Raw genomic sequence first — 72,089 nt, 5'->3', positions numbered from 1 at the left:
ACCCTAAAAAAAAGTTTCTTTGTCAGTATCTTAACTATATGGGCTGATATATGTCCTTTATGCAAGATAACTTTATTAAGAAGGATCACATAGCCAAAAATGGAAATTGTGACTTGTGTTTTTGTTCAATGTTTTTAGAACCCATGCCTGACTCAGTAAACAGCAATAGATAATATATAAGTTGATTATAAAATGTGATTGTAAATAAGCAAGTTAAGGTGGATAGAAAAAGAAGATAAAGTTTTTGATTATTATAATAATGATCTAACAACTTATTGTTTGTTATTTTAAAGATAAACATTTAGTACTTCAACACGTCGATATGATGCTTTTCAACACCAGTGATTTCCAATCTTTACTGCTTTCTGGTTTCTCTGGTTTGGAAAATTATCATCCTCAGATCGCCATCTTCTTCTGTGCTTTATACCTAATTTCCATCATGGGCAACAGCACCATATTAGTAGTAATATGGGTGGAACAATCACTTCATGAATCCATGTACCTCTTTCTTTCCTTGCTGGCAGTGAGTGACCTGGGCCTCTGTGCCACCACCTTGCCTACAGTGCTTAAGGTATTCTGGTTCAACACTCGTCAAATACACTTTGACTCATGCCTTGCCCAGATGTACTTTATCCACATCTTCTCCATGATGGAGTCAGGTATCCTACTATCCATGGCTTTTGACCGCTACGTAGCCATATGCAATCCTCTGAGATACACTGCTATTTTGAACAGTGCTACCGTTGTCAAAATTTCTATAGGATTTGTGTTGCGGGCTGTCATTGTCCTTATTCCAGCCCCTGTCCTCATTAAGCAACTCAAATTTTGTGAGGCCAATGTACTTTCCCACTCCTACTGCCTACACCCAGATATTATTAAACTGTCCTGCTCTGACCACCGTGTCAACAGCTTCTTAGGTCTCAGTGTCATTATCATCACATTTGGGATTGATTCTGTGCTCATCCTGCTCTCCTATGTGAAGATTCTTATGACAGTTTTGGGTATTGCCTCCCAGAAAGAACGAGTCAAGGCTCTCAACACCTGTGTTTCCCACATATGTGCTGTGCTGCTTGTCTACATCCCCATGTTGGGAGTGTCCATCATTCACCGTTTTGGGAAGCATGCCCCACCTGTGGTTCATGTCATCATGGGCTATGTGTACTTGTTGGTTCCTCCTACTCTCAACCCAATTGTCTACTGCATTAAGACCCATGAAATACGCACCCACCTTTTTGGTATTTTCAAGAAAATATCAAAAAATGTATATTAATTAGTATTCAAAATTTTTTAACAACAAAAGTGATATTTGAGTCAAGAAAAAGTATCTTAAATCTGTGAGTTCTATAAACAAATGATTCCAAAAAACAAGGAAAGTTTTAAAACGTTTAATAAAAAGGTTAATATCTAATACTATGTTACTTGTGCTATAAAATCAATAATTTTAAAAGTCAATATTCTCACAGAACTCGTCTGTGATAACAATCTATTTCTAAACAAAAAGACTCACAACTGATAAAATTCTACTCTGATTCTCCATTAATGATGGTTAAAACACTTCCTTAATTTCTTTAAGTTTGAAATAACTTATAATGTATCTTTTTTCAGATGTGAAATGTTCTCTCTTGACTTGACTACAAGATCTCCAAAGACAGGAGAAACCAAATATTCAATAAATTTAATATTAAGTAAATGACTAGCATCCATTCAACAAGCATTTATTCATCTCCTATTATTGCCCAGACACAATAAAAACTCAGGAATAGAGCAATGTGTATAAAATAGAAAAAATTACTACCTTGATTAATGTTATGTTACATTCAATGAGAAAAAAAATCTTAGAATAAATATCAATAATGAGAAAACCTTGTCCTTCTTCCCTGCCAATAACACACAGATTTAAAAATTCCAGACACTTGAGAGTCATTATTGTGAATGCATATGGTATCTAGGATCACCTCAGAATCAAATACCTCTGAGTTGGTTTGTGGTCAAAGCCAAATGTGCATAGTCACTAGGGTTAAGTCTGTGATGTGTGAAGTTCTTCCAGATATTTTAGTTAGGATCTTGTCTTATAATCAGCCACTGCCCTTTTACACAGTCCACATCTGCCCTCGCTTACTAAATATCTAGTTCACAGAAGATTACATAGCATCAATAATCAAGGCTTGCTAGGATATAAAGGAGAGTTAGAAAGCACAAAGTTGAATTTTCCTAAGTGTGTTTACTCTGAATTAAGTACATTTTGCTAAGTGCTTTGCATCGTAATTTTGTATAAATATGGCCTCAAAATAGATATGACTTATCATACAATGCATCTTCCTTAGACAAAATTGTCTCAAAGAACTATCATCTTTTAGGCACAGATCTATAATTACTATAGTTGTCACTTCATTGTAAAGTTTATTCTCTTTACAACTAAGCAGGCTAGAATAAAAATAATACTTAAATCTTTATTATATTGGACTAGTTTAAGTCAGTGTCCAAGCTAGGTACAATTTGCTTTCTTCTACATGTCTAGTTATAAATACAATTTCTCAGAAAATATTTGTTAAAATATATGAAAGCCCAATGTTCAATAAATGTTTAATGAAATTGAAATTCACATAGGAAGATATATGGATCTCAGTCAAATACATATCATCCTCAGTCAGAATAATGGCCTTAAATGCTTTAAACTTTTTTGAAAGAGGAAATGAGAATACAATAACCAAATTTTCAAGATGTTGCTTGTTATAAAAAGAGAAAACAAGCCAGATAAAAGTAGATGGAATAAAATAATAAATAATTTTAGAAAATAGTAACTTAGAAATCTGATAATGTAGAATTGATAAATAAATCTAAAAGCACATTTTTTGAGACCATCAAATATATTAGGCATTTCAATATATGGCCAACAATGCAACTATTTTTAAAATATAACTTCATAAGGCTCTGGTCGTTCTGTTTATTTCTGTATCTTTAGTGCTTAAAAATAAAACATAGCTGGATATGATACAAGAAACACCATACACTCACACACACACACACACACACACACACACACACACACACACACAGAATGAATCAATTGGACTTCATCAAAATTAAAATATTTATGCATCAAACGACACTCAAGAGAGTGAAAAGACAATACACAGAATCAAAGAAAATATTTGCAAAGCATATAACTTAAAGGGATTAATATGCAGAATATTTTATTAATTACTACAACTCAACAATAGCAATCACAGAAATTTGGCAATTAAAATATAATTCATTGACTTGTAAGGATATTTCTCCACATAAGATATACAAATGGCCAATAAGCCCATGAAAAGATGCTCAACAACTCGTCTCAACAACTCTCAACTGTGGAAATGCAAATAAAAACCACAATGAGATACCACTTCATACCTCTTAGAGAGCTACTATAAAAAATAAAACTAAATGTTGGTAAAGATATGGAGAATTTGGAACCCTTGTTCATGCTGGTGGAAAAGAAAAGTACAGCTTACAAGGAAAAACGTATGGTGGTTCTGCAAATTTTAAAAATAGAACCACCATATGTTTTAGCAATTCCACTTCTTAGTATGTACCCAAAGGGATTGAAAGCAGGAATTAGAACAGATACTTATATGCCAATATTCATTTCACCATTATTCACAATAGCTAAAGGTGAAACAACCCAAGTTCATAAACAGATTAATAGATAAAGAAAATTTGGTATCATGTATACAATGGAAATTTATTTGGCCATTTCAATGAATAAAGTTCTGATACATGCTGTAACATGCATGGATCTTGAAGAAGTTATAGTAAGTGAAATAAGCCAGACACAAAAGAACAAATGTTGTATGATTTCACTTATATGAAGTAACTAGAATAGGCAAGTTCATAGAGACAGAACTTACCAGGTTCTTACCAGAGGTTACCAGGTAGTGCGAGTAAGGGAATAGGGAGTTATTGCTTAATGATTACTGCATTTGTTTGGATTAATTTTTTTAAAATGGGGATTGATAGTGCTGATGGTTGCACAACATTGTGAATGTACTTTATGTTACTGACTTTTATACTTAAAAGTGGTTAAGTGGTTAATTTTATGTTTATATATTTTATAGCAATAAAAAATACCCAAAAAGTTCACAGCACATAGTAGATGCTTAATAGATATCCTTTAATTAAAGGAAGACTAATAGTCATCAAATTGATGATAGGATAACAAAAGGACTTTGATAAAGTGATTATAACAGTGAGTTGGCAAAGCCTGAAACTACCTACCTCTATACATCCATAAGGTCAGTTAATGTAATTCTCTCATTGTTGAAGATACTTTTCATTTTCCATTTTCTACTCATAGCCAAAGGCGTAATTACCAACAGTTAATAACATTAAAATAAGTTCCAAGAACCTACATATGGCTAAAATACTGTAACCAAAATAAATTTAACTAAATTGAAAATATTTGTCTCAACAATGTTAGGAATATATAATACTTTAAAATTGAAAGAAGGAATTTAATTTGTTAAGAATAATTTTCACTATACTAGATAAATGAGAAATGTGATATTGACTGATAAATTCAGCAAAAACAAATATATATTATTCATTTAACATGAAATATTCTGTATTTCCTTGTAAAAAATCCAATTAAAATATGAATATGATATAATCTTTTGGTTATCAAAATGACTAAGCATTTTAAAAGAGTAATCAATAATGCTAATGAATATTTTGGTGATATTCTCTCACCTATATGTTACCTTTTAGGATATTAATTAGTACAACCTTTCTAAAAAACAATTTGGCTTAATAAATGTATCAAATGTGTTAATGGAAGACTATATCCTTTATTCCTACTAAAATTAGGTTCAATCACATATAAAATAATTAAATAAACAATCAAAACAAAAATATTGACTTACAAGAAGTAGAATTTAAAAATTTTAAAGCAAAGCCTAAAACAAATGAACAGACAAAAATACAGTCCAAAGTGATTATATTTCTCAGGTATATCAAGAAGCTGATTTGTTCTACTTTTCTTTTCTGACATCTTTTGCCTGTTGCCTATGATATGCAATGGTCAATAAGATAATATAGTCATGTATGTATTCAACAAGAGGGAAGGAAGAAGGGCCAGAGGAAGTATATATTACAATCATGAACATATTCTCTAATGTGCCAGCAAACATCAAAAGTAATTACGGTATCCAGAAGATCACATAAAAACTGTGTATTCTATTACTAAAGAATGGCCAATATTGTATTAGAGCAGATAATTGGAACCCTTTGATTTCAAAATTTTAACATCTAGGAATGTAGTCTATAAAAAGTATTTCTTGCTAGATTGTAAATCTATCAGGGAAGTTGCTATGGGTGTCTTGCACCATACATTATGTTGATACTCTAACTAGATATCTGGAACACAGAAAACACTAAGGTTTACCAGAATAATAGATAATGAGCTTTTACAAAATTTAATGTTTCATTGCAGTGGAATAATCAAACATTGGAACCTCTTGTAACAGGATATGAAATAACAAATAAAGATATATTCAAAATTTATAGTAAAATGAGAAAATATTCAATGCATTATGTTAATTGAAAAAATATGGTATAAACAATATTAGCCCAATCAGGTATTCTTATACACGGTTACACATACCACTCTGTATGTTGGTATTTACATATTTTAAATTGAAGAATCTCAGTTTTCCAGTAAATATTTCAGTTTCAAGAAACTCATTCAGAAAATGGAGATTCCTTCTGTGACACATGAGTTTATTTTCTCTCTGACCTGCATACATTGAATCCTCACGAAGTATTTCTACACAAACACTGTTACTATTCTACAGTGTAGCAATCCCTGGAAAACTCGAAGGACTATATGTAGCTTACATTCTAAGAGCATAGGTGAGATATATATTTCCACATTTCAATTGAAAACTTGAAGAGATGATCCCTGCACTCTCTTTGACTGTTTTGGCTACCATGAATTTTCTAGAATGCTTTAGTAGCAACAGGGCAGATCAGTAAATTCAATAGCTGATGAATAAAATCTCTAATTTCCTACCCTCTTCAGCTTGAGTGATGCAGTCCTGTTTAGATCTCCAAGAAAGGAAATCACTAAGTTTGTGACTATTTCCAAATATATGTTGCTATTGATTCAGAAATAATTGAAGATACTTCTTCAATATAAGTAAAATTCACACACACACATGCACACACATACTACCTATGAAAATTGGACCACGAGCCAAAGGCAACACTTCCTCTTACAAAGATTTATGTACCCTCAGTATAAACATAACTATGAAAATGATTATGAGAACCATTCAGCCCAGCTTTAGTTACTGGATTCTCTTCCTCTTTCTTTACTTTCTCTTTTCTATGTTCACTAACACGTCTTCATCATTTGTCAACAGAATTAATGAGAATAGTCCCCTAAATGATCAGATAATTTGCATTTTATTCCTATGGATTACAATTAACATTACTGGTGGATATTTTTGTCTTAAATTCAGCTTATCATTTCAATATTATGATAAATTAATTTTAATGGAGTAAAAGCACACATAGGGAAATTTTTAGAAAGTGTCAAAATTGTTTTCTGAAATAGCTGTTGTCAGTATGTCCATTTTACCATTCAGGAGTGTGAAGCACAGAGAGGTGCCTTGGCAAATATCAGCACAGCTAGTATTTGGTTGTTTATAGATTAAAAACTGAGCACTATGGCTGGAGAGCCAGTAGTCTTGAACACCACTTTTATTGACTCTTTTATAATTGTAGATATGCAAATATACACCATGCTAACCAAGACAATACTAAATAGAGTATGATAAAATGAGGTTAGACATTCAGAAATAGAGCACAGAGTAAACACTTTCCTTTCCGGGGAAAAGGTATAAAATTATATGGCAGTCAGCACAATGGAGTCATGTAATACCCAACACCTGAATGCCCACACAGGTATTGTTCAAAAGAAGAAATAAAAAATTCAAATGAAAAAGTGACATGATACTCTATAACTATCTATTGAGAGAAGTACTCTAGTTACAAAAAAGATTGGTAAAATATGACACTATGGCCTAATGACAATACTATTTTGGTTACCATCAGGAATAGTGTAGATATTAAAGAAAATATAATCATTATATCACATATTCATAATGACTTATCCTACAAGATTTTCCACACAAATCTGAGTCATTGAATTTCAAAAAAGAATGAGGAAGGGTAATATTATGGTAAAGGCTAGTTCAAATAATGAATTATAAGGAAATGCTAGAAACAGAATGTTTCTCTATAATATAGTTTGGAATATAGTTTAAAAGCATCATTAAAGAATGGGAAATGGGATGATAGATATTTTCAAAGAATCAACTTGAACTACATTGAGGAAACAGAAGAAGTAGTAAAACAGTTTGGGATATTGTTAAGTCTTTTGGAGATGTGCTTGTGGGAATAGATGTTACTTAGAAACTTTAAAAATATATAGCTAGACAATATGTACAAAAAATCCAAGAAAGCCTCTGAAATGTATATTGTGAAGATTTTATCATCTGCCTATTCGCAGCATATTCATTTTAATAGCACTATCCAAATTTCCAGGGTTATACATTTTAAAGTCTTTCAGTCTCATTGTACAGGATATATCCTGTTAGTCAAAACCTACAAATCTATGTACAGCATCATAGTGAAGCTCAGAGATTGTAAGTCGATAATGATATCCCTGATAAAGATGGTAAGACTGAACAAGAAGTAGTTTTGTGGGAGAATCATGTCAGCAAATGAGATCACATATATAGTGGAGGCAATGTTTTTTAAGGTAAATGTTCCAAGAATAAATCAACTGTCAAATATCTCCTAAGCAAGTTTCCTGGGGAGAACAAAACTTACTCAGTGCTAATTAATACTTTAAATATTGAAAATAAAAGTTGTGGGGATACAGGCTACTAAAAAGGGGGCTTATGTGTCTTTGTTCATTTGCATGTGTGTTTTGTTTTGTTTACATAAGTCATGGAAACCTGTTAGAGGAAAAGTCAGCTGTTTTAGAGTTTGTGCGAAGTCAACATTTGGAGAAACCGTTCTCTGATTCTCTTGGTTTTTATGCCATAGGTCATTGGGTTCGCCATGGGTGGAACAAGGACATATATGTTAGCCACAAAGATATGAATGTGAGGAGCCACATTGTGTCCAAACCTGTGGGTAAGCAAGGAGAAAAAGGCTGGAGTGTAGGCCACTAAGATCACACACACGTGGGATCCACAGGTGCCCAACGTCTTGAACCAAACAGCCTTGAATGGAAGGCGGAAGACAGTATAAAGGATGACAACATAGGAGCATATGATTAGTATGAAATCCAAACCCCCAGTAAGGAAGGAAGCAGTTAGGCTGTATATCCTGCAGATCCTGGTCTCTGCACAAGCAAGTTTGATCAGAGCCATAAATTTACAGTAAGTGTGAGGGATGATGTTAGCTTTATAGTAGGGAAGCCACCGAAGCATGAAGGACTGAAAAGCTGAGGACTGAAAAGCAAAGCCCCATGGAAAACAATCGCTAGCCCCAAGTTCTTGATGACCCTCTGTGTCAGGATATTGGAATGTCTCAGAGGATTGCAGATTGCCACATAACAGTCAAAGGCCATGGTCAAGATGAACCCTGAGGCCATGCTGCATAGTGAGTGAATGAGAAATACCTGTATAAGGCAGGCTCCAAAATAGATTCCTGGCCCGGAACCAAAAACTGCTGAGGATTTTGGGCATAGCAGTGGTAGAAATGATCAGGTCAGCCACAGAGAGCATGCAGAGGAAGAAGTACATGGTTTGGGATCTGTTCTGATAATACACAGAATAGAGAAATTTCCTAGGAGAGCACTCAGGTAAACCAGTCAAAAGGGTATTGATATCCAGGTGTGGATGGCTTCCAGTCCTGGAATGCCAAGGAGAAGAAAGGTGCTGGGATGAAAATTGGTATTATTTGACAATGACATGATGAAAGCTAGTGGTCATGTTCAGCTGTGGAATAGTGTAGATTTTTCGTATGCTTCTGTCCATTCATATACTGATGCCTGTATTAATTAGTATAAAATACTTGACAATGGTTCTTACCATAAGGAAAAATAGTAAGTAGAGCTCAATGTCTAACTTTAGATATTACCATTCCAATAGAGGAAAAACTTGTATACACTGATATTAAAGTCTTATGTGATTATTGCAGTAAACATTATATGAATAAGCAGTTTAGTTTATATGATCCAATAGATGGAGGATTTATTCTATTTGTATCAGTCAAAAGGTCACAGACAAGTTATTTAATATTGGTTCTGAAGCATGCTGGACCTTCAAAATAAAGAGAAAAGTATAAATTTTTAAAAATTCACAATCAGAAAGTAACAGTGGCTCACTGAGAAAATGCAAATAAAATAATTGCCTTTGCATTACCTCATACAGTTACCATTTTGTGTGTGTTGTGAGAACACTTAAAATCTGCTCTTAGCAATTTTCAAGAATACAGTACATTGTTATGAACTGTAATCACCATGCTATACAATAGCTCTGTTTAATGTATTCAACATTTTGTATCCTCATTGAGCAACATATCCTCAGCCCCTGGTAACCAACATTTTAATCTCTACTTCTGTGAGTTCAACTTTTTTAGATTCTCCTTAAAATGAGATCATGTGGTATTTGTCTTTCTTTTCTTTATGACTGCCTACTTGTGTTATCAAACACATAGCTGGGGCCAACATGATACAGTTTTAATTATAAAAAAATAGTCCCTGTGTATTAGCCATATGTTGATTACTTTAAAAAGATTCTTTATATATATCTAGACAGTGTGAAAAGTGTGAAACTTTACGAACCAATCTTTTAGGAGAGATTTGGTGTTTGCACATCAGGCTTTTTATAACAATTATGTTTGTTTGTTATCAAACAATTCAAATTGATAACAAGTAAACATTATTTTCCTCATTAAAAATGTAATACTTTAGTGGTGTCTCACAAATAATTAATACATTCATTTTATTTTCATTTTCCCTCAGTTACTTTCTAATATTCTATTTCATTTCTTTGTTCCATAGGATATTTACAATTGTGTTATATAATTTTCAAATATCCAGAGGATTTTCGAAAGAAATTGCTATTTCATTTGAATATCATAGCAGAGCTCTAATGCTAAATGTATCATCCTTACTTAGAATTCATTTGCCTATAATTATTTCTAAAATATATTCAAATGACAATGAGATTGTAGAATGAACAGAACCAAAGATTATTGACTTTGATGTCTATTTTGCCACAGCTGGCATGTTTTGGTATAATTTGAATTGCACATGATCTAAACTCCTTTTCCAAAAGAATGAGAGCTATAAAAGTAAACAGCAAAAGTTTCTAAATGAGGCTACTACTACTTGCGTCTGTCTCTTCAAACTAATCAAAAAATCTGGAGCCATTCTTACAGCAGGTAACTATTTTTGAATCAGGTGATAATCATCTTCTCTCACTTAATATCCCATTTCAGCTCAAAACAGATCCACTTTCCTCTGTCTCTTCCAGCCAAAAAAAAGTTTAGACTACAATGTTCCAAAGTTTACAGTAGACATTAGAAAATTAGTATTATATAGCTAAGTTTGGCCATACTCTGAAATCCCAGCATTAACTCTGAGTATAGTTTCTAGACCAGATATTCAAAACAATGGTGGCACAATGAACCCTTTTAGAGATATTAATCCAAATAAGGAAAACCAGCTGTAAAATGAAATTAGAGAACTTTCAAAAATAATAACTACAGATTCTATTACTAGTGTTCTAGTATGACCAAGGAAGTGATTGAGCAGAAAAGTCCATATCCTTCAAGAGTTACACAGAAGATTTATAACTCCTAAGAGCTGTGTTTATAACTTCTAAGAAGATTTATACGTTCTAAGAGCCCTCAACATCTAATCAAGCTATAGATCAAAAAATTTAAAAGAGGTAATGATCCTAAAACCTACAGGTTGACACATGAGTAGAAATAAACTTATCACTTAGTTTTGGAGTTGGCAACCCCTGAGCATGAGCAGATTTTTCTCATTTAAAAATGAATAAAAGAAAAGACAAAAAAGAAAAGTTAATATTATTTTGTAATGATATTGGGAATTGGCTTAATATATATATAGTTCAAGATTTCTTTTGGATGATGGCTTTACTACAGCAAATAAAACAAAAGCTTAGATATTAGTACATAAACTGTAATAAAGCACACCCATGATTTTGTGGTTATATTTGTTCTTCAAAGCAACAATTCAATTAAAGAGTAAATCAAGATCAAAATTATACTCCCTTACAAATATATAAAATAGGACATTATATAATATCGGCATGACATAATTTTAATCACAAGCTTTCTAATAAATGTATAGGCTACATTGTTTTCTATTATGTAAAAGGGAAAATAAAAAATAATTAAGAAATTAAAAAGCAATAATTTCTAGACAAATAGGAATAATGATGAAGACATGAAAACAACAACAATAGCATTGATTGTGTGATGGAGACTGACTAGATATAAGAAGGACTTAGAATGGATAGTCAAGAAAGATTTCTGTGAGAACATGGTGTTTGACTTGAGACCTGAGCAATAAGAATTAATTGACTATTCAAAGAATTTAGCAAGAGTGTTTGAGGAAAAAATATCAGAAATATTATGTACAATAGCACTGGGAGAAAATTCTTAATAGGTATTGAGGAAGAGAAAAAGGATGGGATAATTGGGGCATGGTAATCAAAGGGAGAGACTGGCATCTGAGAAGCTTAGAAACTGACCTGTTCCAGGTCAGTTAGGACATTGTAGAAGAAGGAGAAAAAGCCACAGTTAAATCTAAGTGCAATAGGAAACACTATTTTTGGCTATTTGCAACTTGATTTCTCTGTAGAGTATTGATGTACAATGTCAAAATTGAAAACAAAGATGATTCTAAGACTATTTTTAATGACAAGGTTACGATTAGTTTAGGCTTCCTAAGATTTAAGTAAAGAAACATAATTCAATTTTGCATATATTTTTATAGTTAAATTTGGTAAAATGATTATAAATTCTCAAAAAGAATCAAGATTGAATATAGGTGTGAAACTATTAGAATGCTAGAGGAAAATGTTGGAAATACTCTTCTAGACATTGGCCTGGGCAAAAAATTTATGAAGAAGACCCCAAAGGCAATCACAACAGCAACAAAAATAAACAAATGAGACCTAATAAAATTAAAAAGCTTCTGCACAGCCAAAGAAACTGTTAAGAGAGCAAACAGACAACCCATAGAATGGGATAAAATTTTTGCAAGCTACACATCTGATAAAGGGCTCATAACAAGAATCTATTTAGAACTCAGGAAAATCAGCAAGAAAAAATCAAACAACCCTATCAAAAAATGGGCAAAGGACATGAACAGAAACTTCTCAAAAGAAGACAGAATAATGGCCAACAGACATATGAAAAAGTGTTCAACATCTCTAATCATCAGGGAAATGCAAATCAAAACCACAATGAGATATCACTTAACCCCAGTTAGAATGGCCTTTATCAAAAAGTCCCCAAACAAATGCTGGGGTGGATGCAGAGAGAGAGGAACACTCCTGCACTGCTGGTGGGACTGCAAACTAGTTCAACCTCTGTGGAAAGCAATATGGAGATACCTCAAAGCGATACAGGTAGATCTACCATTTGATCCAGCAATTCCACTACTGAGCATCTACCCAAAAGATCAAAACTCACTTTATGAAAAAGACACCTGCCCTCGAATGTTTATAGCAGCACAATTCACAATTGCAAAGCTGTGGAAACAACCCAAGTGCCCATCAATCCAAGAATGGATTACTAAAATGTGGTATATGTATACCATGGAATACTACTCAGCTTTAGGAAACAATGGTGATAAAGCACCTCTGTATATTCCTGGATACAGCTGGAACCCATTCTACTAAGTGAAGTATCTCAAGAATGGAAAAACCAGCACCACATGTACTCACCAGTAAATTGGTATTAACAGATCAACACCTAAGTGGACATATAGGAGTAACATTTATCGGGTGTCGGGAGGGTGGGGGAGGGAGGAAGGGATGGGTATATACAACCACAACGAGTAAGATGTGCAACATTTGGGGGATGGACACTTTTGAAGCTCTTACTCAAGGGGGGAGGGAGGCATGGGCAATATATGTAACCTTAACACTTGTACCCCCATAATACGCTGAAAAAAAAACGTGTTGGTGACACCCAAAAAAATAAAAATAACAATAAAAAAATAAAAGCACTGTAGTATATAGTTAAATAAGTCATATTCTTCACATAGAGTAATATCAGAATATACAGAGGAGATCCAAACTGGAAACATAAATATATTGCAATATATTAAGTGCTCTAACAAGGGTTCCAAAGAGTGTCCTGCAGCTCAGATGATAGAGGATGGGACTATTAATTCTATCTCAGGTTGTATGTGTATACACGCACACACACACACACACATGCACACATACACACACACATATGTATGCACACACACATATAGTCAATTCTAGTTATTTGCAGTAGTTACATTCTATAAAGTCATCATTAACACTGGATTAGCAAATACGGAACTAGTGCTCCTATGAGCCCTTGGTCAAAACATTTTTGTTAATTGATTAATACATAACCTTTTTTAACATGTGTTTCTGCTTAAATACACTTTTAAAATGTATGTTTCTTAAAGATAATTTTTTGTAAGATCTTTGAATGATTTAAAGCCTGGGACTTTGGTGGCCATTTGTATCTTATAGTTTCATTTTCCAAAGTCCTTGTATAATAAGCCTGTCTCAATAGCTTTGAAAACCTGCTCTTCCACATAATCGTTTTCCTATTTGACACTTAGGAGACATTAAAAAATATTCTTCCGAAGTGTGTTGATGTTCAGAACCTGTCTCAGCTACAAGGCTGACCTTTTTCATACCTCTTTGCCCTTTGAAATATGAACACCAGCCAGCACTAGCCATGAAGGATTTGACATTTACCTGACTCTCTTTTGCCAACCACCTGAGATAGAATCAAAATTTCTTTGATTTTATCCCACTGTAATCTCCCTTCGGCATTCTCTGTTCCTGTGGAAATTCACTCCATCTCAACCTGAGTAACCTGCATCCCTTAGGCCCAGAGGTCCCTACTTCTTCTTATATAGCATAGGTGGCAATGGTTCCCTCAGGCTTCCAAGTCCTCTGTATAATCAGGGCAAATGAGAAGTTCCTTTCATCATAGATATATAAACTGGCAATCTTCTAGATTTCTTAGGCAGCACTATCTCCAATGTGAGCATTCTAATGAGGAGTTAAAGAGCAAAGCAGTAAGTTACTGAAGTGATGGGTAAACAGAGGTGGCCTATACCCCGAGTAAGTCTGATATGGGAGAAGAGGGCAAAACTAGGAGAGAAAGCAACAGTTAGTTTGTAAAAGGAAAGGGAGGAAGAAAAAGTGAGCCAAAAGAAAGAGATTGACTTTAGGTACTTGGACATAGGGGATTTGAATGATAAAAAAGAGTAAGTTTTGTAGGAAAAGAATGTATGATCTGATACAATAACATGAGGTGAGATGGGCTTGGCTGTTTTAGGCAAGTTGAAAAAAGTATTTGAATAGAGTGGTGAGAGTTTTGTTAAGAGTTTGCTAAGACAAGTACAGGGGCATTTGCTTAACTTTGGTGATGAGAGATCATTGATTTACTTGACTAGAACTGTTTGAGCTTCAGCAGTGGGTCATATAGGAATCTAGATTGAAGAGAGATGAGATGAGATGAGGAGAAGAAAAGACAGAATGTATATCCTATTGTGCTCTCACAGTCTCTTCCACATATCTTTGGATAATTACAATTGACTGTAACCCTTGAGGGATGATATTGTTGATTTACCTACTTTCTGTGCTTATTACTAGAAGTACATACACATTCCCCATTCCAAGATCTAGGTTTTCAATGCTTAGCGTAGGAAGTCCAACTTGTGTTTTACTGTTTTGTAAAGCCCTAGGCTAAGTGTCTGACTTGAAAATTTTCTACTTTCCATTCTCCCTTTGAGGCTCACTTTCTCTTTGCAGGAATATCTCAATCCACCAATGTAATTGGTAGTTGCCATAAAGTTAGAGGACTGCCCCTATGAGTTAAATAAAATCACAGAATGCAGCTGATTATCTTTCTTCTCCTCACTAATACTTTGTAGGTCCCAACAAGGCAGTATTTCTGTTGCAGATATTCTCACAACTCTCCACCTCACTTCTTTCTCTGCCTAGCAAGAAATATTGTTTTTAGAGCTTGCCCCCTTCATTTTTCTTCTAGGCTATCTTTTTGCAATTATAAAAGAAAAGCAAGAAAACAGCGATGTTTGGTGATGCTTGGAAGAATTAGCAAGAAAGGTCAAGGATATTATTCCAGGGAAGCCAGTCAAAACTGTTCTACAGTCTGAGTGGGAGGGACCCCTAATGAATTACATTCACCACTCTAATTCCCAGGGTGTGACCAACAACCATCAACCATCACAGTACAGACCTGAGGCTAGTTCCTGAACATAGAGTTAAATTATTTCAATGTAAAAAGTAGAAGCTTCAGAAGCAGGGGCTCAGACCCTAATCATAACTTTCTAGTTTGCTCAGTGACATATCTAAATCTCAGACTACTCATTTGTAACATGGCCTCTGTTGATCTCATAGAGATATGCTATGGTTCAAATATGATAATAGATAAAAAAATTTTCAGAAGTCTAAAAGTGTTCTTAGATATTAGAATATGATTATAACTCATGAATGAAGTTAAGGAACTAGGTAATAGGGTCCATTTTACTTTAACTAGGTAGGTACCTCCATTAAGAACCAAGCAATTCTCATGAAAGAATTATTGCATCATGAAGCGGAAGGCATAGGTTGTTAAATGGCAGGGACTTTAGTAACAGACCAAAGGAGCTACATGGCTGTGAGATAGGAAAAAAAATGTTGCTGTAAAATAACAGGTAAGAAAACAGTAATGTTAAGTGACTAAAGGAATTGATTATGTTGTTTATTTTAGCAACAAATGTTGCTGTGACATTAGGGACCATATGTGATGGTCATATTATAGTTGTAGCTTCAGTCACTGATCAAGCTATTCATATGGCTGCAGCAGGCTGCTAGGCAAGACAATCGCTATTTTGGAAAATCTCCATCTCCTTGAGCAGAGACCGGAAGTTGAAATGTATTAAAGCTATTATTGTAGTTATATGGCTTTGGGCAAGCCACTTAAGTCTCCAATCCTCACCTATTTATCTATAACATGCTCTTCTATTGATTTCCTAGAGATATTTTATGGTGTACATATGATAATTAAAATGTAGCTTACTAAAATTGCAAATGGACTGTGGTAAACATTTCCATACATTATTTACTTTAATTATCTGTACAATATTGTGAGATAGGGCTTATTTTCTTTGCATTTGAAATGCTAAAACTTAATGAACAAGAGAGCAAGAACAAGACAAGCAAAAGAATGGGACCAGAGTGCTGCAATTCTAATAGTCCACTGGATCTAATAGTCCACAGTCTGGGGATGGGGTAACTTCATTCTAATACTCTAGAAATGATGGGTCTGTGATTCCTGATATTTTTCTTGCATCTGTCAAAGATAGTCCAAAGCCATGTCAGAAGATGGGAGCATTAGAAAAGCAGTCATTAGTTCCAGTGGCAACAAAAGGGAGGCTCCAGGATTATCAAGGTTCATATGTCTCATAAAATCACTTACATTCATGAAACAAATATCACTAAGTAAAACTCTAGACTCGTTGCAGTGTAGAAACACATAAATGAACCTTGATGAAGAATATGAAAGAGCCTCTAAACCCCAAATACCCAAGAATGAGTAATGAGATAAATGCTAGTGATAATTACCCTTGGATCCTCCTGAGCAACTGGTTCCCAATTAAATGAATTTCAGGATGATTTATCTATGTCTTTAATTGGTAACTACACTCACTTTATATACAATGTTTTGAAGTATCAAGTTATATTTTATGACATTTTATTTCTAAAATGTTTCCACTAAGTTTTCTTGTCAGAGAACTATAAATGCCTAACATAAAAGGGTCAAAGTTTTAGAAAATATTCTTACTTAGCATCATACAGAAGATTTTGTGGCAAATAAATGATAAATATAAAAGTAAATAAAAACCAACCAACCTATCAAATAGGAGTAGAAAACCTACAGGGACATATTATTAACTTAGGAGAGGGAAGAACACCCTAGGAATGACTCAAAACCCAAAATCAATAGGGTAAAATATTGACAGATGAACTACATAATAATTATAAACTGTTTTAAGGATTCAACAGTGGTATATTAAAAGGAAGTGATGATTTTGGATAAACTTTTCAAATATTTGACAAAGCTTCATTTTTCAAACTATCTACAGGGTGTCCCTGCAAAGCAATGAGTTAAGAAAAAAATCTAGTAGAGAAATATGAATTACTATTTTCTGTCTGCTGTGTGTTATTCTTCCTTCTAGGAGTTCACATTTTTATAGTGAAAAATGGTTACTTGGGACCGCTCTGTGGCAGATGCTAATTTCAGCATTGGACACTCTGCTTCATTCTACCTCACTGGAATTCCTGGCTATGAGAATGTTCATCACTTTATCTCCATCCCCTTTTGCCTTCTCTACCTGATAGGAATAGTGGGCAACTGCTTAATCCTTCACATCATCCACATGAACAAGAGTCTCCACGAGCCCATGTACTACTTCCTGGCCATGCTGTCTCTCACCGACATGGGCATGTCCATCTCCACCCTGCCTACAGTACTGAACATCTTCTGGTTTGATGCTAGGGAGATTGGGGTGAATGCTTGCATAGTCCAGATGTATTTTATTCACACATTTTCTCTGATGGAGTCAGCTGTGCTCCTCGCCATGGCCTTTGACCGGTATATTGCTATATGTGATCCTTTAAGATATTCCAGCAAGCTTACCCCACAGCGCATTATCTACATAGGGGTCTTTATTGTCATCAGATGCTCCATTGTCGTCCCTGTTGTTCTTGTTCGTATTCCCACATTTTCCTTCTGTCACTCCCATGTTCTCTCCCACTCTTACTGTTTGCATCAAGATGTCATCCGATTGGCCTGTTCTGATATCTCTTTCAACATTTTGTATGGTGTGTTTGTTGTAGCATTTTATTGGGGTATAGATTCTCTGGGAATACTTATATCTTATGCTTTTATCCTTCACTCTGTGCTAGGCATCGCCTCACAGCAAGGAAAGCTCAAAGCTCTCAATACGTGTGCTTCCCACATTTGTGCTGTGCTCATTCTGTATGTGCCAATGATAGGGCTGTCCTTAGTGCATCGCTACGCAAAACACTCCTCCCCCATTTGTCACATAACCATGGCCAACATTTACCTGTTAGTCCCACCGGTACTCAATCCAATTATTTATAGCATCAAGACAAAGCAGATTCGCCAAGGATTCCTAAAGATATTATTACCCAAAAGGATTGGCCTTACTCATACTTAGAAAGTGCATGATTCCCTATTATTTTGATCTTTGCATCCACTATCTTCATCCTGAAGATTTCTTGTTTAGAACTTCTTGGACACATTTGGTGTATAATCATTCCTTTCATAAACTCTACATCACTTCAAGAAAAGTATTAAAACTGTGTATATTATTACTTCTTACTTTTAAGACATCTTAGAATCCTGACACCAGGATATTTAGTAAGAGGGAATTTATTTCATTCAAATAATTTATGGAGCTACTTTTACATTCAGGCTGGACAAGTAGTTCAATATTGCATGTTAAAAAACAAGACTTAGAGATGTTAACTAGTTGTGCAAAGGGAACAGAGATAGTACGCAGTAGAGTTGGCATTGCTACTGAATTTTCTTTTCATTAAAGCAAAGTAGACCTCATTCTCCAGATAGATTTTGAGCCAAATCATGCTCAAATGGATGTTTGAACCTAGAGATGAAATAAATGAAAAAAAAATGTATTTCTTTGTTTCCTTTGTGTGTATTGAAATGAATGTCAGAAAAAACTTGGACAATGAATGCATGGGGATTGTTTTCTCCAAAGGGGAACACTCACAAGAGTAATCAAGAATTCACACCAAAGAGGCTGTATACCCATCATGAAGTGGGTAATACAATGTATCAAAATCAAATGTTTAACATGCAAATCTTTAAACAAAAATGCAGTGAGAAAGTTGCCCCCAAATCATCATCAACCATAACTGTCCAACTCTGTGTCTCACTCAATTCCCAAGGAAATAAGAGGAAAATAAACTAAACAAATTAATTAATTTATAAAAGTCAAGCCTAAAGTGCACATTCTAATGGGAGAATAGAAATGAAGGTGAGGCAAGTAGGAAGACGGTTTAAGGAGAACCTAAACAAGTTATTTTATTTTATTTATTTTGCAAATGACCCAAATAAAACTTAGCTAAGTAATAGAAAGTTGAAAAACATATATAGATTTTAAATAATATTATAGGTAGAATAATCTATAAAGAAAAAGGAATATAGAAAATAATGAAAAAAAGTTAAAACCATACAGAGCTATGGTTTAAAAAAATCATTCAGGAAGTAAAATTTCAAGAAACATAATAGTAAAATAGACAACAAACTTTGAAAATCCAAATGAATTTAAAAGCACAAAAATGCTGTAAAAACTTACTTTAAAGATGAAATAAAAGAACATATTTTAGAGAAAGAGGGGCCAGTGAATGCTACAGAATAGCAAAAAGAATAATTAAACACATCGAAATAATTGGCACAATATAACAAATATTTCAAGAAACAAAATAAGAAATGTAAAAGGAAAAGAGGGAAAATGTTAAAGTAAAACAATGAGAAAGATAATAATTGATATGTAACACAGACCTACAGATTCATAATCTGAATAATGTGTATTCTTATAGTAGAGAACAGAACCAATAAAATATAAATGATAAGAAATATTTTTCCAGAATGAAACGATTCTCACTTAGGCACATGTTGGGAAAAGTTACTAAAAACCACAAATAGTGAAAGAATAATATAAATGTATAGGGACATTTTAAAGTCAATTAAAACAAAATATATTCAATCAAAGTTTCAGAACCTCAAAGTTCTTCACTAAAAGTTTATATCGTATATTAATAGAAGGATTTCTGAGGGGAAAACATGTGACATAAATATACTCTGTATTTAGCATATTGAAGTTTTTGTGTATTGAATTATATAATATATGGGATATGTCTAAGAATAATGGAAATGGTAGACGAATAAACAAAACAGGACTGTGAATCAGTTTATAATTGCTGAACCCAAGGTATGGGCACATGGGGATGTGTTATAATTCTCTCTCTCTCTGTTTATATATGTTATTTTCCATAATACATGTTTAAATAAATAGCTAATTAAAAATTAAAATTTCAACAATATTTCAGCCCATATAGAATCTAATTGTTTAATGAGTAGATTCCGTGACATTTAAAAAAATCTATGAAAAAGTCTTTTTATTATATGTCTAACTTATGATCACAAGCTCCATTTTCCTCTTTCCTTCTGTTTGTCAACTGTATTATCTCCTCTGATAAGCCTGTCCCTTGCTCCCTTTCAGATGAAAAGACACATTTTTTTGTTCAGTTTAGGTTTTTTAAAATGAACATACAAAGAAAGCTTACAGCTTTAATATGTAAAGAAATTGATGTGGTGGTAATCAGCCTCTGGTTGATGAACACTACTTTCTCTTTTTTATAAAGAAGTTAAGATTTATACATGACAAAGGCATTATTTTGAAAATTCTGATTAGGTGGTTTTATTTTCCAGTGGAGGTCATAATTACTTTGTTCTTTCTTTCCACCGTATACCTGAGAAATATATATACCATGTTGCAAAGAAGTATAGTTGCATTGATTAATGATAATCCTTTAAGTTTGACATCCTTGATCATATTTTGATATGATTATATATTTTATGATATAAATTTGTTTAGATTATGTCAAAATGATTTAAATTAATATTAAAGTGATTAAAATACAAAGATAATTCTGAGGGCATCTGGTGCCAGTGAGGGCAGTAAAGACAAATTACTTTTCCAGCAGTTTCACAAAGGGAGGTGTAAAGATGGAGATGTAAGGATTTTTCTAGGGATGAGGTTTAAATAACCTCTCATTTTTATAGACTATAAGTGGATGAAAAATTTCTTTAGCAATTAATGAAAATTTCTTTATGAGAACTATTACTTCTACTGAGATCATCAATTCCTGAAAAAGTAATTACCCATTGCATGTATTAAATATACTGCCTGAAGATGAGTAAGCTTAGACAAGTCCTTCCTTCCTTCCTTCCTTCCTTCCTTCCTTCCTTCCTTCCTTCCTTCCTTCCTTCCTTCCTTCCTTCCTTCCTTCCTTCCTTCCTTCCTTCCTTCTCCTCTTTCTGTCTTTCTTCTTTCTTTCATCTTTCTGTCTTTCTCTCTCTTTATTTTTATCACTAGTTCTAGAACCAAACAGGACTGGCATTTCTGACATTTCAACTGGAATTTCTACCACTAATTAGAGATTTTTTTTAAAAAATCATCATTTAGTAGTTTGTATGCCAAATCTGTTGTATGACTCAATCAATCAACAGACATTAAGGAATCAATATTGTTGACAAACATATAGGAGGTTTTATTAGTTGAGCAAAAGCTTCCATTTATAGTCAGATCAAATTTTGTAATCTGCTTTATCATGAAGAACTGTGTGGTACAAAGATAAAAATACCACACTGGAGAATCAGAAGATTTGAGCAGTAACTTTGACTTTATTGCTGCATGTATGATTTTATGGAAAGCAAATCAAATAACTGAGTCTCATTTTTTTCAATATTATTATGTAGAACTGAACTTGAGTCACTTCCAGTTCATAGACACCATGTCCCTCCTCTCTAGAGTTTAAGCTCTGAATAAGTCCCTCTCGTTGGCTGTATAATATCTAGAATTCTTTACTGTCCTGTCATATTCTGGACACAATTAGTATCTCATCTCATGTGACATTACATCATTTGTTCCAGACATTAAGATAATAAATATTTGGGAATCTCCATAGCATTTTTTCCTTTCTACCCCTAAACTGAAAGATATTTCTGCAAGCTGGAAGTGGTGGAGAGAGAAGGGGCCAGCACAGAAATGTTGGCATTGCCAGGGTTACAGCCAGTTTCCTGCATTATCTTGGGGCTTCATATCTCTTAGGAATAAAAGAAGACTTATTAACTCTTCCTTACTGAGCTGAGAATTAGAATAGTCACTGCTTGTAAGAGGAACTATTCTACCAAGTATGGGAGGCCTAGGAAAAATAGAAGTGGGAGGTTATAAGAACATACAGAAGGGAACCTGAGAGGCCAAAGAAGGTGAGCAAACATCCAAAGTATGAGAAGGAGAACCCAGGGACTTTTTTGGGAAGGGAGAGGTTCTCAGTTCAGCACAGGGCATCATTTTCACCAAAATATTTTTATTCCTTATCCTCATGTTGCTAGCCTTCTAGTCAGACTCAGACTTTTCAGACAGAAAAGTGTTAAGTAAGACAGGGTTTACTTAAGATGCCCTTGATTTTTATGGCAGGTGGTCTCTGCCCATGGACATGCTCTTTGCACAGTGTGAAGGACTATTTTCAGACATAACAGAGAAGTAATATCAAAATAAGATTGGGATTTCACTACATAACCTCAAGGTTCCTTCAAATCCCAAGTACCAGTGATTTTAAGCTTGATTTTAATTATAGCTCGGAAGTCTCAACCCCACTTTATAAGTCCTTTAGACTTTTAAGTTTATAAATTCCACAAACTCCCTTCTTCTCTATGGAATGGTGGAATAGATCACATGGCCATGTGGATGGGTTTGAAATTATATGGTTAGGAGCAATAAGATTTAGACTGTAAAAATTCTACAATATAAGGGGCTGTGGAACAATAGGAGGACCAGATACTAATGAATTATATAGAATGTAGTGAAATATATATATATATATATATATATATATATATATATATATATATATATATATATAGTGGTAACTGCAGAATATTAATGTAACAGCTGAGATTTGAGGCTTACTGAAGTCCCAGTGATATCATCTCTTTTCCAAAACTTCCAGTTATACCCTGGACTCTTTAAATTGTCCCTGAATGGAATGAAAAACACATGGGTAAGGCCATGATAATTATCAGAGGAATTTCAAGGTAGAGCAAGCTCTTAAGAAGAAATTATTATCTCTGGCTTTGCTGAGTCTTCACTGGATGAAATTGAGGTAAAAATGACATCATCCCATTCCCACCACATAGCTTTCCTAGATCACTTTTGTGAAATTCCCATTTATGATGTTTTTCTTTGTGAGAGGACACTTCAGAGTCTCCTCTTTTCCTTCACCCTCCCATCATATCTCAAAGACTTATTGCCGTTACTCTGGTAGTTGTAGTCTTCCTTGTCATTGTCGTCCTCCTCCTCAACATTTTGTGGTAACTATGTATGAGGATCTATTGTAAGTATTTTACCCACAATATCTCCTTTAATCCTCAGCACAATGTTATTAAATTGTTACTATTTTTGGTTTACAAAAGAGGCAACTTTGATGCAGACAGAAAAAAAAAAATCATTTGCCCACAATTACAAAGCGAGTGAACATTGGAACCAGAATATTCCAGGTTGATGCCACTGTAGAACCAGAGAAACTGAGGGTTAACAAGGGAGCTGGTAGAAAGTTGTCTCCTTAAAGCCTCAAAAAAAGTCATTGAGATAACAAAGTGTGCATCAGACTGGCCTCCAGATCAGATATTTTCTAGCTTTCAATTAAACTTCATGTTTATCCCTGCTGGCAGTTGGAGACAGAAGCTATAAGGTCAGAGAAGTGGTCTGAACCTATGCAAAAAAGGTAAAAGAGGGCAGCTTTCCAAGTTCTAATTATAGATGAGAAATTGGACAGGAATTAACAAAAAGAAGTAGTAATATATGGAATTCTGGTCATTCAAGGTGCTTATACATGCAAGCACAGAAGGAAAGATGAGATAGACATGCTAAAAGTGAGAGAAGCAGGATTTGGGGTATTTGTAAGACAGACACAGTGAGGGATAAGCAAGGCTATAAGCGTCACTCCTAAAATATGTTGTTAGATTTTACTTACAGTATAAACAGTCAGAAAAACTAAATTTATCTCTGCAATTTACTTGTTTATTTATGGCTCTCCCATTTTCTAGAAAGTTGCCATTTTTAAACATCCCTGGTAAATATCTACTGCATTTAGGGTTTACTTACATGAGACTAGAGAAGAATAGAGGGGATTTGAGTGTCTCTAAAGGCCAAAATAGGCTTTACAATACAGAAATGTATTTACTTACAATAAGAAGCCACCTGTCCCATAAATTATAAATTCTCATATCAGCATTTTGGTGAGCATGGATGCTTGGCAAATGATGTATGAGTGGGATATTAAGAGGCAACTTATCTTCTTACTTCAAAGATGTTTTTCTTGACCACTGAAGTGGGGAAAATATTTTCTTATTTGTTTTGAGTACAAATCATTTAGTGGCAAGGTTGGACACCTACAGGCTTATCCTGGCCATAATATAATGGTTGGACACCATTATATATAAGGTTGGACACCATATATACAAGGTTGGACACTTATAGGCTTATCCTGGCCATTATATTATTTATATATTCTGAATTTTAAAAATCAGAACCAGAGCCAATTCTATCTTCCTTAAATTACATATATTATCATTATAAGATTTTCTTTGAAAAATTTATATATTATTTCAATTAAGCCTATCTTAACCTGTATTTATCTCTTGAGGATGACAGGCCCAAACCAAACATATTAGAATTGATTATCTGAAGAAAGCAGGCTAGTGATGTCAATTATATAATTCGGGATAGGTTAGAAAAGCAATAGCCATGCTGGCAATACTTGTCTGAATTCTGTAAAGGTAACCTGCATGGTATTTTATCATTGGGGAAGCAATTATCAAGCTTAGACAGATAAAGGAATTTAATGTAAATCACTGCAGGGGTCATTAAAAAAAAACTAATGTAAAACTAATGACCCTGGCCAAGAAAGTTCCTAAAGAAAATCATAGAAATAAAAATGTAGTATAGAATTTGTATATGTGATGCTCTGTCTGGGTGGTGTCTAAGATCATCCACGTTTAGAGAGTATTTTTAATGTTTTTTGCATCTGAGATTCAGAAAAAAAGGTTTTTGTGGTTATAAAGTGGATATTTTACTTAACCAACAATACCTAGCAGTGAAATGAAAAAATGACAAAGCAGAGATGTGTAAATGGGTTAAAGAGTGGTTATAGGTAAATACTGAAGTTTTGCTTTATTTTCCCTCTTTCTTTTTTTTTTACTTTTCCCTGATGTAGATCCTGATGCTATTATTGTCTTCCCTGTTGGAGTGTGATTGCAGAATTGGATTGTGGTTTAATGGTCAACCCATGGCAACCTCCAACTCTAGCAATACTCTGTCCTCTACATTCTACCTCACAGGTATCCCTGGCTATGAAGAATTTCACCATTGGATTTCCATCCCATTTTGTCTCCTCTACCTTGTTGGAATAATGGGCAACTGTACCATCCTGCATATTGTCCGAACAGACCCCAGGCTCCATGAGCCCATGTACTACTTCCTGGCCATGCTTTCCCTCACTGATATGGGCATGTCCCTGCCCACGATGGTGTCACTTTTCAGGGTACTGTGGTCTATTTCTAGGGAGATCCAGTTCAATGTCTGTGTGGTCCAAATGTTTTTCATTCATACCTTCTCCTTCACTGAATCATCTGTGCTCTTAGCCATGGCCCTTGACCGGTACGTGGCTATCTGCCATCCTCTGCGATATGCTACCATTCTCGCCCCAAAATTTATTGCCAAGATTGGAATTGCAGCCCTGCTTAGGAGTGCTATTGCAATGATTCCACTTCTGGCCCGTCTGGCCTTTTTCCCCTTCTGCCACTCCCATGTCCTTTCTCATTCTTATTGTCTGCATCAGGACATGATCCGCCTTGCCTGTGCTGATATCAAATTTAATGTTGTATATGGACTGGTTCTGATCACTGTGCTGTGGGGTATGGACTCTCTGGGTATTTTCGTATCTTACATTTTTATTCTCCACTCAGTGTTAAGAATTGCATCCCATGAAGGGAGGCTTAAGGCCCTCAATACATGTGCATCCCATATCTGTGCTGTGCTCATTTTGTATGTGCCTATGATAGGGCTATCTATTATCCATCGTTTTGCCAGACACTCCTCCCCGCTCATCCACATTTTTATGGCTCATATCTACTTATTGGTTCCACCAGTGCTCAACCCAATCATCTATAGTGTGAAGACCAAGCAGATCCGCCAAGGAATACTTCACCGGTTACTCCCCCACAAAAATTAGTTCTACTGTGATGTAGGCACATCCGCAAGACAATGGTGGTATTAGTACTAAGGAGGTAAACTCGCAGTGATTTATCTTCTCTGGGTATGTTGGAAACAGAGTTGCCAACAAAAGGCTATTTAAAAAGCAGAAATAGAGCCAAGAGAAAGTCATGAAGAGGTTCTAAAGGAATGAGTTGGTGTCCACTGGGACTATACAGCCTAACTTAGCATGTGTTGCATAAATCCTTTTTGACTATGAATACAACAGAGAACAATGTGTTGGAAATCAGTTTTATCTATTCTCTCCTGTTTATAATCCCAGACTTTACTTAAGGTCATTTGTCCATGATTTTTCCTTGAATATACAAACCCACATTTTTTTTTATTCTTGATATTCTGTATTTGCCATAGAATTTTATGCTACTTTATATTGTATAGTTGCTGTGTTTGTAATTCTACTTACTCCATCTTTCATAAAGATAATAAGATCTAGTATTGATATAAAAGCATATTATGGCTCAAAGCAGAAGTTATCAACCCTCATAGACCATCTGTATCACCTCTTAAATGTTTATGTACATATTCTACCCTATTGGAGCAGGTTTAATTTCCTCAGGAACACAAAGGGCAACCTCCATATTTTTTCTTTTACTTAATTTTGTAAATAATTTTAACCTTAAAGAAAGCTCAGACCTAGTTATTTTTCAAAAACCCCAGATATTATCATGTGAAGTCAGTGATTATAATCCATTGATTTGAATGTATTTTAATAATACTTTAAGGTACACTACTTATTTAAATACAAAAAATGTAGCTCATTGAGGTATAGCTACTTATAAATTTGTGGTAATGGGAATCATATAATACAGGACTTCTCTTTAATTTTCATCAAGCCCTGTTTTCAATATACAACATTATCTTTGTATCTCTGAAATTATCTAGTACATGATTGTGCACAGAATTGTGTAATAATACAAATGTTATGAATTTTCTTAGTTCACATCTACACTTGTTCAAAGGAGAAAGAAACAAGGGGAAAAAGAAGACTTTAAGAGTGCCTTATGGCTCTCAATATTTGTATAGATCTTAATAATAGGTAGTGTGTTTTCTTGTATCTTATTCTAACTATTGTTGAGCAGGAAATGCAAAAATTGGCACTATCCTTGGTGTAAATGAGGCACTCAATAATTACTGAATGTATATATGATAAATAAGTGAATCAATGATTGATTAAAGAATAATTAGTTTACATTAAAATATATTTTTAAAAAATCCTGTAACTGGCATGAGCCCGTATTTCATACAATAAAAGAAATCTTACTAATTTATAATTAGAATTTCAAATGAGGTACACCTGGAAAAATCTATAAACTTCTGTCTGCTCCCTGATTTTAATCCAACTATGCCTGTTCCCATCCTTCTTTTTTCTATTTCTTGATTCTACTTCTTGTTACCCATCTCCTTCAGCATATTCAACTTGATCAAAGAGATATAAACTAAAAATATTGAAAGAAATATAAAAATCAAAATGAGACATCTTCTTAGTATAATAATTAAAATTGATGAGAAAAAATTTTGAGAATATTAACATTATCATCAGATATAGATTGTACAAATAACAGTTAACTATTTATAATCACCTTTAAAGTAAGATCTTCAAATGCAGAATATATTTCTAACATATGGATGTTTAACATAATTTTCTTAGTGACTGTTCTCCAAATATGAAAACTTTTATTAAATTTTTGTTAATAGAATTATATTTAAAATATTGAATCCTAGATTTTTAATTTATATACCAGAAAAATTATTTCAAGTGAATATTTGCATTAATTACCAAATACTTGAGTTTGCAAATCACCTATTATACTAGCTGTTAAAAGTTATCATAAGAATTATATTTGTAAAATATATCTTTACAAAAATATTTAGAAAACACATATTCTCAAAATTAAGATAATCCTTCCCAGTAAAATAAAATTAGTGAAGAGACAAGGGGTTGAATATATGAATGAATAAATAAATGGATGGAAATATTATATTATGAATTGAGAACAGAAGGATTATTTTACTTTTAGAAACTTGATAAACGCTGGAGTTCAGTGTTCTAGTGTATAGCTAGTTCTTCTAAAACAAGAAGCTCTTTTGGTCATGCTTAAACTTACTTTAATATAAATGGACCTTCTATTTCATTTGCATATAGGTTTAAAAAGTAGGAGATGTTCTTACTCATATTACCTTGTTAGATAATGTCATGAGTTCTGAAAGCATTCTGCATTTCTGCAGAATCTGTAAAATATATACAGAAGCTCAAATAACAATTTTCAATTTTGTGTTCTAACCTTCTATCATTAGGTAAAAATACAATGCAATTATTTTCATAGTATCGATTGCTATCCTTTGGATTATGCACTCTTTATCTTTATGCTGCAAAAGGGCCTTTGTGGAAAAACATGAGAGCAGGAAAAAACAATATCAGAGAACACTATTATCCCCTTCACCATCTAAATGCTCGGCATTTTCTTCTATATAAAGCATTGTTGAAAAACACTTCATTATCCCACTTAGCCATGTAGTTATTCAATCTAATAACTTGAACAATAAAAAAATCATTACAAAGCAGCGTGGATTGCCACCTGATTACACAAAAAATCTAGATATATCCATAACATTTGTAAAGTGAACAATAGCATTATAGTTTTTTCAAGACACTCAATCCAATTAATTCAACCAACAGAGCATGTATATGCTAATATTATGTTCATGACACACATTTTATAATCTCAATAGTAGAGAAATATTTTATAAATATTTCTTTTATTAATATAGAGGTGAATATTTTATAGTGGTAAAGAGGGATTACATTGCAGAAAATATGGTAGATAAGTTTATAGATTATAAAGTATGTCCCAGGTACTATAAAATATAATTAGCAAGAACACTTGGTTCTTGAGAGGAGCTGAACTAGGACAATTGCATGTGCTTATCAAAAAAAAAACAAAAAAACAAATGAATCTAATGAACATAATTCTGATCATTTACCATGATTTCATCTTCTTAAGAATTGCACTAATATACTTTCATGCGTATTAAATCAGAATTCTAAGGGATATTACAGACTTATTCAAGTTTAGCAATCTGAACCAATCTGGGGAAATTATACTTATTATCCCCAAATCATTGCAGGTTGATGTCATCACCTGCATTAGAGAATTTCATGCTCTCCTGCTTTTGAGATACCATAGCAGCCTGGCTTTTGTGCTTCCTGAGTTATAGTTATTCAGCTTATTCTTGGGTGTCATGATATAACTCAGAATATTTCCCTGAGATATCTTGCTGTTTTGGTAATTTAATCTAACCAAAGTGAATTTCTAACAGGCATAACCAAAAGAATATTACAATAAGGCATTAAAGGAGATGAGAAACAGATATTTTCTGGAAACTAAGGGAAACGTTTTTGAGAGAAAAGAAAAGAAGTATTTTATGTATAGGTCTTACACATAAGTATGTATCAGGGAGTTTATTAAACAATTAACATTTATTATTTAATTAATTTAATTTATTAAATTTAATTAATTTAATTTAATTTAAATTAATTACATTAATTAAACTATTTATCTATTCGATAAGTATTGTTGTTAAATTACTTGTGTATTCTGGTTCTTGCGGATTTAGTGGTGAGACTAGGATCAGAAGTAATAATCCCTTACCTCATGGAGTTTATATTTTGTCCTGTCCATAGAAAATTGGTATAGAAGAGAGGTCCTGTATTACAAAAAGCATATTTAAATGACCTACATTGTTATGCTGATGTCCCACTGATTATTACCTTAATACGTTGAAACACCCCTTAATAGTACTGAAATTGCCTGTCAACCTCCTGTTTATACCATGTTTGGAAGATGGTACTTGGAAATATGAATATTTTAATTTCTATTCAAATGTTAGGTGTTCTGGGGATAGATCTGACCAGATTATTGATTGGTCAGACTTGATTGATTCAGACTTGATATTTAAGCCTGTTTATCCAACCCTAGTTTCCCATGTATCTTGTTGTTTCGTTACTTTTCAATCATTTTGGTTGGCTACAGAGCCCTAGTACTCGTATCCTTATCTCTTTGGTCTTTACCCCATAAACAATGGGGTTCATGGTAGGTGGTACCAGTAAGTAGAGGTTGGCCAGGAGGATAAGGGTCTGCCTAGACACATGGTGCCCAAAGCGATGAGTAAAGAAAGAAAAGAAGGCCAGAATATAAAATATCAATATGACACATATATGAGCTCCACAGGTTCCAAAGGCCTTTGTCTGGGCCTTCCTAGAAGGTAGTTGGAAGACTGTTCTCAAGATTAGCCAGTAGGAGAGGGAGATGAGGACAAAATCTAGCCCTGTGGTTAGAAGAGCAGCAGTGAGCCCATAAATGCTATTAAGGGTGATGCTGTTACAGGCCAACTTGGCAATGCCCATGTTCTCACAGTAGGTATGGCGGATGATGTTGCTCCTGCAGAAATGCAGCCGGAGAATAAGAAGGACACCAGGGATGACTACAGCCACACTCCGAGCCACCAGAGCCAGGCCCACTTTGCCAATGAGAGAACCTGTAAGTAGGGTCGTGTAATGAAGTGGTGCACAGATAGCCACATAACGATCAAAAGCCATGGCCAGTAGAATAGCAGATTCAGAAAGGAAAAGAGCATGAACAAAAAACATCTGTGTGAGGCAGGCAGGAAATGTTGACAGAGAAGGGCCTTGCCAGAAGATGAGAAGCATTTTGGGGACTGTAACAGTACAAAGGAGGACATCGTTGAATGCCAGCATGGCCAGGAAGAGATACATGGGTTTATGGAGGTTCCTGTCCCAGGCCACCACTGCCATAACCAGACCATTACCTATCACAGCCAAGAGGTACATGAAGCCGAAAGGAATAGAAATCCAAATTTGGAAGTCTTCTAATCCTGGGACACCCATCAGCAGAAAGGCAGTGAGGCGAGCAGATGTATAGTTGGATGTTGTTGCAGAGAGGTGGTCAAAGTCTATTAAATGGAAAACAGAGATAACTAGAATACATGGTAGTAGAAAATGAGTATTTATTCCTTCATCTTAGTCAAGTCCTAACTAACCATTAATTTTGACATGTTGAAGTGAAAGGAACTAGGACCATGAGTAAAATAGCCTAAAATAAGTTATAAATAACTGAATAATTGTGGAAAACTCACTCCACTTTTATAGGACACATTGTTTTCTTAGAAAAAAATCATGAATCAGAAAAGTTAAGAGTTGAATCCTTTTTTAATGCCAGTTGTTCTAACCACATAATTTATGTGCATGTCTTTTGAACTTTTAACTGTTCTGTGTAGATAGCTTTTGCCCTGTTAACTTGATAATAAATTCTTAACTACAAAAAATAATTTCCTTTTTCTTTTCTCTCCATAATACTGAAAAGAAGACTAGAGAGAATATTCCATTTTTCTGTGGACAGAAATTGTTATGGAGGAGATGGCTTGTACTACAAATTAATACATAACTGGAGGCAACATGAAGATTCAAATTCTTGTTTTCCATCCTAAGGTGTGAAATATATTCTCTTGGTCTAATATTTCTCCTATAAAAAATTTAAAAAAAAATTCACTCATCTGCCTCTCATCCATACCCTTCAATAGAATAACTGAGTGAGCATGGAATTTAAAGTGCTGGTCAGAAGTTGTTATGTTATTCATAGTCTAATAAGCACTAACTCACAAAAATCAATAGCATAGAGTCAAAGAAAACAAATAAAAATTCAGAGTATAGTATATTTTCTTTTAGAACAGTAAAATCCCTGAAAAATGTCAAGGCCCATAATTATTTAATACTTGAAAGCATCTTCCACTTAGTAGAGTGACTGACATTTTCATATCTACCACCAAAAGAACTAGATCCAATTACAGAAACCTTTTAAAAATAACTAGTTGGCCAAGCGCACTGGATCACGCCTATAGTCCTAACACTCTGGGAGAAGGATCGTTTGAGCTCAGGAATTCAAGACCAGCCTGGGCAAGAGCGAGACCTCGTCTCTACTAAAAATAGAAAGGAATTAGCTGGACAACTAAAATATATATAGAAAAAATTAGCCGGGCATGGTGGCGCATGCTTCTAGTCCCAGCTACTCCAGAAGCTGAGGCAGGAGGCTCTCTTGAGCCCAAGAGTTTGAGGTTGTGTGAGCTAGGCTGACGTCATAGCACTCTAGCCTGAGCAACAGAGTGAGCCTCTGCCTCAAAATAAATAAATAAATAAATAAATAAATAAATAAATAAATAAATAAATAAATATAAAATAAATAACAGGTGTTTTTTTTTTTAATTTTTAGCACATCAAGTAAAAGTTTAAAATAAAAATAGCTTTTCTCCAAAAAGATGTCTCAAATTAGAAAATTGTTAGTTTTCCGTTACTAAAACACATTAATTCAATTGGTCAAGATGGTAATTAAAAATAGTACGTTTAACAAAGTCTTTCTATATATATGTTTATCGGCAAATTTTGACTGCAACTCTTAGAAGCTTTGAAGTAAGGAATAATAAATGCTATTCAGTCTCAAAAGAACTACCAAAATCTGAACTCTCCACAGGCTCCAACTTTTATCTAGGCTATCACAACACAAAGCAGATGGAAAACTACCCTGTATTTCAATATATCTGTCAGTCATCCCTTATGATAATTGAAATTGTCCTTTCAGATTATCCCAACCTTTTAACAAGGAAGTAAGGCACAACATCACATTATAAACACATATTTGTCTTATTCTCCCTTCACTGTTTCACTGCTCTCTCTCTCTCTCTCTCTTTCTCTCTCTCTTTTTCTCTGTCTCTCATTCAGATGGGGGAGAAAATGCAAAATTTCTGGTCCAAAGACAAACACATAAAATAGATGAAGTGTCTTTTGAATACTACAAGGCAGAGATTTATTTCAATGGTTATTTTGTTTGAAATAGGCAGGTACAACCATCATTTTATTAGCCACTTAGCACATTTTGCTTAGTTGTCTCCCAGGAGTGCCTGACTTTGATGTATATCAATCACATAGCAAATATCAGAATATTTATATATAAGTCATCTAAGCATATATATAAGTCATATATATAAATCATATCAGCACAAGTAGTGGCAATATAGCAGTAATAGCAAATAATAACAACTGAAAGTATTTATCAGTGCTTACAATGAACTCAATATTTTCCTAAAAACTGTGTTAAGCACTTTACATGCATTATCCAAGTTAAGGGTCACGCATACAGTATTAGATAGCTATTGCTAGTCTCCCAGTTTTACAGGAGAAGAAACTCAGGCATTAAAGGATTAACTTTCCCAAGGTTATATTACTAATGAGTATGTAAAATCTGTTATCGCATCCAAGAATCCTATTGCAGAACCTATAATTTTTGCCACTAAGCTATTCTAAATTTTACCTTTTAGAGGCATGATTTTTCTAAATCATTGGGGACACAAAAAGGCAGATCTTGAATTTCCACTTTGTACCTCCTGTATTGCTATTCCTAGGTCTTAAGCAAAACAGTCATGCCTAGCTTATAAGAACTCAGAGGAGATGTATATATATTTATCTGTACTATACATTGATAGCTAGAAGAACAACCCAGGGAATAAACTCTGGAGGAGAAGTCTTTTGGGTATTTTTATGCTGAGTAACTGCTTTTACACCTGAGACCCCACAATCAGCATTTGAATTAACTCATTAAATGATGTCTTTCACACTTGGGAAGTATTTTCCAATTTTAAACTGCATTTGATGATTTTCCATCCCAGACCAAGTCTCTGAACAACATAGCTACACATTTTTGCCAGCTCAGTACTTAGTTCTTACAGAATAGTATTAAAAATAAGATTTTCTAATGCATGACTCTTCTGGAACATGGGCATCTTTCATGACAAGGCAACATTCTTGAGAAAATGTTAATATATTTTAATAAGTACCAGATATCTTTTAGTGTGATATTTTGAGATTACTGAGGGAAAAGTGTGAATACATATCTGTACTGATTTTTTTGTTGACTTAATGGAACAAGAAGAGAACATTCAATGAGGGAGGGTGATACTGGTAATAAAGCTCTTAAAGTTTGAAATGTCTTCCTCTGCCTTTGTACTTACCACTGGCTACACAATGTCCTGAGAGGATTCATTATTAGAAAAATGTCAATCACAGCTTTAATAACTTTCTTTGGAAGGAATTAATGATAAAGCAAGTTGGAAGATGAGACTTCATCTTTGATTTCAAATGAGTGTTATTGATTTTTCTTCTTATAGAAAAAGTTTAAATCAGTTTATTATAAATATATCTTAACCATTAATTTTTGCAGTTTTTGGGTAAAGTCCAGCACTTCTTTTATACAAAGTCTATGAGAAGAGGTCAGTAGAGATCAACTAATCTTAAGTCATGACATCATCCATTCCAGTCCTTGTCACAATCATTCGCCAGTAAGAGCACAGCATGCCTGGCTGTGCCACTGGTGATCTTTGATAGAAGTTAGCTTCAAAAACTGGAAGATTTCCCCTACAGGCATGCACTCTTCATTTAACATCTTGTTTATTAGCAAAAATCAGCAATCCAGCTTTCCTGAGGTCCTCCGTGTTAGTATAGTAAGTGTTCCAGGAAGAACAAAGAGATTCTTGGCCACCGGTACTTAAAGAAAGAAAAATTACCAGATAGACAATACTTATTATGAGATAGGGAGTGAAAGAGGTAGTTAAGCAGAAGTTAAGGTTCAGTAGAAATTGTGAAAAACAAAATGTTCTGCAAGAAAATGTAGCTAACCGCTAACTGGCAAGGAGATGTAGCTAAACGCAAATCTCTGGCTTCCGTGACCGGCTTGCTTGCTTTGCAGTGCAGGTGCCAGCCCAAGGGGTATAAAACCCCCAGACTAAAAACGTTCGTGGCTGCTCTCCCTCCTTGCATAGAGTGGTGACAGACCCTGCGCAAAAGTAAATAAAATGTGGCTAATTAGATTTTAGTGTCTGAGTTCCCTTAATCCACTGGTTTATAACAATACCCCACATTAGGAAACATGTACTGTTAATCACTACCTCTTCTGCATTACTTCCTATTGCAGGGGATGTATGTACAACTCCATAGGAAATTGGTAAAGTATAGTTTTCCCTGCATTATCCAGCCTAACAATGATAACTTTGTGCTCCTGGTGATCGAACAGGGTTTACATACTGGTGAAGAGAATTCCCATTCACAGGCAGCGGAGCCCCCACCTCCAGTCACCAGAGCCACCTGGCCTGTCCTGGCTCGGTCTGAGGAGGAGAGAGACTTTGGAGCCTCTGCCTCTGCTGCTACTCCTGCGCTGGCCACCAGCAGCTTCCAGGGAACCGGAGGGAGGCCGAAGCCCAGGCCGCCCTGCCCGTGGGGGCCCTCGCCAGGCTAGTGGCTAGCGGCAGGCCAGCGGCCACCACGGCCCTGTTGTCTGCCAGGAGGCTCCCTGGCCACTGCCCTCCCCCAGCTCCTCTCAGGCTGCAGCTGTTTGTTTGTTTATTTACCTATTGAAGTACCTCTTGGTTTACGTCCAAAGTTGGCAATTATAAATAAATTAATGTGCAGATTTTTGAGTAAAGATTTCAACCCATTTGGAAAATACAAAGGATCATGATTGCTGGGTTGTATGATAAGGGTATGTTTGGTTCTGTGAGAAACATTATCTGTCTTCCAGAGTGTCTTTACCATTTTGCGTTCTCAGCATCTGTGAATGAGAGTTCATTTACTGTTGTCAATGGTTTGGATTTAAGCCATTATAATATAAATATACTGGGATTATGTTGTCATTTTAATTTGCAATTCTCTGACATATATGATGTTGAATATCTTTGCATATGCTTCTCAGTCATTCATATATGTTCTTTGGTTAGGTATCTACTCAGATCTTTTTCTCTTTTTAAATTAATTGCTCTTGCTTGTTGAGTTTTAAGGTTTCTTTATTTATTTTGGATACAAGTCCGTTAGCAGAAAAGCCAGTCTGTGGTTTGTCTTTTATTCTCTTAATAGTGTCTCTCACAGACAGAATTTTTTAATGTTAATAAAGTCCAACTTATTTTTTTCTTTCATGTTTTTGATTCTGTATCTAAAAAGCCATTGCCAATCTCAAGGTCACCTAGATTTTCTCCTATTGTATCTATTAGGAATTTTACAGTTTTGTGTTTTACATTTAGGTACATAATCCATTTTCAGTTAAAATTTTCAAAATGTGTAAGATCTGTATCTAGACTCATCTTTCTATATCTGAATGTCCAGCTGTAATAATAATGTTGAAAAGACAGATTTTTATTCACTGAATGGTCTGCCCTTTTTATTTGTTTATTTGTTTTAGTCTTTGGGGTGATTGAGCTGTAAAAATGTGATCTCTAAGACTTTAGATAAAAACGCATTTCTAGTTTAGGAAATCACATTGAACCCACTGAAAGGACAGCTTTGCTAGCAAAATAACAAAAAAATAATATCAATAACAGAAAAATTATCTAACTTACAGTTTTTCAGTAAGGGCTAAAGTCAATCACATGAGCTTTCTCTCTGTCTCTCCCCCTCTCACTAACAGGCACCCAAAGGGGCTCTGTTTTCAAAACATCTAAAATGAGCCAAGCAGACAGTAAGGAAATGTAATTCTTTTTTACAATCGCTAGGCCTACTGACTAAAAATTGCCTTTTAGAATTTAACTTTTACAACCTTGAATAGTTCCTGAGCAGACAGCAGGCAGCCCAAGCTTCAGGCCTCAGTGCACACCCAAAACCATATCTCATGGGTGAAATCATCATAAATCACCCCTAGTGATAAGGCTGTCCCACTAGAACAACTTGTCCACATTCCAGAAATAACCAAGTTCCCAGGAACAGAAAATATGTATGGGAGAGATGGGCAGCCTGATATCTTGTATCTGCCTCATGCTAATTACTTCACACCTGATTCTGTTATCAACTAATAGCAATCATTATTTTTTTTTCTTTCTCTTTGTCCCCATAAAAACAGCAAGCCTCTTGGCCTTTGTGCATGCACCTCCCTTCTCTTTCTTTGGGTGCCACATCATCTCTCCTGTATCTCTCTTTCTCCTTCTTTTTCCCTTCTCTCTCTCAATAGCTCTCCTTCTAAGAAACTAAAATAAACTTTTTACTTTTATATATACTAATATCTGTGATCTCTGTGTGAGAAATATTCCCTCCAGCCCCCACTGTGAACATCTAGTGAGTTTTCCACCTTTACACCCATCCATGACAGGCACTTCACCATTTCTTTGCTTAGATCAGTATAGTCTAGAATATATTACTTTAATTTATAGGTCTAAATCCAGGCCTAAAATAGGTAGAGTCAAGAAGACTCATGCTCAATATGTAATTGCACATTATATTTGTAGGACAAGAGGCCAATCTATTGTATATAGTGGGAAATGCTACATTTTTGAATACCAAAGTATGTATTTTTGATTTCCAGAAAAATAAATTTTCTTGTGGATGATGCCTACAAAACTTAATTAATTATCATGATATTCTTTATTGCTTCTGGAATCACAGACAAAGAAAGTCTCGGTAATGGTGGCATTAATGGTGATGATTACTCCCTTAAGGGATGCAATTTATGTCATTATGTGCCTTTGGCAGAATGAATTTTATAAGTCTCCAAGAGAGCCTATTCTCAGAAACATTTAGTTTTCTTGCACCTGGAGACAATTTCTTAATATCCTGAAAATAATATCTGTTCCTTCAGAATTAAAAACAATTCAGCTTCATGATGGTTAATTTTTTGTCAACTTGACTGGGCCAACTGGTTCCCAGCCATTGGATCAGATATTCTTCTGCATGTCTGTGTGGATGTTCCTGGGTGAGATTCACATTTGAATTGGTAGACTGAGTATAGTAGATTGCCCTCTCTAATTAAATGGGCCTCATTCAGTCAGTTGAAGACCTGAGTGGAACAAAAAAGCTGAGTGAGAGGGAATTTCTTCTCCTTGCCTGCTTGTTCTAAAACATAGATCTTTCCCTGCCTTCAGGTTCAATCTGAAAAACCTACTCTTCTTGATCTCACAGCTCTGGGCTTTTGGATTGGAACTTACACCATCAGCTCCCCTGGGTATGAGGCCTTTGGACATGGACTGGAACTACCTCATCAGCTGTCCTTGGGTCTCCAGCTTACCAACTACAGATCTTGGGACATCCACCCTGCATAGTCACGTGAGCCAATTGCTTATAATGAATCTCATATAGATCATAAAATAACATATATTCTATTGGTTTTGTCTCTTTATGGACCCCAAATACAAGCTTTCAGTCTCATAAACTAGAATTTCATCTGGGCTGAACTGCAATTCAACTGGAAATTTAGAAAAATAGTGAGACTGGCTCCAGATGGGGAGTAGGGAGTATAAGAAATAATTCAGGAAATAAAAAAAACACGTATGTTTGTGAAGGCATCTATCTAACCAAACCTGTCGTCTGAAAAGGGTCTATATCATTAAAATTGGTAGAAGGTCCCAAAGGAAAGTAGCTATGGTTAAAAATGAAAAGAAGAAGCTGGATCTAAAAAATGACACAGTGCACTTGAAATTTACAGTGCAGTGAACATTCTATTTGGTAGTTATAATGTGTGGAAACTGATGTTTGTTATTGTTATATATTATTATATATTATTGTTATATATTATTATTGCTATTATTATTATGTGCAGATTGACCCCCTTTTACACTTCTTCTGATATATGCTAAGGGTTAAGGTTTTTCAGTAAAAATGACAGACAAATTATCTCAGGCAATGTATCACAGAAATATATGAAATGTATGCATACTCTGTGTTCAATGTTATTTTGCACTATGCCTTAATACTGAGAGAAAAAAACTATAGCTATATCTCATATAATACTATATATTAGATGTAATATATATAATCCATTTATATTCCTCAGTTTCTTCAGACATTTTTTGATTAATTTATATTTAACAAGAAATACTCCTGGTGTGGTCTGAATGTTTATGTGCCCTTAAATTCATATGTTAAAACCTAATCACCAATGACATTAGGTTAGGTCAGCCATTAGGAAGTGATTAGGCCATGAGGGCAGAGCCTTATTAATGGAATTAATGCCCTAGAGCAGCAGTCACCAACCTTTTTGGCACCAGAGACTAGTTTCATGGAGGATGATTTTTCCACAGATGGGGGCTGGAGGAGAAGGAAGAGCTCAAGCGGTAACGCGCAGCCTGGTTCCTAACATGGCATGGACTGGTACTGGGTGGTAGCCTGGGTGTTGAGGACTGTAGCCCTAGAGAGATTCTCACCCCTTCTACCATGTGAGGACACAGAAAAAATGTACCATGAACCAGAAAATGGGCTCCCACCAGACAGTTTTCAGTTTCTAGAACTATAAGAAATAAATTTCTATTGTTTATAAGCTACCTAGTCAAAGATTTTTTGTTATAGCATCTCAATATGACAATAGCATCTCAACTAAGACAACTCCTTACATAAAATATTTATGTAATTTAGATAATTTATCAAGTATAGATCACATTATGTGTTTCTGAATAGGCCTGTGAATATATAGACTTGGGCAGTGAGACTTAAGTAATAATGGACAATGGCATAAAAATATATATTTAATAAAACTAATTTTAGTCAATATTTTTATTTTGCTTGTTTATTTGGTCTGTTTAGTTATATGCAGCTTATATTATTATTTTTAATATATGATTTCTTTCCAAAATTTATCTATAGATTTAATTCAATAGCAATCCCAATCTCAGAAGGTTTTTTTTTAGAAATTTACATGCTAATTCTAAAATTTATACAATAAAATCTAATTAGAAGAATTGAAGAATCAAATAAATTCTAACAAGTATTAAAATGTTGGAAGATTCACACTACAGAATTGCAAACCTTATTATAGAGCTACAGTAATTAAAACAGTATGGTATGAGCACAGGAAGAGAGTGAATAATCAGTCAATGCAAAGGAATGAATCTCCAGTATCCAGATGCATATGATTAATCAACTTTGGTCGAACTAGTTGAATGAGAATGGAAAATATTTGTAAGGATAGTGTTGGAACAACTGAATAAAAATTGAAAAACAAAGGGAATTTTGACTCCTACTTACATAATAAACAAAAATTTTAGATGGAATGTAGACCTAAATATAAAAGCTAAAGTTTATATAAGAAAACATAGGAGAGTGTTCTCTTAACCCTACATTAGGATTTTTTTTAAGATAGGACACTGAGTTCATTAGTCATGAGAAAAATAAAATAAATATGTCTTCATCTAAGCTTTTTAAAAAATTCTGATTTTCAGAAGACACTCCTAAACAAATGAAAGCAAGACATAATCCATGAGAAAATATTCATGACATACTAAGAAAGATCTAATAGTTGAATGTGTAAAGATGTCCTAACAACCAATTTTAAAAGAGGACAAACGAGATATGAAAAAGACCTGAAGACTCTTAACAAAAGAAAATATGCACATAGGAAAAAAAGTGCTTGGCATCATTACTCTTTAAGGAAATGTGAAGTAAAGCAAAAATGACCTTTTAGTGCACACATTCTGGATTGGCTAAAAATAAAAGAAAAAGTAAAAAAAATATATCAAATGTTGTCAAAGATATGAAGAAATGGAAACTGTTATTTTTTTCTACTGGGAATGTAAAATAGCATTGTGATGTTAGAAAATTCTTTGGATTTTACTTATCAAATTATTTTAGTTAAAACTTTAATTACAGAATTAAACTTATTTTAATTTTAAAATATTTTTTGTAAATGTATGACTTAGAAATGGAACAGGGAAAGTTCCATTAGTTTATATGGCTATAAAATGGTATTGCTTATTTTAATTGGAAATCTTTTCAGGTTCCTTTCTGATAATGAGCACAAGTTGATATGTCTACCTTATCTACATACAGAGTTAGGTAAAACTCAGACTGGCAAATAACAACAATGTTTTCTTAGAATATCTTTTTTTCTTTAAGTCCTGAGGTTGATACCAAAAAGATAAAAAATCATTTTATTTTTTGATGTCTGAATGGTTGTTTTACCAGTGTCAACACACCTTCATCACTGCACTCAACATGCTTAAGAATTTCTGAACCACTTTCTCTAAATCTAGATTTGAAAACTCAGATTTAGAGAGAGACTTGGAGACATAGAATAAAATCAAACAAAATATTATATATTAAGAGGTATAGGAATTGAATTACAGTTATAAATAAAACATACTCCAATGTTAAGTTTATATGTTCGAATGTTAAGAACAGCCAGGCCCAGTGGCTCATGTCTATTATCCTAGCACTTTTGGATGCCAGGAGTTCAAGAGTGTTAACAAAAATACCTATATATTTAATTACTGCTATATATTTAATTACTGCCCAGACTGTGGAAAATGATTTTCACAAATAAAACTTCCTCGACTAAATTGTAGGAGAACTACAGCAGAAAAAGAAAAAGACATGACTGAGAAAATGCCCCATTTCTAGCCAATCACAAAGTGTTTATTTAATGTTATTCCAAACTATTAATCTATAAAATATTTTATAAATGTCACTTTGATTCTCCAGCTTCTCTTTTGATGAAAAACTTAAATATTTTATCCCACATCTGCTTAGTTTTCACAACATAGACAATGGGGTTCATCACAGAGGGGATGAGGAAGTGCATGTTGGCCAAGGTCACATAGACATGTGAAGGAAGTCTTGAGCCAAAGTGGTGCAGCATGGACAGGCAGATCATGGGTGTGAAGAAGATGACCACAGCAGAGATGTGGGAGATGCAGGTGTTGAGGGCCTTGAGACGGCCATCATGGGAAGCCATTCTAAGCACAGTTTTCAATATCAGCACATAAGAAAAGAGAATGAGCAAAAAGTCTAGACCCATGGTAGAAAGCACCACAAACAATCCCAAACTGCTATTGATTCTAGTGTTGCTGCAAGAGAGCTTTATAATGTCAGGGTGCAGACAGTAGGAATGAGAAAGTACATTGGAGCAACAGAAGCACAGCCTCCTCAAGAGGATGGGGAGGGGCACTTCTGCTGCCAAGGTTCGCACAAAAATAGCCAAACCTATCCTGGAAATCACACTCTTGGTGAGGATGGATGAATAGTGCAGTGACGAGAAATGGCCACATAGTGGTCAAAGGCCATTGCCAGAATAACAGCAGACTCAAAGTCCTGGAAGGTGTGAATAAAGAACATTTGGGTAAAGCAAGCTGAAAAGGTCAGTTCTTGAGCATCCAACCAGAAGATCCTCAGCATCGTGGGGAAGGTGAAGAGGGACAGGCCCAGATCAGAGGCAGCTAGCATGGCCAGGAAGAGGTACATAGGCACATGGAGGGTCTGCTCCCTCCAGATAACTGTCATGATGGTCATGTTACCCACCAAGGTAATGAGGAACATGGCACAGAAGGGTATGGAGTTCCAGATGTGCACAGCCTCTAGCCCAGGAATGCCTGTCACCAGGAAGGTGGAGAAGAAGAAGGTGGTGCTATTGACAGGAAGCATGATGCCAGGATGGCATGCTTTTCCTAGAATTAAATGCATTATCTGAGGAACAGTTGTTCATATTTGGCATAGAATTTTAGAATATGAGAGTGTCTATATTGTAATTTAAATTACAACTAGTCTTATTTGCATTCCCTTCAACTGATACTGTGCCCATGAAAGATGACCTGCCATTCTAACTATATACCTTTAGATAATCTAAAACTATGAGCAAGGTCCCTTCAATATCATTTTTCCACAGGTAATGCGGGCTCGATTTTTAAAAATCTGCATTTTATTAAACCGATTACAATTGATCTATTCAGTTTCTAAGAAGCAAATCTAGCCCTGCATCTGTATTCAAATTAAATTCTAAGATTCATGCTTCTCACTGAGCTTATAGTGAGAAGCTATAAGCTTCTTACATCTTGTTCATAAGTTCTTACATCTTATTCAACCCTGAAACACGTTTTACACAAGTTGTTACAGCATATGAACACGTTTTTAAAATGGAAAAAATATATTATTATTAGATGTAGAAATGTTGATAGCTCAATTAATAAAGCATTTTATAAAACCTCAAAATAATTTTTGTGTCCTGTAAGAACAACTATAGATTTAGAAATCTGTGAATTTAATCACTACGACCTTTTGGTGGTATTGTACACATTTGTTTTGAGTATAAAATAGTTCATGTATAATCAATACAAAATAAACACCATCAGATTTATTTCATGAATTTATACATTGGCCATTTTATCTCAACATTCATTGAATTATTTATGTGATGAATTTTGAGAACTTCTCTCTGAACTAGATTATAGTGATACAGCAACCATCAAAACATAAACCGCTCTGCTTGCATTATAAGGGGTGGAGGGCAATATGAAAATTAAAAGCTTAAGTGAAATTCATAATATATGAAAGATACGAGCATTTTCATTATCAATAATACTATGGCTCTTTTTTTCTAAAAATACCTACTGTAGAGATATGGAGGATTTTTGTTTGTTTGTTTAAATTTTTATTTTTGATTTTGAACTGCATTCTTGACTGAGATGGCTATTGAGATGTTCCTAGTACCTAACTAATTATCCAGAGATTGGTCTTGCAAAATCAAATATTCCCTCCTCATAAAATGACATTTTCTTTGTTCCAGCAATGAAGACAAGACACATATATCTTGTCTACTGGTCACTGCTTTTTAAAATTGTCTTATTCAGTTTATCAAAATACCAATCTGGAATATAACTTTTATTTCTAACACTTAACTAAAAATTATACATTTTGCATGACAAAAAAACAGAAAACGGGAATCAAGCCCAGAATCATAATCAAGCTATGTTTTTCTTTAATCTTCACTTTTTAAATATGAATAATTTTGAATGAAAGATATATACAAGTGCATAAAGTGCCCAATTCTCCATTATTCAAGAAAAAAATTAAATGTTAGCAATTCCAGACATGGCACTCCATATATCATAGCACAGGCACTTTCCATTCCGAGCTCTTGACATTCTCTGTCTGAGTCTACTCTGAACAATCTCTGAGCCTGTTAGTGTTTGGGGATGAGGCTGGTTGATATTAACGTAGAATTGGATACCCCCTTCTCTATCCTTGATATTTTTAAAGAAATTTCTTTGCATTTGGGTCAGAATTATTCCCCAAAGTAACTTGTGTTTGTCTTTAGAAGATAAAATGTAAATATCCTCATAGGATATTCATAAAACAAATATCTATGGTTTCTTGTACTACATGCAAGAATTTATACAGATATCAGTCCCAAATAACTTTGCTCTTGCTTCTATATTCAAACTCATCTAAATCTTAATTCCCTTCTCACCTGACATCTCAAGGCAGTTTGGTTGCCAGAGTCCTGCAGGAACAGTTACAACCCCCAAAACTAAAGCACTTGAGGCCCGGTTTGACCTCTATTATCATTCATTAATAGCTACCTGAGAGGATAGGAATCTTCTGGGAATCCTTCCTCTTTGGCTTTATTTGAAGTTATTATTAACTCTTAACTGCTTGATAGGAGTACTCTGGGTATAATCCATATTAACCTACAGAGCTGCATATAGTAGATACCCTATGAGTATAAGATTTTAACTCAATTCAAATTAAATGTCATATTTAAATAGTTTATCTACAATTTGGGAGCATTTATGTGATTTTTTTCTGGGATGTATTTCAGGAACACTTAAATATGCTTGCAACATAAAATCAATGCACTACCTACCAGTCTAGAATCTTTTGAGATTCAGAATTGAAATAGGATTGGGTGTATATGGTATTATCTGGGAATTCTAAAGCTATAAAGGCATCACTCTTTCATAGCATCATCCATCTCCTTCACACTATACACGCAGACTTAGGTTAGAGGATCAATGGAGTCATAGTGCATAATAAAAACACCAAGCCATGAAAGTTTGGGATTTCCAGAGTCAAGGACAAGGCTGGAGACATAGAGACATTCTTGTAGTGATAAAAATTCAATCGGAGTATCTAGTGACAAGACCAGTAGGCACTCCTCAGAAAATTGGAAAAATTCTCTTATGTATCATATATGATTTCTCATTTTCCCCTCAACAATCCAGAAAATTACTATAATCTTCATATTGTCATTAAGGAAATTGAGGTTCAAAAAACTAAATTAACTTGAAGAAAGTCACTCAGTTACTATACAGCAAACTGAGTTTCAAACAAGAATTAATATGGATCCAGAACACATGTTCTTTTGAATTATAATATTATACTAGAAGCTACTTCAATATAATATCAAAGTTAAAAGGAGGAAAGCGTCTTTCTCCTAAACCATTTATTTATATATATATAAAAAAGGCATGGTGATCTGTTGTATGAGAAGGAGGATAAATAGCTCTCACCATGAAATTTTCTGACCCTGAGAATATATGTATCTATGTAGCAACAGTATTGAGTGTATAAAGTGACCATAGTATGGCAAAACTCTTCAAAGCTTAACTTTTGTTCTAGGATACTGTTAACCCCCTCTACAGGGTTTCCTAACTCAATGATTCCACTACCTCGTCAGTGTTCATTTCTCTCCAATCTGTGCATATTTCTGCACTTTCAACCCTAGTCATTTTAAATGCTAGTAAGTTAATTCAATTCCTACACCTGTCATTGGACCAAGTCCTTCTGATTGCTTTTTATTTATTAGAATATCTTTTCTACCCCTCATTTTGGCTAGGTTATAATTTGTTGCGCATCACTACTGTGGTTAGGCTAAACTTGAACCTTCAACCCTTATATTCAATATCAACAGCCCCAATTATTGTAGTTGATTTTTAAAATCTATTTTGCCCCATAAGCAATATTCAGGAGGTTATATCTGTCTTGGATGTCCATCTTATTTAATTTTATATTTCCAGAGTTGAATAAAGTAACTGCCAAATAGTTGTTGAGGGAAAAAAATGAATGACTTTCTGGGACTCATAGAGCAGGAATGAAAATGCTCCTTCTTGTGACTTTCACTGTACTTTATGATAGTTTCTGAGACATCTTGCCTAGAGTGAACTATTAATGACATTCTCTTCAATGTAAACTGAAAAGCAGGAAACATGGAGAAACAATGGAGTGGCATTGCTATTAGTTAGGCAAAGCAAGCCTGGTTAAGATAAAGGTGGAAATGGGCATATTCAAAAATTAAATAGGATGGTGGTTTATTGATTTCACATTTTGCAAATAATTTAGTGTTATTGAATGAAAAGTTATCTTTGTTACTAACTATATTTATTTATATAGATTAAACTTACAGCATGAGTATCTTCTGTTATATGTTAAACAAATACATGACTTTAAATTGATGCTTCTTATGAGGACTTGGGGAATGTTAGGAACTTTCTTGTATACTATATTTCAGTATTTCAGTAATGTTCTATGACTCTATGAAAGAATATGGAACTATTTGGGCATTTGACAGTTTTATTTTTTTCTTTTAAAATATACTGTTGCTTTTCTTCCTTCCATGGTTATTATCAGACCTATCAAACAAATACTTTCAAGCCATCTCTTCACCTTGAATACATGAAGCCAATGTTGTAACAGGCAAGAGGAAGCTAAAATGCATATTTTCAGAATTTTGAACCAATTGCTATTATTATTGAAATTAAGTAAATAGTAGGAAGAAAAGTACATATTTTATTCTTGAAATATATTTTTCATTCACTTTTGAGTACTGGATTATAATCAGGATCTAGAAGTTATCAGAATTTTGGCCTTCAACTAATGATACATTAACATGAACATTTATTTCATTCTTGTGATTTTCCTTACTTAGTGACCAAAGTTTAGAGATCTAAACAACAGAAAAATTCCCCCTCCCTTTTTAGATCCCTTCTTTCCTTCCTTCCTTCCTTCTTTTCTTACTTTTTTTTCTTTCTCTTTCTTTCGTTTTAAGTTATAGGAACATCAAAATAATTAGATATCCCGAATGGCTATCAACAGATATTTTGAAGATAAGGCTTCATACTTTTATATCTCACAAACCATTGCCTCATGAACATTCGTAAACTTGCTGAATATTGTTTCTCAAAGTCTTAACTGATTTATTAATTTTTCATTTATTTAGCAAATACTCACTAAGAACTATTATAAGCAAAATACCATATCCAGATACTGCTGATCCTAACATGGAAGCACTAAATTCTGTCCTCATGCAGTTACATTTAACTGGGAATGCAAATTTTACAAATCATCTTATCTCTGACACAACAGCCTACAGTGTCAACCTCCTCTTCCCCTCTTACTACCAGCTCCAGAATATGTTTTAAAACTGATATGCATTATCCTAAGCATTTTATGCAACTCTGAATTATTTAATAATAAGAGTCACCTACGTGAATATCATCCTGTTGAAATTCACCTTCCAAACAGACACATTCATTCTCTTTTTATTTCCAGATCTTAGCAGAATTCAGAGTATATGGTGGAAGCTCACTAAGTATGCATGAACTGAATGAATGCATAGATGAAAATGTGGAGTGTATCTTCCCCAAAGAGAGTGAACTTCATGAGACTGGGAACAATGTCTCAATTTTGACTAGTTCTTCACATTATCTACTCAGTACGATATAGTTGATTAAACATAAACTGTGGCTAGAGTGCCCACCTGTCTCTGTTCTATCAGAAAAAGATTTTAATTATGCTCCCTATTACTAGTTCCACTCCACCTAAAGAGATATAGCATCTTCATTAGGATCTCTTTGGTCTTGATGGTGTAGGCCATCAGGTTGAGCACTGGAGGTGTGAGATAGTGCAGGTAGGAGAGCAGCACATGGCTACATGGGAAAACCCATTTCCCAAATGTGTGGATCATGCACAGGCAGTGGGGGGTATGTAGAACAGCAGCACAGTACAGATGTGGGAGACACAGGTGTTGAGGGCTTTGAGGTGCTCAGTCCTGGAGGCAATGGACAGCACTGTTTGGAGCATCAGCCCATAGGAGAAAACAATGAGCACCGAGTCCACACCCAGTGTGGAGAGAACTACAAAGAGCCCATAGGCACTGTTGACATGAGTATCAGCACAGGCCAGCTTCATGACGTCCGGGTGCAGGCAGTAGGAGTGGGAGAGCTGGTGGTTCTGGCAGTAAGGCAGCTTCTTCAGCATGATGGGGGCTGGGATATGGAGACCGACACTGCGCACCACAATGGCCAGGCCCAAGCTGGCTATCCTGGGGCTGGTGAGGATGGTGCCATAACGCAGGGAGTTGCTGATGGCCACCAAATGGTCAAAGGCCATGGTCAACAGCACAGAAGACTCCATGATGGAGAAGGTGTGGATGAAGAAGAGTTGGGTCAGGCACTTGTCTATGGCCACTGCCCTGGAACCCAGAATGTAGAGGGCGAGCATGGTGGGCAGCATGGAGGCAGACAGGTCCAGGTCAGTCACTGCCAGCATTGACAGGAAGTAGTACATGGGCTGGTGCAAGGAGGGCTCTGTCCTCACCACCCACAGGATCAGGCTGTTCTCTGCCAGAGATGCCACATACATGGCACACAGAGGGATGGAGAGCCAGGCGTGCACAGCCTCAAGGCCCGGGAGGCCCATGAGGAAGAAGGAGGTGCTGGTGTGGTTGGAGTCTGACATGATGATCTGAGGGGCAGAATATAGGCAGAAGTGCAGTAACAGGCCCTATAAGCAGATGGGTGGCTGGGTGAGAACGTGGAGCACACAGCAAGATCTTGCAAAGTCTTCCTTCATCATACTCTCCTGAACACTCACAGCCCAAGTACTTCACCATAAATGGAAATGAGCCAATGAAAAGAAGTAATAATTTGAAGTGACTGAAGGGGATTCTCCAGGAGGGCCTCAGTGAAGGCACCACAGAAAAGAATCCCTCAAAGAGATGAAGTTTAAAACACAACCAGGAAAGGGACTGACTCCCTGTAGTTCTAACTCTTCATTGTTCACATTCTGGTAATAAAGCCCAGCCTCTTAACTATTTATTGTGTTAGACTTCATGGCCAAATTCATATCTCCTCAATTCCTGTGATATTCTCTTTTCATGACTTCATTATGGCTGCCAATAGATAATTATTTCCATGATACAGTAAAAATGAAAATTATACAGAGAGCTCTACTATCAAATATCATCAGAAACATCTTCTGACTTATCAAGATGTAGATATATACATATTTAAAATATTTTTAAATCACACCATGAGAAAGAAATTATATGTTTTTTACTCATATATTTTAATGTTCAAATTTTTGAGTGGAGACATGCATGCATGCCAATATGTAGATCTAAATGTATGAGTGAAACTCAAGAATGTTTGAATTAGAAGGATGCTCACAGGTCATTCATCATCCCTCAACATTGTACTGATGAGGATACTCTGACTGTAAATGACAATATTTTGTCACAAAATCAGATCTCAGTGAAGACTCCAGTTTGGGAATAGGACCACTGTCTTTTCCCACGTATACTTTCTCCTGGACCCTGAGTACCTCTCAACTGCCAACCAATATCATTTCCACTATGTGGTCCTTCTTCATAGAACCCAGGGGATAATAACTCTACTTTAAGGAATTTCCCAACTCCTCCTTAACAGAAACCAAGCCAGGAACTTTTTGGAAATACAAAACAATCAATTATTTGAATAGCAATAGCCAGTAAGAGCAGCTGAATTTTAAAGAGTCTTATAAAATCAATATTCAGGTTTTTCCCCCCATTAGGCATTGACTTTAGTTTTTATTACAACTTTCAACTCATATGTCTTGAGATATGTACAATACTGTCTACTCCTTTCCCAAAATGATCCCTATTGTGGATCTTGTCAATATTCTACAGGTAGTCACAGGTGTAATACTCCATGTTTGTATTTCACTTTACAATACTTATACATTCACTTTTTCATGTATCATCCCAGATCATCTCAACTCTAAGTTGAAGGGATCCAATTGTATATGCCTGGTTTCCTGATAAAGACAAAGAATCTCTAAGAAAATAAGTAACTAATTCACACAAAGCCTCCTATTTAATAAAGAGTAGATACAAGGCTAGAACATAATTCTTGCTGCCTTAGTTACTTTCCTTCTGAAAATATTTTAGATTAATTTATCTTATAATAAAAAATAAAACAAAACAAACAAGAAATGAAAAATTAATGTACTGATCTTTGATGTGTTAATGCATATTCTTTGGAGAATCAGAAACCTGGTGACTTTCTTAATGTTGGAGTAGGTGGGAAATAAAAATCTGCTGTAACTATATGAGGATATCATCCAGAGAGGTTGTAAGCAGAGAGAATCCAGAACATAAGCAATTACCAAGAAGTGTTTATTTGTTCATCTTCAAAGCTTGAAGTCTACATCTGTGCTTACTACCTACATAATTCTGATCCACATGAAAAATATTCCTTATGCCATAAAAAACATCATTGCTCTCTAAATGGCCATTAACGTGGGCAAGGGACTAGGCGAAAATCTTAAGAGTTAAATTACAATAATATTCCATTGTTTATATATATCTAATTCTATGTATGCATGTACATATCACATTTCCTTTAGCCATTTGTCCATCAACAGACACTTAGGTTTTTTCTATATCTTGGTTATTGTGAATAATGCTGCAGTGAAGGAAATTCTGCCATTTGCTAGAACAGGGATGAACCTGAAAGTCATTATGTTAAGTGAAATAAGTCAGACAAACAAAGACATATACTGTATACTCTCACTTACCTGTGGAATCTAAAAAATGTTGACATCATAGAAACAGAGGGTAGAATAGTCATTGCTTGGGGCTGGAGTATATGGGAAATGGGGGGATGTTAGTCATCTTATAACTTGCAGTTGTAAGATAAATTGTTGTAAGATAAATAAGGTTGGTATCTAATGCACTGCATGGAGCCTGTTGTTAATAATACTATAATAGTACTGCATAGAAATTTGCTAGGAGAGTAGATCTTAAGTGTCTTCACCACACACACACACACACACACACACACACACACACAATGATAATTATGTATGGTGATGGAGGTGTTAATTAATTTGATTATGGTAATTATTACCCCGTGTATATATATATATATCAGGTCATGACATTGTAAACCTTGAATATATACAATTTTTGTCACTATATCTCAATATAGCTAAAAAAATTAATTAAAGGCACAATTGAATGTATAATGAGAAGAGGTACTAGAACCCACTGACAAATCTTTTCTAAAACACATGTTGATGTATGTGTACTTGAATCTGTGGGTTTATTGATTCTTCGCCCCGCAAGTAAACCTAAGATTGGAGAAAAGATCAGGTCTTAAGGAAACAATACATCTTAATAGCGTCTAGATGGTACTTTAGAGTGCAAATCCTAATTTTTCTGTCTAGATATTCAATGCATTGATATTCAGGGCTTCAGCACAAAACTTACTGCTACTGTCCTCAAACATATGGGTGTTTCTCCTTACTTTTCCAAGATCCATAATAGTGACTCACCCTTAACAATGCTGAAGCTGGGATTATGTCTCCCCTCTGTAAGAGTTCAAGGTAAGGGAGTTCTTTACAAACAGTTATTTTACAGTATCATGGCCAATGCCCTGGAGAGCATTCTCTTGGGAAACACAGAAGGTATTTTTCTGGGGTTGGGAAAAGTCACACCAAACATGTTCTTCAATGGCCTTTAGAGAGACTCCTTTCTTTGGGCCCTGTCCATGCCTGAGTTCTTTATTTATGACTACTTCATCGTAGTCTGAGGCAAGCCTGAATTATATGCATGAAGAAATGAATAGAACCGTTAGGGAGTCTGTCATCCTGGACTCCAAAACTGACCACCTACAGAACACACACTGAGGCAAAACCCTATGATCTGAGTGTAGAACAAATATTTAGGTCTGAGAAAGCCCTCCAGATAGTGGGTCAGTATAAACTAAAGAACAAATTCTAAAAAAAAAAACAACAAAAAACATATACGTTAGGTACTATAGACTGGGCATCTTTTGCATTTCTGCATTTAATGTTGGGAATTATAGAGATATGAGAGAGAAGGACTTTATGTGACATGTTATGAACTTAAGAACTTCAAAATTTTAAAACTCACCTAAAATGGAATTTCTTTAATGAAGTCTTTCTTGAAAATCCCTAAATAATTATAGGTGTTTGTTTAGTGCATTATTCCATGTCATCAGTCAGGGATTTTCTATTTACTATGTCTATTATACTATTTGTTTTTCGTCTTTTTCAGTTTAGTGAAATTAGACTCTATTTCATAGACACTGTCTGTTTGGCCAGACTTGGAACCAGTCAGAGAAGAAGTAAATGGATTTTTATTATTTTGTATCAATTTATTTTTTGCAAAACTTTCCATTGTCTTCCTAATGAGTGAATTAACAATTGGGAGAGTAATTCTGGGAGTCAGTACCTCTCCCAGCACACTTTTGCTCAAAGTAAAGTTCCTCCAATGTGAATGAAATGGGCTATCATAATTGGTCACCAATCAGTATCCATGTATTTACTGATCTGAAGATATTCTGTGTGTGTGGGGGGGGTAGTGCTTTGACTTACTTTCTGATTTCTTTCTTTGTGTAATATCATGTTATTCAGAAAGGCAGGCTGTATTCCTGCACCTGGCTTTTATAGCCTTCCCTTGTATAATTAAAATGGTTTCCTATGTGTTGCTCAATTTAGTTTGTACTAAATTTCTACTGCTTGCAACCCAAATTCTAAAGTGGTAGAGCTCATTTTAAGGTCATACACATTACCTCTCTATGTTTTTAAACATAGATACACCAGAGGTGAGAAACCAAGGGAGATAACCTCAGTTCTCTGGCAAGAGCAGTGAAGAATCTCCATTGTGAAATATACTGAGAAGTCTCTCTATAACACAGACCAACTCTTCAAGGGAATGACTTTGTCAGCGTATTATCTCAGCTGGGGCAAGGAAGTCCCTACCACTCTCACTATCTTGGATTTCCTGTCTTACCTAAGGGGGAAAAATGTGGTCAAAAAGGGTCATGATTTAAAGAAATAGATTGGGAACATTGCTGGCAGGGAAGGAAAAAGGATCATGGGAAAAATAAAAGCAATACTGAGAAGAAACCCTTGTGAATGTCACATCTTTGAGACACAGCCACAGCAAATTGTCAGACCCACTAAGATTTAATTAGATTATTGCATCCTTTTGTCCTCCGCACATCGTACCTTACCACCAAACCAACAGGTTCAGTATAATAATAGTGATTAAACAAGCTGCAAAATACAGATTTTCTCCAAGGAGTAATACATTGGAAAACTTAAAGTCAAAAAAGAAGTAAAGAACAAGAACACTAGAGGATTTTATGTTTCTCTTACCTATAGCTACAATAAACATTAACCACAGTGCAACTTCTAGTAAGATTAACATAAATCTTCACACTAAAGGCATATTTACCTATTTTCTATTACTCAATAAGGGGTACCTTGCTTAAACAAAATAATTATAAGACATTCAAAAAAGAAAACACACACACACACTTGAAAGAAACAAAGCAAACCATCATAAACAGAAGTAGACATATCATAGATGACACAATTATCAAACAGGGTGTATAGATATCTATGAATAATACATTAAGAGCTCTAATGGAAATTATGAATATAAAAAACACACTAATAGTTATTAGAAGCAGAAAGAGACTCAAAAAAGAATCAAAAGAAAATGCTAGAAATAAAAAAAAAATACTGTAATAGAAATGGAAAATGTCTGTGATGAGCTCTACAGTAGACTCAAAAAAGCATGAAAAAGAATAAGTGAACTTGAAGGTAGTTCAATAAACTTCCAGTATAAATTGAAATGGAGAGAGAGAGAAAAAAAAGAGAGAGAGAGAAAGAAAAAAGAGAACACCCATGAACAATATAGAATAATATGACAGAGTATAATGTACACATAATATAAATACCAGAAGAAGAAAGATAGAACAGAGTAGAAGAAATATATGAAGAAAATTGTCCTAGAACTTTCCAAATAAAATGAGTGAAACCAAATCCAAGGTCCAGAAAGCCAATACATCAGTAAGAAACAATACCAAAATAATCACATACTCATATCTTATATAACAGAAAAAAATCAAAGATAAACTTTGAAAGAAGACATTGCTGTGATTGCAGCACTTTAAAAAGTATTGAAATTGTAGCAGAATTATCTCCAGAAACAACACAAGCAAAAGGAGAGTAGAGTGAAATATTTAAAGTATTGAAAGAACCAAAGTATTAAAGCATTAAAGGACATCCATATAAAAAAAAAGAAGTTAAATAGTCTCTGTTTGTTGATGACATGACCTAATATATAGAAAACCCTAAAGCCTTTACCAAAACACTGCTAGACCTAATAAAAATAACTTAGTAGATTTTCAGGTTACAAAATCAACATACAAAACTCAGAAGCATTTCTGTGTACTAACAATGAACTATCCAAAACAGAAGTTTAAAAGTTCCACTTACAACAGTATCAAAAAAGTACTTGGAAGAAAACTTAACCAAGGAAGTGAAAGATTTATAATCTGAAATCTATAAAAAGCTAATGAAAGAAATTGAAGAGATAAGTAAATGGAAATATATCCTATGTTTATGTACTGGAAGAATTATTAATACTATATTAATACTATAATAATACTATTAATACTGTATTAATACTAACTATAAAGTATCCACATGACTCAAAGTAATCTAAATATTTAATGCAATTTTTATCAAATTTCCAATGTCACTTTCCACAGACATACACAAAAACAATCTTAAAATTCACATAGAACCAGGAAAGACTACAAATAGTCAAAATATACTGAGGGAAAAAAAGCTGGAACCTCAACTCAATAACAAAAAAACCCAAATTACTAATTTAAAAAAATGGGAAAAGGATCTAAAAAGATATTTCCCAAAAGACTGGATATAAATGGCCCACAGATACATTAACATGAAAAAATGCTCAACATCTCTACATACATGTTTAAACCACAGCAAGATATCACATCATACCTATTAGAATGGGTATTATTGAAAAGAAAAATAAAATCATGTGCCGTCAAGATGTCAGGAAAACAGAACTCTTGTACATTGTCAGTGGAAATGTAAATAGGCCATTAAATATTAAATGTCCAATTTTGAATCAAAAGTTTAGTTTATTATATTCCAACAAAGAGCAGTACAATTAATCAAAGTATACACCTAAACTACTGACACAGTTTTTCTATCTTAATGGTAACTTGTTTATGCCAGCAAGAAAGAAGCCTAGAGAGCCAGCAGCAATGAAATCACGAAAGGTGTTTCCACAGCTTGTTGAGAATTGAATGTTTCTCATTGTGAGAAGTGGTCCAAAGCCTGGAAGAAGTGGTAGTCAGTTAGGGCAAGGTCTGGTGAATATGGTGCATGACACAGAGTTTCCAAGTCCAGCTTCTGTAGTTTAAGCAGTGTTGTTTGTACCACATATGGTCAAACATTGTCTTGCAAGAGGATTGATCTGTCTCTATTGACCAACCTCAGTTGTTTAATTGCAAGAGTCCTCATCATCCAAGAGGTTGCAGTAGACATCTGCTGTAATAGATTGACCAGGTTCCATGAAGCTGTAGTGGATAATAGTATATTGAACATGGTAGATGCTTAATTAAACCTTGTTTAGTGAAAATCTAGGTGGAGTAGAATGTGGATCATTTCTTCCCATAATGAGACATCATATGGAAGTCACATGAAGACAGATGTCGTCCCTTTCATACATTCTTCTCCTCACTATGGAACTCACTGTGTGTTCACAGCTCATTAAACAGCAAGCACTACTGAAGTCTCTCTTTTTCTCTCTCCACCAGGGATTTACTGATCTTGAGTATGTCTGATGCCAGCCTCACCTGAATGAAAGAGGCGTAGCATCTTCAGTCGGATCTGCTTGGTTTTGATGGTGTAAACAACTGGGTTGAGCACTGGAGGAGTAAGAAAGTGCAGATAGGATAGGAGCACACGGCTGCACAATGAAGCCCGTTTCCCAAATCTGTGGATCATGGACAGGCCAATCATAGGTGTGTAGAACAGCAGCACAGCACAGATGTGGGAGACACAGGTGTTGAGGGCTTTGAGGCGCTCAGTCCTGGAGGCAATGGACAGCACTGTTTGGAGGATCAGCCCATAGGAGAGAACAATGAGCACCGAGTCCACACCCAGTGTGGAGAGAACCACAAAGAGCCCATAGGCACTGTTGACATGAGTATCAGCACAGGCCAGCTTCATGACATCCGGGTGCAGGCAGTAGGAGTGGGAGAGCTGGTGGTTCTGGCAGTAAGGCAGCTTCTTCAGCATGATGGGGGCCGGGATATGGAGACCGACACTGCGCACCACAATGGCCAGGCCCAAGCTGGCTATCCTGGGGCTGGTGAGGATGGTGCCGTAGCGCAGGGGGTTGCTGATGGCCACCAAACGGTCAAAGGCCATGGTCAGCAGCACAGAAGACTCCATGATGGAGAAGGTGTGGATGAAGAAGAGCTGAGCCAGGCACACGTCCATAGCCACCACCCTGGAACCCAGCATGTAGAGGGGGAGCATGGATGGAAGCGTGGAGGCAGACAGGCCCAGGTCAGTCACTGCCAGCATTGACAGGAAGTAGTACATGGGCTGGTGCAGGGAGGGCTCTGTCCTCACCACCCACAGGATCAGACTGTTCCCTGCCAGAGAAGCCACATACATGGCACACAGAGGGATGGAGAGCCAGGCGTGCACAGCCTCGAGGCCTGGGAGGCCCATGAGGAAGAAGGAGGTGCTGGTGTGGTTGGAGTCTGACATGATGACCTGAGGGGCAGAAAGCCAGGTGGAAGTGCCATCACAGGCCCTACAAGCAGATGGATGGCTGGGTCAGAACATTTGTGTACCATGCCCTCATCATGACTCCCCAGAATGTTTTGCTGGCAATCCTGGCATTATAATTTGTCAAAGAATTTTCCTTAGTTCATAAATAAGGGAGTTTTTGTAATTATTAGAAGAAATATTTTATAGATAAAAGCCTAGTTCTGGAGCCACAGAACCAAATATTTCCCCAAAATTAGAGTTTGAAACATGGTCCCAAAGGGAGACTGCGGCAGTGTTAGCTCCAACTTTTCCATACATATATTAGGAAGTGAACTCCTGTTTCTAATATAGTTATTATTTCAAATCTGGGACCAGAATCCAGGTGTCCTCCCTTCCTGTCAATTTCTACACATTGCCTTTTTAATAGGTACTTCTTCAATTTGTGGAGTATAGAATTTTGCAGAAACATCTTTTTTCATAATCAAAATAATACAAAACTATTTCCTTTACTGTGTCAGCCCACTTGTGTGAGCTCACAAATACAAACTGACTTCACATACAATTTAAAATGCCAAGCTATGTAGATTTTTAATACAATATGAATCATTCTTGAAGTGGATATAAGCATATAGGCCATTAGTTAAACAGAATAATTCTTACTCATAGATTATTGAATGGATACCTTAAAGCTTATCTCTAATTGTTCAACATTTTACCACTAAAAATCTAGATACTAGAAAATAGCATTACTTGTCAAGGAATCAGGGTTTAGATCCACTTGTTACTTCCAGAAATGTCTGTCTAATAATCTCAGAATAGAGCTCCTGTTTTCCTTGCACTTTCTGACTAGAATTTTGGTCACTCTTTCACCTTCTACTCTCTCAGTTACCTCCCTATATTTAATCTATTATGAGTTTCATATTTTGAGAACAAAGTGAAAGCTTCTCTCTTTTCCTCCTACTCATAAATGGAGGAAAGATATTTCTAGAATTTTCCAGGAATGCAAAACACTACAGAACAACAATCAACAAGGACAACTTAATTTTTAGGGATCTTATTCAACCATATGATCAGAGGGTTTTTTTTTAATGATATTAATTTTCTCTTTACTTTATCACATATCCTTACATTTGTCTTAGGCAATCCAATATTCCACTCCCTTTAAAAAGTAGGTTCACACAATGAATTATGTCATTTTTTCTTCTTCAGATAGAAATGTATGAGTGTAATTTATTAGAGTTGTATTTCACTTAAAGCATTTTACTAAGTATTTTCACTTGTAACACATTAAAGCATCTCAACTCTCAGAAGTTGGCTAATCAGTTTTTTCTGACTAAGATACTTAATCATCAAGAAGTCAGTTATATAACCACTTAGTTCATAAAAGGAGGGCCCAGGTCTTCAGATAATTCTGGCTGACCTCATTCTCTGCATTCTAAATATTGTGGCCTGTAGCTGAAGACAAATGCCAGCAAACAGACTCCAGGTACTCACGAAACTTACCCTTAAATCAAAGAAAATTAAAAATTCCCATGAATTATTTTTTTTCTTCATTTTCTTTATGATGGCCACTTCTTGTTGCCCTCTTGTAATCTACCTTTCTATCTCCAAATTAGATGCCTGCATATTCTATAATTAAACTGTTCAAACTGCTGTTCTAGATGCAAGAATTACAGCCATGAAAAATAGTAATAATAAGGTTCCAATAATAAAAGAAGCATCAGAGTCAATATTATGTCAAATATATGAAGATAATAGAACAATGTGGAAATGGAAGGAGGTGCTAGATTGAGAGTTTCAGGAATAGCTCTCTGAGGAGGGGGCATGCAGGCTAAGAGCAAAACAGCAAGGAGAAAGACAGCCAGAGATCTGTGTGTGTGGTGTTAGGGAATGCATAGAGATGCCTCAGGAAACATCAGATTATTAGCTCACAAGTTAACTAGAAGATGGACATCTGCTATGGCTGGAATTGTGATAGACATAAGAGAGGTAAGAGAACATAGAGAACGAGAACCAACTCAATCACGTAAGAAAACTTTCCTTCACCTGGCAAGGTGCGGGCAATTCCCTTCTGTGCTGAACACATATCCAGTGGCTCTGAAAGTATAGACTGTGGACTAGTGGCATCAATAAATACTCCATGGAACCTGTGATGCAAGTTATTAGCTACCACCCAAACTCTTCTCAATCAAGATTTCTTGGGTTGTAGCTCAGCATTTTGTGTTTTAAGAATCCCTCAAGGCAATTCTGGCGCACATCACAGTCTGAGAACCACCTCTATATGTCGTTAGATAGAGTATTTCTCCATAAACAGCTTACTGCAATGCCGTTGAAGGCCCTCCTCCGAAAGAAGGCAGTTGGAGAGAAGAAAGGTTATGGATTAAGAGAAAAGGGACAGCCTTAGAAGAAAACTTCGCTCCTTGGTGCTAGGCTCTAAGACAGTTTCAGCAAGCACGCTCAGGCACATAGATTCCTTGACTGGGATCCCCTAAATGATTTTACTATAGATCATTAAACAACAAAAAGGATATGAAAATTTTGATACACAAGGAAATTATGTTTTTCCTGATAATTTATTGTGGAAAGTATCCAATTGTTAATAAGGTTATCTGCATGGCAGTTGAACTCGGCTACTGTAGGAAGTAGGGCAAGTTGTTTCACTCAAATTACATATAGATTTATAAATTTCTAATCAGTTGCTGACAGAGTAAATGTGAAATAAGGTGAAGAAATGTTTGAGAAAGTCGACTGGAAAGAATTGTACATTCAAATAAAGTCTTTGAACATTCACTGTCTATGGATTCTCCATTTTACATTCACCCTGCATCATTTCTTTAAAATCAGAGAAAAGCACACATTTGAAAAGCACATATGTAAAAAATAAACTGAGAGTGTTCTTATTTCACCCATAGATCTAAGATGCAGAAACACAAGCACAATGAACATCCTTAGTGTAAGCAGGGTCAGAATTCCTGACTTGATTTTACTTAGCTTTTTTAAAAAAAGAACATGTAAAAAAGATGATGATATGCTCATATATGTGGAGCATATTATTTATATATATATTGAACTCAGATGATTGCTTAGAAGAAGAGGAGTTTTGTGAATGTGTGTGTGTGCTGTTTCTTTTGTTGTTTTAACTTTTAAAATACACTTGCTGAGGGAAAGAATTTAGTAATAAGAAACAAAAAAATATAGTTAAAAAGTTAGGGCATTTGTTTCTGGTCCTGGCTTCAGCATAAAAATATTGGGGGAAAAAAAGCTTGGATAAAATTGAGACCTAACTTGAACTTAGGTATTAGCTATTCTACCAAAAAAATGTTAAGAATACACTATAAGCTTCATAATTTCGGGAACTTTTTTTGTTTTTTGCTTTTTTTGGGGGCTGGTCAGCAAATTTTCAATCAGTGGTAAATTTGTGACATAATGGAGCAAAGTGGGATGTCATGATGGATTTTCCAACATTAATGTCTGTTTTCTTCTACAATCACAGTAGAATTCAGAACAACAGCATTAAGCCAATATTGTGCTATGATAGTAATATGAATATTAATATAAGAGTATAAGTTTCATGTTCACAAATAGTTCCCTTTTCATACTGCACAGATACTCACATATACCATGGTGATTTCAGTTTTTCACCTTCTAAAAAAGGAAATTGGTGAAACGTACTAATTCTCACAGCATGTAAACCTCATAAATTTATTTAATGATAAAATAATAGAGTGGATGGGGGTTCTGTTTTAAAGTGCTCAGAAAGAAAATAATAATGGTTAATATTTGTCCTTAATTTTTTCCTAAATGTATTTACTATGTAAAATTACCATGATAAATGTACTCACCATGCAAAATGAAAGGAACTTTTTCAAAGATGATTCTTCAAAGATTTAGAAAGAATTGCAATTTATCTTGAATCACTGAGATTATTGATTTAGATCATCTTTCTTTTGCTTTCCATCTTGGTAGAAGAAAAATAAATAAAACTGTCTTCACAAATCAGCAACTCTCCATGCCATTCTATTCCTCAAACTTTTCCTCATTTTAGCTTAGTTCCTTTGAGGGGCATAGAATCAGTCTTTCTAGAGATTCAGGTATACAAATATCAGGATGTATTTAAGACAAGGGAGTATGTTGCTGATGAGTTACTAGTCCATCTCCTGATCATACTTTTAATTAGCTATATTATGACGGCACATTTGAAGAATTCTTCAAGTAATTCATCTGATAGTTTTGAATGGTACTTGAAGATAAAGAGTTCTTTTACTTTCTGTAAATATTCAATATACTGTCTTTTTCAGGGTATTAACTTAAAATATATTAAGATTATTTTTATTTATCTCTAATAAGAACCCTGGCAGATTACTTTACTCTCTACTTCAAACCCCATGTTATTTATACTCCCACAAGGAGACAAATGCTGAGAACATTTCTCCTGCTTTTCAGGAGTCCAATGGCAGAGAATCCACAGTGAACCATAATTTTATAGCAAATCAGCCAATGCCAGGACATCATTCCCTGGTGAATACAACAGGCACCACGAGCTTTGGGGAACTGACTTTAACCACATCACTGTTAAACAAGTATTGCCATCTACTAAATAGACTTCGTTATGATTGGGAATCTTTTGGTCCTGTACACATTTGTGTTTTTCATGTACTGATTCCCCATATAGTGTGGTTAAAAATAATTGGCCTGCTGTTAGTACAAAGCCCAACATCATAAAATCCTGAGTTAAAGGTGGTCTTTAATAAACTCTTCTTTCATGGAAAATATAGTAGTACAATGCCATTTTTGGGAGGTAGTAGATGTATGGTTAACAATGGCGCTGGGGTTAAATTGTGTGAGTTTGAATTTCAGCTCTTTCATTTAATAGCTCTTGAGTATTTGGGTGTGCTATTTAGCCTCCAAATGATTCAGTTTCCTCATCTGTGAAATTGGAATAGTGAAATAAACTAATGTATAGAATTTTTGTGAGGATTAAATGAGATATTTCATTAAATATCTTAGAACAATTTTGTCAATACTTAAATAATTAGCTATTATTTTAATATTATTATCATTTTATACCATAATATTGTTAATATGTAAAATAATTACATATGCAAATTACTTATAATTTCTTAAAAGCATACATTAAACATTTAACAAATAATTTGTATTGTTCTTTTATACAAATGCAGCAAAGAAACTTTTTATTGTTGCAATATAAATAAGTTCAACAAAATGAAGCAATTTCTGATTTTGAGGACATATCTCTCTAGTTAAATAGAAATTACAAAAGTAGCCATGGCATTTAACACACAGGCAGACAATTCATATCCCCAAAATAATGTTATGCAAAATTATCTGTTTCACAATGAAAGTGACATATAATTTGTCCTCTCCCTGACTGTGAATGCAAGAACATAGAGAGGCCCCAAAGTCTTTCCACCTCAATGTTATATGTCATAAATAAGTAATGGATATTGAATGTATCCTAACATATAAACAACCATAACACTGGCCAAGATATATGAAGCACATCAGACATTGGAAAATAAACGGTACAGAATTGTAAAGCTTTGTGACAAAGAAAACAATAGGTCAACCACATGTTCATCCAGGCTTTCTGTCTGACAACCCTTTATAAACTCAGACAGTTGAATGCAAATTTGAAGCAGCTCCTTCCTTACTAGAGGGAGAGAGCAGGGCTCTGATTTCAGATAGACTGACATAGATCAAAACTTAGGGCAACTACTAGATAAGAAGAGGTGGCAGAAGGAAGAAGTCCTAGAAATCTGCTTATGTGTCTACTGAGTTTTTCCCCAAATACTAAACGGTTGATTCACAGGGCAAGATTCAAAAAACTTTACAAAAGAACAACACTGGGGGAAAGGAATAGGCTACAAGTTGAATGGGGGTTCTGGATCTCATGTAACATGGAGATGCATTGGAGTTTGAACAATGTAGAGTAGAGAGATCTCCTTGAGTACATTGGACATTGATTTGAACCCTCTTTGGGGGTTGTTGTGTAGAGAGGCCACACCACATGAGTAGTACTATATGGTAGAAGGCTAAAATTAAAATTCAATATTATGAGACACCTTGATATCTGAAACTGATCTAAGTAACTTTGGAAAATAGTGTTTGAGCACTGTAAGTTTCAATACGAAAAGAACTGTACATTGTAATTGAGTTGGTAAATTTGTTTCCAACCTGAGTGTGGATTAACAGTTTTGAAACAGAGATTAACTGATGAGAAAATAAATTATAAAAAGCAGGATCCAGATTTTGACTGCCAGGAAAAAATTAAAAATAAAATAATGAGTAATATTTTTAGAGTGATATAAGAAAAAAAATGTTCAATTCATAATTCTAATTCAGTAAAAATTTTCTTCATAATTGAAGAAGAAATAAAGATTTTTCAGATGAGCAAAACTGCACTAAAAATAAATGCTGAACAAACTTTCTAAGGTTGAAAAGAAAGGATACCAGGTAAAATTTGAACCTATGTTAAGGAACACAGAGTATTATATACAGCAAACGTGATAGTAAATATAATTTTCTCATTTAATAATTTATTTGCATGCAAATCATGACATATCCATAAAATGAAATATTATTCAATAATAAAAATAAATAATATACAAACTACATGGAAGGATCTCAATATGGTCCTACTGAGTGATAAAAGGAAGGCCAAAAGCAATAAAGGGCATATACCTTATAAATACATTTACTTTAAGTTCTAGAAAGTTGAAAACTAGTCTGTATTAACAAAATCATCTGAGTACATGAGACAGATTGAATGGGCAAACGTGTTAGTGAAGGAGAACAAAAGGTCAACAGGAAAGTTATGGGGTGACAGATAAGTTGATTACCTTAATTGTGATAATAATTCCATGGAGGTATGCATATGTAAATTTTATCAAATTATATACTGTAAACATATGTACAATTTATTGTATTTCAATTATATCTTAATAGCTGTGAAAATTAAGATAAAACCTTAATAAATGAACACACATAAAGCATTCTAAGAACATAAAAGAGGATTACCGGATGCAACATACTATGGTAGGAGGGTAGCAAAATGTCTCAATGCATTGAGACTAGATTTATATTTGTGTTTAGGAGAAGTGGGGGAGGTAGAGGATTGTCAAAGGAAGAAGAACATCAGACATTGCAGGCAGTTATAAGATGAACTAATGGTCACACACCAGTAACTGCAGAGTGTTCATGGAACACTTCAACTATTTTGTGTTTCTGGAATGTAAAAATGAAGGCCAGGTCTGTTGAGAGATGAAATCAATTTAGGATGGTTGTATTTGCCATGGTTAAAAATTTCATCTGTCTAAGCTCCACTTAAAGCTTATCACTTCAAAATCTCACCGAACAAATGAACCCACCACCCTATTTGTTCTAACCATAAAATTTGCTGTCTGCTATCAAAGTAACTGTGACATACTGGAGAATTGTATGTTTATAAGCCTATTTCCCTTAATTATTTAAACTTTTCTTGCTGAGAAAAAAACATTCTATTTTTTTTTCTTTATACTTGGAATAGGAGGTGGCACAGTATAGGTGAATAAATGTTTTCAAAGTGTGACTATTTACGAGGGAAGCAAAATATTTCTTTTCATCTTTCCATCATAATAACTTTACAATACAGTTTGACCTAAAGCATTAGCACTTAAATGAAAGTCTTACTAGACCTATTATTTTTATATTCTTAATAGAGCAATTTCATCAGAGAAGTTAGATGAAAATTTAGTCCAGAAAATAAGAAACCATGACACATTAAGGAAATCAATTTGTCTATCTCTGGTTCATCAGAGTCAGTTAATTCTTATAAAATAGCCTTTCAGAATGTGTACTTGGCTTATTTTTTTGCTTTCCTAAAGGATTAAGGAAATTGAATTATACATGGAGTCTTTTATTAAAAAATTATAGAATCTCAGTAGCTGATGAGAGCACAGAATTCTCCTCCTCCTCCTCCTCCTCCTCCTCCTCCTCCTCTTCCTCCTCCTCCTCCTCCTCCTCCTCCTCCTCCTCCTCCTCCTCCTCCTCCTCCTCCTCCTCCTCCTCCTCCTCCTCCTCCTCCTCCTCCTTCTTCTTCTTCTTCTTCTTCTTCTTCTTCTTCTTCTTCTTCTTCTTCTTCTTTTTGAAACAGAATCTTACTCTGTTGCCCAGGCTAGAGTACCATGGTGTCAGCCTAGCTCACAGCAACCTCAAACTCCTGGGCTCAAACGATCCTCCTGCCTCAGCCTCCCAGAGTGCTAAGATTACAGGCATGAACCACTGCATCCAGCAGAATTCTTAATGCATGTATTATGAAGTGAGGGGCAGTGAATTAACTTCATTCAGAGAGCTAGAGTATTGGAGGTTCTGTCCACCTTTCATATGTAATGTAGCTTAAAGAAATACCAAGCTGACGATATTTATGTTGTGAGACACTGTATTGCAGTAATTAAAACTTTTATCTTTAAAATCAATTTTGAAGTATTTATATTTGGTTTATATTTTCCAGTATAATCTGCATTTATATTTTTTATGCAAATCAGAATAAAACACATTTTGATTTTATGCATTTGCTAAATTTTTTGAAAGTACAACTAAGTGATGCCTTGTTGAGCCTAACTTTGTAGGATTCTAGGTGGGTTTTTTGGTACAGATTTTAGATGTTATTGAATTCTACTCTAACAATATGCTTGATTGTAAATGCAAATAATATTCTCTTAAGAGGCCATAATTTCCCCTTATAATATAACCTTAGAATTTTAAGGTTGAGGTTGACTTTTATAGGATGAGAAGTGTGTTTTTTCCTATTGAACAGGGATGGTTCTGATGGCTGGGGAAAAATATCAAGTTGTACTTCAGTCAGTGTTTTTGAATAATTGATTGACTGATGGATCAGATGGAACCTATATCCTGCTTTCTCTCTGAGATGTGTTCAATTAGCATGTCTTTCTTTAGAATTGAGGCAACCCACCAATATTTTATACCTGTGACTCAGAGCTTTTGGGGGTGGAACATCTTTAGAATGTGTACCCGAATCTCTTTGGTTTTGACAGTGTAGACAATTGGGTTGAGCATTGGAGGCACAAGAAAGTGCAGATAGGAGAGAAGCATATATACCTGAGCTGGTAGCTTCTTTTTACCAAAACGATGGATCATGGATAGGCTAACGAGTGGTGTATAGAAGAGTAGTACTGCACATACATGGGAAATGCAGGTGTTGAAAGCTTTGAGCCGCTGAGTGTTGGACGCAATGCTCAATACTGTCTTTAAGATCAGCACATAAGAGAGGAGAATGAGTACAGCATCCAACCCCAGTGTGGAGAGCATGACGAAGAGCCCAAAGCTACTGTTCACAAGAATGCTGGAAGTGGCCAGCCTTAGAACATCAGGATGAATGCAGTAGGAGTGAGACAGAGCATTCACAGGCTGGAATTGCAGCCTTCCAAGAAGCACAGGCAGGGGCAAATGGAGCACAGCACTGTGGGTCACAATGGCCAGCCCAATGGCCCCGATGCGCCTGGTTGTGAGAATGGTGGCATAGCGTAGGGGCTCTCGGATAGCCACACAGCGATCAAAAGCCATGGCCAACAGAACAGCTGATTCAATGACTGAGAAAGTGTGGATGAAGAAGAGTTGCATAAAGCAGGCTGTGGCTCCTATCTTTCTCTGGCCCAGGAGAAAGACAGCTACCATTGAAGGCAGTGTAGAAGCTGAGAGGCCCAGGTCAGCCACAGAAAGCATGGACAGGAAGAGGTACATGGGTGTCTGGAGACTGGATACAGACTTGACAATGTACAGTATGGTGACATTGCCTATCACAGAAAGAACATAAATGGAACAGATAGGAATAGCTGTCCAGCAATGAGCAGTCTCCAGTCCTGGAAGATCCATCAATATGAAGAAAAAACTGCTAGCATTATTGTTGTTAGGAGTTGCCATAACTCTGGGGAGGAATTGCCTTAGGAAAACTGTAAAATAAGCAAAAAGCTATTTTTTCACGGCATTTTTTATCATCTCATCTCATATAACACCCATTACTCTGGTATGCAAAGTAACATTGCCATTCCTCTTCACACAGTATTATAACCCATTTCTTCAGAGGTTTTTACTATGAAACATTTCTGACCCTCTTAGTGGTTTGCTCTAGTTTTCAATAGCATATTTAGGCCATTCAAATAAAAAAAACTTTCTTCCTCATCTTTAAGACATTTCAAAATTTGAGAACTACAAAGATCAATCTCATGTTGAGAACAGAAGACCTATGTGCATGACCTAGATTATTTTTAGTCCTAAAATATAAGCAGGTTTCTTAAAAAACTCAGACAGGGAGAATCATTTTTAATGGTTGCTTGAGAATTAGGGTGTGAAGTATGGGGAATAAATACCTATTCTGAACTCCTGCTATTACCAGATATATAATTGTTTGCTTTGTTTTGAAAGGGGTCCAGGATATCATAAGTAAAAACTGTGACAGGAAGACATCAGGACAGTTTTGGGCTTAATGTATATGCTTAATTGATTTAAATTTCTTTCGAGTCTTTGCTGCAAGATACTTCCTAAAAATGTTAGTATAGCTGGTATTAGATATATGAGAGGAAGAAGGTAAAGACTAGAAAATATTTATGTTTGAAAACAAACATAAATATTTATGTTTGGAAACAAAATATAAAGTCATTTACTGAGCTCATGGCTATGTGCTCAGTGTTACTAACACAGTCATAGACAATATATAGCTTCTGCCTTTCAAAGTCTCACATTCCCTTGGTAAAACATACAGAATCTATATAAACTAGTATAAACTATATAAACAGGAGAACTTTTACTCTTGGACAAATAAAATATCCCAACTGTGAATCTATACCCTACTCTGTACAACTCACCTTTCTAAAGAAGGATCCCGGGTGCCATCAGGAACCCTTATTAAGGAGAAGAATTAAGTATGAAATATGAATGCGTAGAATTCAAAGGAAGTTTTGGTCTTATATCTAAATTTCACTTTAAATGATTATCTCTTTAAATGATTATATGCTCAATATATCAGAAACATTTTCTTCTAAAATGGCAATCTCAACCTCTACCTGGGAAGTCTATTATGTAGCACCTATGACAGATAGAACAATCTTCATCACATTCTAATCCTTTTCCACCAACCAATTCTAATGCAGCACCATAAGGTCATAAAGAACATATATGATCACCCTTCTACATGTTAACTGTTAGTGTAAGGAAAACCCAAAGTAGAAATTATGTGAAGGTTAAGCAAAGGTGTCAAAATTTAAACAAGTATGAACAGTAAACAAATATTGGCAATAATTATAGGACAAGTGGCAGAAGAAGAAGACTCATAGCCACTGATAAAGAATATAAGAAGTAGAGGCAGGTCTATCAGATTTGATAATAGAGCATGAAGAGAAAGAATATCTGAGTTTTTGTTGTGAATTGTTAAAACTTGGCATGTAAATAGCCAAATTTTGATAGATCAAAGTTATCAGAATAACAGGAATTTACCTGTGTTATTTGTGGGAACCAGTTATGAAGAGAGAGAGGTATTCCTAGGAAACTGAGCCATGGTCCTTAGTGTTTAAGAACTCAGTAGATACAATCAAACAGAGGTCGGAAGCGTGTATTCGCCTATTTCTCCCAGTGATTTCCACTTCTGTGTGTGAAGAAATGAGGGAATTGTTCCTTCCACATGAACCTTTGACAAGATGTTTTAATTCACAAAGTGAGCAGTGAAATTACTATGTTCTTTATTTGAGCTTTGCCAAAAAACTCACGAAAATATGTTGATTTTTAAGGCCATTTATCCAAATTGATGCTGTAACATCCCTAAAAAAAAATGAAATTACATGTCTCAGAAAATAATTCATTCAATTGTGATATTTAAGTAATTGCAGAATCTACTTTTTTCCAAAGGCATTTGTGCGTGTTAGAGAAGCATTATAAGCTCAACTGAGTATCTAGATTTTAGCTGTGTTTAATCATTCCAGCCTGAATTCTTGTCTGATTAAATGAGCCACATGAATATTCCCTTTAATATCACTGTCTTAAAAGGATTTTTGTATGTTTAGTGTCTAGTCATTAATGTTTAGTAACAAGCAATAATACAACTATAAGATAGATCTTCATGTGGAGAAGAGATTCACATTATAACCAAATTTGTTTATACAGAAATGCCAAAATGACAAGAGTTAGCAAGGAGTAGAAGACAACCTCTTTAGAAAAAGGGAGATGCATACTTCTTCCTTCCTAAGTATCCCATCTTAAGCTCTGAGTGGATGACATTTTGTTGAACAATGCCTGGTATTTGAAGAAGGTTGTGTAACTCTTACAAATTCTAGGTTGTTTGTTTCAAAAAATGGTTAGCAAAATGCCTTTATGCCCAGCTACCCAGGAGGCTGAGATCGGAAGATTGCTTGAGCCCAGGAGTTTGAGATCATCCTGGGAAATATAGCAGGACCCCATCTTCCAAAAAACAAAAAAAGTAATGCCTAATTTTCTGAGACAAATTACTATATTGCCCATATCTTAGATGACTTTTTAGCTACACGCTTGCTAATAGTACTAAAGCTACAAAAATGGAATCCTGGAGTTTCTTGTGTTGCCTTGAAAAGCACTACATAAACTAAATTCTCTGAAGAACTTTCTTCAGAGATTAAATGTAGATCTATTGTTTTAAAATGAACTTACAGCCTAAGATAAATATTATTAGTCCCTTAAACTATTCCTTGTAAGGCAAAATCTCCATATACATCTTTATCTTGGAAATCTCATTGGCAGCTATTTGGTGTTCTCTTTTACAATATCATACGAAAATTAGAAAACATATTTCTAGTTTTCTTTTTTTCATTTTCTCCTTCCTCTCTCCTTCCCTTCTTTCCTTATACCCTTCCTTTCCTTTCTTTCTTACATCAATTATTTATCAATTATCTAATATATGTACTATGCATAAATGCTATTTGACTTGCAGTTGATCTTAAACCCCAAAGACAAGAATTAAGTGATTGTTGGGTGAGGAAAGAGTGGTCAGAGATTGAAAATTATAGAATATGTCATAGAATAGGATTAAAGGTGCTTCCAACCTCCAACAAGTGTCCTTTCTACCTCAGAGATCCTTATACAGAGTTTGCAACCATATTTTGAATAACTAATGGCTTCACTTGACTCCCATTCCAGGTACATATACAACATGGTTTGGCCTAACCTAGCCGAAGGTGTTTCCATCATTCACTCACCAAACTGAGGACAGAGACACACCTCTGTGGATGGTGGTGCAGCTTGCGCCCCCGTGAGGCTGCTTGCCTTGAACATAACGCCAAGTGAGCAGGTTTATAAATCCCTGGTTCTTGCTCTCCTAGGAAGCCTGCATCTAATCCCTGTGGCACAGGCTATTAGAGCAGCATTAAAAGTGCATGTGCCATCCAGAGCTGGCTATTGCTAACTCATTGTGGATCTTTGCTTGCTTTCCAGAATAATACATGGTATAATCTCAGAACATATAACCAGTTTTGCTTCAGGCTTCCCTTCTTCTGTTCCCAGACTAGGACTGTCTTCATTACTCAGAGATAGAAGTTATCCCATAAACCCTAGCTGTACCGGCCCAAGAAACACCTTACATCACATTCAGAACTCTAAAACATATAATCACTTATATCCTTCAAACAAAGCATGCCCTCTCTCCCAATCCAGCAGTTTTCACTTATATTGTACATATGCTGGAACTTGGAGTGGAATATTTATAGCACTGTTCCTATGAATGATAATATTCATAGCTGTTCTCCAAGATAAATTCATTTTTCACTGATTGGTCTTCATTATGATGAGATATGCCTTTCTTAGCATACGGCTTACTTTTTTGCTAGCATTCTCTCTTCTCCTTCCTTCACCCTCCTTGAAGCGAGTTCTGATTCTCTAAAGAATGATATTAAAGTGTTGGAGAGATGAAAAATGATTCATCAGGAGCATGTTCAGTGTGTCTGGGGTTTTTTTGTTTGTTTTTGGAGCTGAAAAAAGAGTGATAGAAGATATACATTCTGGATGCAGTAGGTGTGAAGCTGGACAGAAATGGCCTGGGGAATTGAGGTAGGGACCAAGTCAGGAATGAGGCACAGAAGACATCTCAGGTGAACCCTGACCATGCACTAGTTCAGTTATTCTCTTGGAGGATTCACGCTACTCAATGTAAGGTTATACTCATGGCTAAGATTTAATATTGAAAAGGACACTATGCAGGATCACCAGTAAAAAGATATACATAGGCGACATCTAGCAGGGGCAGTCTTCCTAGAAATTTTCCTGGATCTGCAATGGTTGTGCCAGCTGTGAACCTTAGAGACACATGACAGATGTCTCTCACCATGGAATCCTGCTTGAGTTACAAAGTTTAGAGTTCTTAAAGGGAGATCTGTCATGTGACCAGCAAGTATAGACCCCTTACCAGGGAACAAGTGTGCATAGTAAATTTTATGTTTACTTTACACATGGTCTCAACCTGGTTCATCTTGAAGGGCTGCTCTGAGCACAGATAATATGTCATTACTCAGAAACTAATATTTCAGAGACTTATTTCTCAGAGTTTGATAAAGGTCATCTACATGGCTACAAAGACAAGCACTGCTGCACTAATTCTTTATTTGTAGGCATCTCCTATGACTTTCAGAAATATGCCATGCCCCCACTGGAAATATGTTAGAATTCAGCGTGTATGAAACATGCCTATTTTCTAATGTGGCCTAAGAATAATTTTGATCCCAGGTGACAACAAATATGCTCATTATATACACATAGACACATATACATTAAATACAATGAAACAAGGAAGGAAAAGATAAACAATAAACTCAGATTTGTTTGGTTACCTTTAAAAATTTAGTTTAAGGTCTCTGGTTCAGTGATATACACAGAAATAATTTGAATTTATTGCAACCTCTTTTACTTAAAACAATCTGACTCCTGTGTAGTAAAACA

General features: G+C 35.1%; 4 protein-coding genes and 3 pseudogenes across 4 annotated transcripts; 1 reads left to right on the top strand and 6 right to left on the bottom strand.

Moving 5' to 3' along the window:
• Window positions 1-25,439: 25,439 nt before the first annotated feature.
• Window positions 25,440-26,384, top strand: LOC109730723 (olfactory receptor 51L1-like). The gene has a single exon (XM_020286840.2). It carries the CDS (start codon window positions 25,440-25,442, stop codon window positions 26,382-26,384), a length of 945 nt encoding a protein of 314 aa, XP_020142429.2.
• A 4,053-nt stretch (window positions 26,385-30,437) lies between these two features.
• Window positions 30,438-31,274, bottom strand: LOC109730722 (olfactory receptor 52D1-like). Its single transcript, XM_020286839.2, has one exon. It carries the CDS (start codon window positions 31,272-31,274, stop codon window positions 30,438-30,440), a length of 837 nt encoding a protein of 278 aa, XP_020142428.1.
• Window positions 31,275-34,770: 3,496 nt separating this feature from the next.
• LOC109730721 (ADP-ribosylation factor-like protein 5A pseudogene) lies at window positions 34,771-35,589 on the bottom strand (annotated as a pseudogene).
• A 6,327-nt stretch (window positions 35,590-41,916) lies between these two features.
• Window positions 41,917-42,872, bottom strand: LOC109730720 (olfactory receptor 51G2-like; annotated as a pseudogene).
• Window positions 42,873-48,009: 5,137 nt separating this feature from the next.
• Window positions 48,010-48,962, bottom strand: LOC109730719 (olfactory receptor 51G2-like; annotated as a pseudogene).
• Window positions 48,963-56,159: 7,197 nt separating this feature from the next.
• LOC109730718 (olfactory receptor 51G2-like) lies at window positions 56,160-57,119 on the bottom strand. Its single transcript, XM_020286837.2, has one exon. It carries the CDS (start codon window positions 57,117-57,119, stop codon window positions 56,160-56,162), a length of 960 nt encoding a protein of 319 aa, XP_020142426.1.
• Window positions 57,120-66,113: 8,994 nt separating this feature from the next.
• LOC109730717 (olfactory receptor 51G2-like) lies at window positions 66,114-67,061 on the bottom strand. The gene has a single exon (XM_020286836.1). The coding sequence runs from the start codon at window positions 67,059-67,061 to the stop codon at window positions 66,114-66,116; it is 948 nt and encodes a 315-aa protein (XP_020142425.1).
• Between the last annotated feature and the right edge of the window lie 5,028 nt (window positions 67,062-72,089).

This window comes from Microcebus murinus, chromosome 4 (assembly GCF_040939455.1).
Source record: "Microcebus murinus isolate Inina chromosome 4, M.murinus_Inina_mat1.0, whole genome shotgun sequence".
NCBI classification, from domain to species: domain Eukaryota; kingdom Metazoa; phylum Chordata; class Mammalia; order Primates; family Cheirogaleidae; genus Microcebus; species Microcebus murinus.
Note: the sequence above shows the minus strand (reverse complement) of the source record. Positions and strands in the feature narration are given on the sequence as shown.

Coding starts and splice junctions, on each gene's coding strand:
- LOC109730722 (XM_020286839.2), bottom strand. CDS start 31,274: ATGTACCTCTTGGCTGTGATAGGTAATGGTCTGGTTATGGCAGTGGTG.
- LOC109730718 (XM_020286837.2), bottom strand. CDS start 57,119: ATGTCAGACTCCAACCACACCAGCACCTCCTTCTTCCTCATGGGCCTC.
- LOC109730717 (XM_020286836.1), bottom strand. CDS start 67,061: ATGGCAACTCCTAACAACAATAATGCTAGCAGTTTTTTCTTCATATTG.
- LOC109730723 (XM_020286840.2), top strand. CDS start 25,440: ATGGCAACCTCCAACTCTAGCAATACTCTGTCCTCTACATTCTACCTC.